At 32.2% G+C, this 72,089-nt stretch overlaps 5 protein-coding genes, 1 long non-coding RNA gene and 1 other non-coding gene across 11 annotated transcripts in view; 2 read left to right on the top strand and 5 right to left on the bottom strand.

Moving 5' to 3' along the window:
* Positions 1-7,384: 7,384 nt before the first annotated feature.
* On the bottom strand, positions 7,385-8,313 carry LOC127259962 (ethylene-response factor C3-like). The gene has a single exon (XM_051287581.1). The coding sequence runs from the start codon at positions 8,243-8,245 to the stop codon at positions 7,439-7,441; it is 807 nt and encodes a 268-aa protein (XP_051143538.1). The 5' UTR covers positions 8,246-8,313; the 3' UTR covers positions 7,385-7,438.
* A 7,393-nt stretch (positions 8,314-15,706) lies between these two features.
* Positions 15,707-18,595, bottom strand: LOC127259903 (uncharacterized). The gene is made up of 2 exons (XR_007840597.1): positions 18,067-18,595; positions 15,707-17,611 (listed from the first exon to the last, which is right to left on the bottom strand). It is a non-coding gene; the product is annotated as an uncharacterized LOC127259903 (long non-coding RNA).
* A 404-nt stretch (positions 18,596-18,999) lies between these two features.
* Positions 19,000-20,367, bottom strand: LOC127259531 (uncharacterized). Its single transcript, XM_051286910.1, has one exon. It carries the CDS (start codon positions 20,365-20,367, stop codon positions 19,000-19,002), a length of 1,368 nt encoding a protein of 455 aa, XP_051142867.1.
* A 604-nt stretch (positions 20,368-20,971) lies between these two features.
* On the top strand, positions 20,972-21,078 carry LOC127260207 (small nucleolar RNA R71). The gene has a single exon (XR_007840648.1). It is a non-coding gene; the product is annotated as a small nucleolar RNA R71 (small nucleolar RNA).
* Positions 21,079-27,488: 6,410 nt separating this feature from the next.
* Positions 27,489-35,160, top strand: LOC127259396 (ATP synthase small subunit 6, mitochondrial). Of its 2 annotated transcripts, XR_007840495.1 has the most exons (4): positions 27,585-27,693; positions 27,773-27,812; positions 29,036-29,437; positions 35,146-35,160. XR_007840495.1 is itself a non-coding variant. In XM_051286712.1 (2 exons), the coding sequence occupies exons 1-2, from the start codon at positions 27,573-27,575 to the stop codon at positions 27,814-27,816; spliced, it is 165 nt and encodes a 54-aa protein (XP_051142669.1). In that variant the 5' UTR covers positions 27,489-27,572. The 2 variants fall into 2 exon arrangements, 1 of the variants encoding a protein (XP_051142669.1); XM_051286712.1 differs by lacking the exons at positions 29,036-29,437; positions 35,146-35,160 and having other exon boundaries at positions 27,489-27,693; positions 27,773-27,816.
* Positions 35,161-35,569: 409 nt separating this feature from the next.
* LOC127259395 (uncharacterized) lies at positions 35,570-53,917 on the bottom strand. 2 transcript variants are annotated; one of them, XM_051286711.1, is made up of 18 exons: positions 53,617-53,917; positions 52,399-52,620; positions 51,341-51,436; positions 50,749-50,801; positions 50,526-50,616; positions 50,237-50,310; positions 49,080-49,197; positions 44,296-44,406; positions 43,755-43,831; positions 42,719-42,785; positions 37,997-38,062; positions 37,348-37,455; positions 37,100-37,230; positions 36,922-36,988; positions 36,752-36,819; positions 36,577-36,670; positions 36,282-36,352; positions 35,570-36,165 (listed from the first exon to the last, which is right to left on the bottom strand). In XM_051286711.1, the coding sequence occupies exons 1-18, from the start codon at positions 53,764-53,766 to the stop codon at positions 35,799-35,801; spliced, it is 2,031 nt and encodes a 676-aa protein (XP_051142668.1). In that variant the 5' UTR covers positions 53,767-53,917; the 3' UTR covers positions 35,570-35,798. The 2 variants fall into 2 exon arrangements, with proteins under 2 accessions (XP_051142668.1, XP_051142667.1); XM_051286710.1 differs by having other exon boundaries at positions 50,520-50,616; positions 53,617-53,916.
* Positions 53,918-62,393: 8,476 nt separating this feature from the next.
* LOC127259652 (actin-related protein 5) overlaps positions 62,394-72,089 on the bottom strand; it is a 16,988-nt gene continuing 7,292 nt past the window's right edge. The window contains exons 5-13 of one of the 3 annotated variants that reach the window (XM_051287133.1): positions 67,930-67,974; positions 66,455-66,557; positions 66,213-66,322; positions 64,789-64,898; positions 64,619-64,709; positions 64,103-64,534; positions 63,811-63,938; positions 63,261-63,609; positions 62,394-63,166 (exon numbers count right to left, since the gene is read on the bottom strand). In XM_051287133.1, coding sequence (XP_051143090.1) covers positions 62,657-63,166; positions 63,261-63,609; positions 63,811-63,938; positions 64,103-64,534; positions 64,619-64,709; positions 64,789-64,898; positions 66,213-66,322; positions 66,455-66,557; positions 67,930-67,974 — 1,878 coding nt within the window. In that variant the 3' untranslated portion in view covers positions 62,394-62,656. The remainder of the gene's footprint in view (positions 63,167-63,260; positions 63,610-63,810; positions 63,939-64,102; positions 64,535-64,618; positions 64,710-64,788; positions 64,899-66,212; positions 66,323-66,454; positions 66,558-67,929; positions 67,975-72,089) is intronic. The other 2 variants (XM_051287132.1, XM_051287134.1) reach the window with 2 other exon arrangements.

The following is a 72,089-nucleotide window of genomic DNA, read 5'->3' as shown; positions in this document are numbered from 1 at the left end:
GGAAAACAGAAAAGAAAAGATTTAGCCGAAGGATTTCAATTCCAAATTTGATATTGTATTTCTTGTTATAAGTAGATTTTAATTATAATTTAAATATAAATTTAGATATTGAAAATATTAAATTAAATTTTTTTTTAAAAAAATTCATAACTGATTGTTTGGCTATTTAATCGACGAATTTTTTTTAATTAATAGCCTATTCGTAGTCCTAGCATTATATTTTGAGAATTTTGTATCAATTCGTACCGAATTGAAAATGATTATTTCACTTGCTTGTTTATTCATATCTTTAAATATTTTTATTTAATAATCGGACGATATAAATATTATGAGGTATAAGGGTTTTATGGCTAGAATATCGTATTATACTAAATATAAAAGTTTGAAGCTCGACGAGCTAATTATAGAAATTAGCTTTTGAATAAGAAGATAACTCCTATGAATAAGCATATAATTCATTTTATTTGAGTAAATTATGAGACAGGTGTATATGTTAGAGGTTTGGGTGAGGTTGCAAAAACTAAGGAGTGTCGATAAGAGATAAGTAGTAGAAAATTAAATCTAATTTTAAGAAATTAGGTATGCATGTTGCATACAAGTTTGATTAATATGTTAATGTGATATTATGCGGATCATTTTTTTAGTGCATGTATATACTTATATATATACACTACTAGAAAATTAGGCTATAGTTGTGGTAAAAAAAGTCACGGTTTTAATACAAATTGGTAACTTTTTACTAAAAAGTCACAGTTTTAATACAAATTGGTAACTTTTTACTAAAAAGTCACGGTTTTTAATACAAATTGGTGACATTTCTGTGACAATAAGTTATAGAATAATACCATGACAATCCACACACGATTATTTTTTTTCGGAATTACTTCGTACCGACCTTATAGTTAATTTTTAATTTAATATGCTAGTCGAAGGGTTTTGAACTAGTGATCTTATAGTTATTAAAGACTTACACGACCTATCATGCCAACTTAGCTATCTACTCTAAAGTATTATTTTTTGTTTGTTATTATATTTTAACTATACAAAAATTATTGATTATAAATTTATCTTTTAAAAATATATACATATTTATTTAATATATCATCATAAATTTTTAACAAAAAAATTGAGTATCTATGAATGATATTGAATAAAAATATTGAAGATGATTTTATTATTTTGTAATTACTTTGAATAGCTACGAACAATAATAAGAAAAATTTATAGTTGTTTTCGTTACTTATGTTGTGACATTTAATTTTAAAAAGTCACGAAAATTATATTACGACAATATCTATAATAATTTAAAATATTGGAAATATTTTGGTTATTTTTACCGCAACTTAAAATAGTCAAGAAAAATTTTCATGACAATTTTTGTGACGAAATAGTCAAAAGACACGGAATAGAAATATCTTGGACATTTTCGTTACATAAGCCGTTACTTTAAATAGTCACGAAAAGTTTTTTGTAGCTTTTTCTGCAAATATTACTCACGGAATAGTCAAAGTAAAAAGTTGTGACATAAATTTGTCACGAAATTACTTTTCGTGACTTTTAATTGTCACGGATTAAAATTTGCGACAAATTTTCGCAATTATCAACATTTTTCTAGTGGTGATATATGTGTGTGCGCGCGTATGCATGTTTGAGACTTCGCATTTTATGATATTTGATATACGTATTTGATCGTCTTGATGAATTTACGAAGATGAGGATAGGTGAGCTGTCTCACCAGTTCTTTTCGATAAATTCACTTATTTGACATGTGCATATATTGCACGATTTATCAGATTTGTTTTATGGATCTATCGTTTAATCACTCTGTGTGGTAGTGCTAGTCGAGGACATCATCTGCGGTTAGGATATTCGACCCCGATGTACCGTAACACTTCGGCGCTAATGGACGATAGTAGTCGGACAACTAGGTGACTTAGTTGCACGGTTATTCAAGGATTAGACCCATTGTAGTTAAGACGTATTTAGTCTAATCATTCGTGTTAGGTGTTGTTCTACTCATTGGATTGATCACTGGTGAGATCTACCGGTAGTTTAAGATTATATGTTAAACTCTAAACGTAATCCCGTTCTGGCGCGCGAAGAGGAGTAGAGTTTTCGGGTTTCCCTTGGGTGATTCCAAGTTGCACGGATTCGACTGTATTACATGGGATAGAGCTAGTCAGTGGCGGTCGTATCTTTGCTATCACAGACTATAAGGTGTCTTGTGGTTAATGGCAACAACGTTCGACTATCCATATATTGATTGTGGGAGTCGTATGGTGGGTATATGGAAGTGACCGGATGACCGTTATATTATTATCGATTTATCAGGTCATTTATTAAGCCGATGATTTTCCGGCTAGTTATTAATGATGGTCTATTGAACTTGTTATAGTCTAATGGTTATTAAGAATTCTGTTTAATGTAAACATTCATGTTTAGACATCCAATTTTTTGCATGTATTTACCGTATTTATCAATTTTCATTTTAAATTATTAAATTAAGCACTTTTTTTATTTATTTAAGTAATACATTAAAAATGTTATTTATAATATTGTATTGAATGTCTATTATATTCTATAGACAATTTATTTCAATTAAAAAAAATAGTAATTATTTTTTACTTGAAATGCATGTCCAAGCACAGCCACATGCCCCAATCACTTTCTTCTAATCAATTTTATTTCATAAGCATTTAGGAAATGATCGAAATCCAAGTGGATATTATTCCACAAGTCAAAGGATAAACTATTTGGTCCATTTGACCAATTGCTTTACTCCCACATAATTATCATTTTAACTATATATATATATATTGACTAAAATGTGGGGAACATTGATATTGACAAGGATAATAAAGTGTATATACATAATAAAAACAATAAAAAAAATATACCGATTATTTGAAATATTTAGAATCATCTAGAAACTCTATATTTATTTACTTTTAATATATAATGTTAATAAATAAAAGTTACAATGAACAACTAAACTAGTTTAAAGGTTTACTTCCTCGCCGTATAAATTTATGCTCAAATATTTGGGTACAAATTTTAAAATAATTAATATTGGAGTAGTTATTTTTTATAATTAAAAAGTATAAAATAAATTAGAATTTTTTTTTTTTTTTTTTTTTTTTTTTTTTTTTTTTTTATGATAAAAGGAAAAATAAGTATATAGTTGGGTGAGGAAAGGAGTATAATTTGTCTGCAAGTGTTTTCTCTTTTAATTCCAACTTCATATTTATAATGTTGTGTTTTTTTTTTTTTTTTTTTTTTGAAATGAAAGATACTCAGAATCTATGATAAATTTGATGGTATTGTAAACAAAAATTTTCTTAGGCAGGATAGGTGAAAAGCAAATAAAATTTGACAACAAATTATAATATTAATTTACAAAAATGAAAATACGAAAGTGTTAGGTATATATGGGCTCAGATTAGGAGCTGAAATATAGGGTTCACCAATACAATGATTCAATCTAAACAATTGGATTATAATTTTTAATCCTTAGACGTATATTAATCTAGGAGTTTATTAGTAATTTTCAAATTATTCTAAATTATATAACTAACTGGACCTTTGTTGTACATTGTCTTTCACCTTTTTCATTCTCTTTTGCCAACTATGTAGAAAAATATTTCGGTATGATCCAACAAAATTAATGGATGAAATCGACGGAGACGAGCAAAATCATTATCCATTATTCCAACTTCAATCAATCCCTCAAGAAACAACAGAGATATTGATCAGATTGTAGTTTTAGCTTCTTAGTTAAATTCAATGAATTGTTTTACTGCATAGTTACATGCCCAAATATGTATGGAGAAACGACGATAAATAAAAATAGCAGTTGTGTTTCTTATATATTTTATATTTATTGGATTGTATTTAATAGTAAATTAATCGATTGTTCATGCTATAGGAGAAGTACATAACACAACCACTGCAAGCAATTTAATACTGAAATCAAGGGACAATCCAAAAGGAATAATCAAAAGAAAGGTTTCAATAAGCAACTTTGAGAGACAAAAGAAGCATAAAATGATGAATAGACGAGATAAACAATGGGATAAAAGCAAGAAAATTGATTTTTTGTCTGTTCATTATGATTTAGTTGCAAAATATTATGAGCATAAGTATAATAAGCATTTGTATACTGAATCAAACATTTTACTAAACACCAATAAGCATATTCCTTTACTGTGTTTAACATGTTACTATACTATCAAATATTGTGATTCAGAAAATGCCACAAAAAAGACAATCAAAACATCCTTTCAAAAACCTATTCAAAACAAATACATATATATGTATATATATATGTTTTCCACCAAAAACCTATTAACACAAACATAAAATGAATGAATAAACATTTGTATATACTGAATCAAATATTTTAATGAACACCAATAAACATCTTTCTTTACTGTGTTTACCATTTTACTGTACTATCAAATATTGTGATCCAAAAAATGCCCCAAAAAAGACAATCAAAACATCATGTCGAAAACCTATTAACACAAAAATAATAATAATAATAATAATAATAATAATAATAATAATACTTTCCACCAAAAACCTATTAACACAAACATAAAAATGATGAATAAACATTTATATATACTGAATCAAGTATTTTATTAAATACCAATAAATATCTTCCTTCATTGTGTTTAGCATGTTACTATAGTATCAAATATTGTGATCCAGAAAATGTCATAAAAAAAAAAAGACAACCAAAACATGTTTTTCACAAAAAATCTATTAACACAAACATAAAAGGGATTAATAAGAATTTGCATATACTGAATCAAACATTTTACTAAATACCAATAAATTTCTTCATTTACTGTGTTTAGCATGTTACTATACTGTCAAATATAATGATCTAGAAAATGCTACAAAAAAACAATCAAAACATCATTTCAAAAACCTATTAACACACAAAAAAATGTTTTCCACCAAAAACCTATTAACACAAATATAAAATGGATGAATAAGCATTTGTATATATTAAATCAAACATTTTGTTGAACATCAATAAGCATATCATGTATTAACCAGCAATATGAGTGTTAAGTACAAATTGTTACAAAAATACACTCTAGATGTGCTATTCACCAAAACTTATCAAAACAAAAAATAACAACACCTAAATTTCATGTTACATTCGATCCAAACAATCGATTAAATACATCAGTTAAATCCAATAACTATTTCAAGCCACTTGTTAAAACCATCAACCAATTCAATCCATCGATCAAAACCAAAATTTCTTCAAAATTTAATTCATCAAAATCGCAGTCAATTTTTTGTTCGCCCCCGACCTCGCCCTTGCACTCGCCCACAAACGTGTTTCCTTGCGCTTATCTTAATACGTGGTTTTCTCGTTGGAGCATCCACGTTTTCATTTTCTTCGCACGCAATCATTGCACCGGAACCAAGCTTGACCTATCTTTCACATACCCAATGTTTTGATTCTCTTCCATTTAAACACAATATTTCTTCCACAATCTATCTAGAAATCCACGCTTGCCAGTTTGCTCACATACTCTCTCAGTCAAGTCAATGAGCCAATTTTCCATGTAAAATATAAAAAAAGTTCAAAAATTGTGGATATTAGGTTGCATAACATGGGGTGGCAACTCGACCGCATATTGGGAATCCCACCGTGGATTTGGAAATAACATCTTTGCAGCGCGTCGAAAATAACCAAAACATTTCTCAAAAACCATTGAGTCTGATTTCCATCCATCAACAACATTTAAGGTATTGAAATAGTAAATCTTCTTACGAAGAATGAACACAAAAAATAAAATCTAGTGATTGGAGCGAGATAATGAGAAAAAGTACTGCAACAAGATGCATAAAACCAATTCAACATTTCTTAATATACCAAACCATTATCTCAAATACGTAAAATCAACATTCCATATATACAAAATAAACAGACTGACATTATCGGCCTTCAAGTACTCAATCCAGTCATTTCCAAGATATTCTATCTTGAATTTTCGATCTTGTTCCTTGACCAATTCTTGCTCACTTTTCTGGGAAAACTTATTCTCAATCTCAACACGCACCATGTATTACATGCATAAGAAAATATATATCATTATTTAATTTATAAAATAAGCATCCAATATTTCATTAGTTGGCATTTAACATATAAGCAATAAACATCTTCAATTCAAATGTTAAACATATGTAATTATATACTTACGGCCATGTTAGACGAAACACAAAATTTCGACATTGAAACACCTTGTTGCTTGCTTTTTTTGAACTCTAATTGGTTCAAGAAGATACCAAATGAATCAATAACATTGATTGACACGTCAGACCCACCCAGGCCGTAAACACTGAATATCAATAACATTTAACATTGGTTCACCATTTGTTTATGGATATTAACAGACTTGCGATTGAATTCAAATTTCCTGCAAATAAAAAACACGAGTATAATTGATATACATCGTTGATTTAAACTAGTATCCAAACAGAAAAAAAAAAGCATAAAAATACCAGATTACGATAATTCAATAAACTTGGGTTTGCGGCAGGTCGATTGGGCGACAGTAGTGGTTTGCGGTGGGTCCTGAGTCTGCGGAAGAACGGCGGTTGTTGGCAGTGGTCTGGGCAGGTGGTGGTTGACTGGGCGGAGGAAAAATAACAGAAGAAGGAAGACATAGATATAGAAGAATAAAATGGTGGCGGCTGCTAGAGTTGGGAAAGGCGCTGTCGCAGCTAAGCAGTGGCAGTTGCCGGCACGGTTTGGTAGATCGCGATAGAGAAAGATGAAGGGACGAGGAAAAGAGTGAGTGGTGAGAGAGAGGGATTTATGTTTAATTAAATTGAGATTAACACAAGCTATTAAAAAAGCGGTGAACTGTTCAAGAAAACAAATAATTGATTGAATTTACCTATACGATTGAAAGAGTAAGGTGAGAAAATTAGAAACCCACCAAGTAAGTTTTTAAACTTAAAATGACAATTCTATCCATCTTCAATCTAAACAATTCAATTTTTATCTATTATGATGGACGGTTTATATTTTATAAGCATGGTACTTATGAGTGCACCAATTAACACCGAATCCGTCATATGTATGTATATATATTATTAGGTAGGCAGAGCTAGCAAATAAAAAATTGAATGTGTTCTTTTTACTATTTTAAATTCAAATAATACTATTTATTTTATTAAATTTTCAATAAAAATATATTATTTTTTTAACAAAAACATCATATTTAAGTATTATTTTATAAAAAAATTAATTAATATTTTATTTAAAATTACTCTTAAATTACAATCAAACAAAAATGAAACAAACTTAGAGAAGTAGTAATGAATTTATTTATTAAATAAAATAAGGAAATGATATTAATTAATTAGATATGGATAGGGTACTGATGCAGGTATTTTATTGTATTGACTAGGAGTAGGAGCAGGAGTGTGAGGAGAGGCGCAGCAATTCGTCCAAATAATCAGCCCCCAAGTCCTCCAGCACCACCACTTGGTCACTACTAGTATTATTAGTACTACTATAGCCTATATTGTGGTCAAACTGATGATGATGGTTTATAATTGATTGTTGGGGTGGGGTTGGGGTGGGGGTCGACTTATTATTAGTGTTGGCGGGTCTAATTGTAATTGATGATCTGGAGCTGGAGCTGGACTCGCTCTTGGTCCTGGTCCTGGTCCTCTTAGTCCTGGTCCTGTGCAGCATCATGGAGTGACGTCTCTTGAGTGCCAGCACAGGGGAGGTGCTGGTAGGATCGGTATCCGTATCCATATCCATATCCGTGTCCGTATCCTGCAGTATAATATCTCTGAGGGAAGCCGAGACAAGGTGGGCGGGGAAGTTAAGGATGGCGTGGGGGCCGCGGATGGCGAGGGCGGCCTGGTCGTAGGCGAGGGCGGCGTCCTCGGCGGTGTCGAAGGTGCCGAGCCACACACGCACGCTGTTCCTGGTGGAGTCCCGGATCTCCGCCGCGTACTTCCCCCATGGCCTCCGCCGCACTCCTCGGTACTGCCTCATCGCTGCCGATTCATTATCTTCTTCAATTTCTTCTTCTTCTTCCTCGTCATTGTTCGACTTTGCCATGGCGGTGCCATTATTATTATTATTAATAAGTCCATATAAAAACATCTCTTGTGGATCGTCCTCGTTGAAAGGCAGCTCCTGGGATGACGGTGGTGATGATGTCATCTTCTCTTCATTCCATGAACAATATTCCATTACTACTACTTAACTGTCTGTAGATTTGAGGGATCGATATATATATATTTATGTGAGATATGAAATGAATGTGTTGGAAATTCAAAAGCCAAAGCTGCGTGCGTTTATATAGTTAGTAGTTGTATATAATAATAATAATAATAATAATAATTATAATATATATTTGGGTAATTTTGATCGCACGTGGGTCAAACCACGAAATATGTGATGGCGGCATGCATTGCATTGAATTCAACCAATTAGATGATTTGCTTTTTCTTTCCAGCCTTCATCTTTGTCCCCTATGATATGTACGGAGATTTGAGCCTATTCCATTATGTTACACACACTTGTATAGTGACGTGTGTATTTATAATACTCTCTCCGTCCCAAATACCGTGTCTGCGATATTGTAAATACGATATTTTATAGGAGGGGTGTAATTAATAGATAATTAAGAATGTATTAGTGAAAATAATTATCTTATAATATAAATAATTATAGATTAAGATTAAGATAACTAATTAATTTAATTAAATTTAAAAAAATAAATAAAAATTTTAAAATGAGATTAAAGTGTGTAATTATTTTCCAAAAAAAGAAAGTGATATGATATGTGGGACGGACAGAAACGACAACGTGGACATGATATCTGGGTCGGAGGGAGTATGTTCTATGGGATACAGTATTTAAAGTGAGAATGTTTAATTAGTTAATAATAATTAGTTATGATATTATTATTTTTTTATAATTAATAATATTTATAATTTTAAAATAAATTTAATATATATGATTAAAAAATTAAAATATATGTTTAAATATTTACAAATTATATAACAATTAAAAAATATATGCAATATGGATATCATTTTGTAGAGAATAAAAATCTATAATAAAGTAAATAAAAAAATATTTTAGTTTATTTATAATTGACATAAATTAATTTTATAAAAGATGTATAGTTTTAAATATAGATAAAAATATTTATTTTTTTGATGAGAGATGTAGAAATAAAAGAGTTTTGAGTGAGACCTACGTCATTTATGATGTTGTATGTTATGTAGTTAATTAAGTCGATTTATATTTGTTAAATATGTTTTGGTTTAATAATTTTTACCAAAAATAGAAATGTGTCAATTGTTACGGAACAAACAAAAATGGAAATAGTGTCAATTGTGGTGGGACGGAGGGAATATATTATACACGCAAGTGTATGTTTCTTTTTTTTTTTTTTTTTTTTTTGTTATTTTATGACCTTGGAAAAATTTTGTTTTCAATTTGATATTAACTATAATGCGATATTTTGTAAGAGAAAAAAAAATTTATTTTTTTCGAAAAATATAAAGTCCAAATGGTAGAAATATGAATTTTGGAATCAAAAGAAACAAATCCTATATATAATTTGTTGTGTGTAAGTTAGCGGGATAAAGCTCGAAATCCCATATGAATCTGCTTAAATTAATAATTATAAAAATTGATGTTATATATTTATATATTTATTTATATTATCTAAATTTATAATCTTATAATTTTATAATCTTTATTATTTTTATTTTTGAATTGTATAATTCACTGTTATTTATTGTTATATCAATATCACTCCAATTTAAAGTATATTACTGATTTTATTATTATAATTTTTAAAATTTAAAAGACTTAGTTTTAAATTATATTTTGGTATATAATTTATAAATAAATAAATAAAATCAATATATAAATATTTTTAAAAAAAGATGATTTTTTTTTTTATTGACCCGAATCGGAGGGTTCAAAATGGGGCAGGTTTTTAGGGCAGGACTAAACCGAGGCAGGGCGAAATCTGGGACTTATAAATTTCTTACCCGATGGGCTATGGGGTCTACAGAACTCGTTCCGAACCCGCCCTGTTGCACCTCTAGTTAGGGATGACAATTGCCAGAACTGGTCTTGCCCTTGTCACGCCCTGACTCCGGTGCTAATGGGATGTATTATGGATTTTAAGAATTTAAATCGGGGCAGGTTACAGATTTGTTTAAAAATTCGCTCCGAACTCGATTAAATAAATAATTTTAAAAATTATTAGTAAATACTTTTATAATTATTTATGGTACCTGACTATATAATTTTATAATTTTCTAGTTTTTATTGTTTTTATTTTTCAATTTTTTATATTTTTCAATATATTTATCTTTCAACTTACAATTTTTTTAATTGCATGGTACACGGTTGAAAAAATATTATCAATATTTTGATTGAAAGTTTTAAATATTTAAATATTTGATATTTGAATTGTTTTATTGCATTATATTAAATACCCCGTAAAAAGAAAATAAATTATAAAATAAAATGAACGCCGGCACAAGTTCTTGGGCGAGGACAAGGTGGAGTGGAACGAGTTTTGGAACCTAAGATTTTTTGACATGACGGGTTTTGAGGTTGACAAAGTCCGTTTTGAATTCTCCCGTTGTTATCCTTAAAATTAATTGAAAATTTTCTACGTCTAAATATTAATTTATCATTATTATGCTTAGATCATTTGTAGGCGAAAATATAATAGCCTCGTCTTGTTTTTTTTTTTTTTTTTTTTTTTTTTTTTGGAAAAATTCCTTAGGAATTGAACAATCTTCATTTTTTCTTAGGATAAGGTTAAACTTTATTCTTTTTTTATTTAAAACGGATGTAGCAAGTTGAATTTTTAGTTTGAAGTTGGATTGAAAGTAATTTAACTAATTATAATTTATTTATGATATAATATATAAAAAATTAAAAAATTATAATAACGTATTTATTTATTTTAATAAATATACACTATATATCACTTAGTAGAGAAAAAAAAATTATAATACAAAAAAAATAAAAATATATAAATATTTATTTATGATTAATATAAATTGATTTATAAATAATGATGGAGTTTTGAATCAATATAAATATATTTGTTTATTAAAGAAATGAATGGATTTTGAATTGGTGTGATATAATATATATATATATATATGTTTTTGAAAAAATAAAAAATAAAAAATTAACAGTATAGTGTCAATTTTTTATTGAAGTTTAATGTGCACTACTTTTATAATGGTAATTTTAGAGGGAATTTTTGTAATTGGTTTAACCCAATAGAGATAATATTTTTATTGGAAATTTGAAATATTATTAGTAAAATTATTTGTAAATTTGTTTTCGCCGGTTAATTTCTTCCTCTAAAAATAAGCTTAAAAGAATTATCGTAAAAATTACATTATCAAGTAAACAATATATATATATATAGGTGCGTGTAATAGATACACTATATATATATTTTTATGTGGAAACCCGCAACTGCTACCCGAAAGTGCACACTGGGTAAACCTTCGGTCGAACCTAATACTCTGCAAACCAGGTCCGACGAAAAAATCACACTAGACGAACCATGTGTTCACAAGTCCAACCTCTGCACCACCAGACCATCTTTTACGGGACTAGATAGACACTCTTTTAGTTAATTTCTATATGGATCTAAAGGAAATTTACAACTAAAATATGATTCACAAATTAACTTTTGAAGAAGGGTTGACTGTGGTCAATAAATCGAAAAAAGTTTGAAGTTCAAACTAGAGTGGTCAAGTATTTGTCCAAATTCCAAATATTAATAATTTGAGTGGCAATCAAATCAATTCAATTCAATTCACACTATGAGATGAGAGTGAAGCGGCCTTAAAGGGGTTCAAGAAAGTGACACATTTGGAATTAAAAATTCAGTGCTCGATCATAATTTCATCCAAATAAGCAAACGAAATAAAACATTTTTGACTAGGCCACTTGTCTTGTCTTGTGTTTTGATCAATTCAAAATTCATCCCTCTGACAATATTCCTTCCGTTTTAAAAGTATAGTCTTATTGTATTCGGTACGGGATTTAAGGAATATTAATATTATATTGATAATTGATAAAAATTAAGGATAAATGATTTTTTTTGCCCTTGTGAGTATATTAGTGTAAAAAGTAGTGACAATTATGTACTAATAATGAAAAAGTAGAGATAGTTTTATAGTTATATAGTTATTTATAAAAACAAGACTATTGTTTTAGGACGAACAAAAATAATAAACAAGACTATTCTATTGAGACGGAGGAAGTATTAAAAGTGACTTAAAATAGAATTTCAACATCCAACTCTCCTTTAAACATAAAATTGACGTAATTCTAGTAAACTAGTTACATAAATATAGATATAAGGATGTATGTACTTTAAGCCAACCAACATTGGTTTAGTTTCATATTATTAAATTTCGAAATTAATTAAAATATGACGTAACAATATTATAATCATTACAAAATAATAATAAAAAAATAATAATTGAACGTTTGTAAAAAATTGATTGCATATGGTAAAAACTCAGGGTACGTTTCTTCACGGCCAATTTGGCTAGGGGTTTCCCTGCACCCTCTTAGCCGATATTTGCTATACAACTGTTGATTTTGACTTTTTTTTTTTAAAAAAAAAAAAAAAGTTTTCTTATATAAATCTAGATTTATGAAACTACTTCCACATGTACTCATGTAAAACAATTATTTGATGATTATTATATAATAAATATGTAAAATATATATGTCATTTTATAGAGAATAAAATTATTTATAATATAAATAAATAAATATATAAAAATATCTATATTGATATAATATAAATTCATATTGAAATAATATTATTATTAATTTTAAAATTTTAAATTTAAGAAATATTTATATTATTATATTTATTACCTATTAAATCATTACACATCAAAACTCTTCAAACCTACACATAAAAGAAACTGAAAGTTTGGCGCGAAATCGCGCCTGCACCCTTCTTATCCGACACTTACTACACAGCTGCAAGTTTTGACTTTTTTTTTTCTTAAAAAAAAAAAAGTTTTTCAAATAAATCGAGATTTATGAAACTACTTCCACGGGTGCAGATACTCATGTAAAACAATTATTTGATAATTATTATGTAATAAAATATGTAAAATATATATGTCTTTTTATAGAAAATAAAATTATTTATAATATAAGTAAATAAAAATATAAAAATATCTATATTGATATAATATAAATTCATATTGAAATAATATTATTATTAATTTTAAAATTTTAAATTTAAGAAATATTTATATTATTATATTTATTACATATTAAATCATTACACATCAAAACTCTTCAAACCTACACATAAAAGAAACAGTAAGTTTGGCGCAAAATCGCCCCTGCACCCTTCTTAGCCGTGCTACACAGCTGCAGGTTTTGACTTCTTTTTTTTTTTTTATAAAAAGTTTTTCATATAAATCGAGATTTATGAAACTACTTCCACGGCCGCAGGTACTCATGTAAAACAATTATTTGATAATTATTATGTAATAAAATATGTACAATATATATGTCATTTTATAGAGTATAAAATTATTTATAATATAAATAAATAAAAATATAAAAATATCTATGTAGATATAATATAAATTCATATTCAAATAATATTATTATTAATTTTAAATTTTTAAATTTAAGATATATTTATATTATTATATTTATTACATATTAAATCATTACACATCAAAACTCTTCAAACCCAAATCAAACCTACACATAAAAGAAACACAAAAACTCAAACTCAGCCTAAAATTCAAATCAAATTCAAATTCAAACCAAAATTCCCCCGAACCATCCTAAAGTAACTACTAAAAAATAATTTAAACTAACTAAAATGTAATAAAATACTCCTTTTACCTTAACTCAAAGTATCATTTTTACTATTTTCGTATGTCTCAATTCAAAGTATCTTTTTCATATTTTTTTTAAGAAAATAATCATACAATAATATCAAAATACCCTTAAAATTTTTATTTAAATTACAAATACATCATTACATTCAATTACTTTATACATAAAGTAAAAAGGCAAAAATGTCAAAAACTCTTACACACTTCCGCTAACTATAATTTATTTGATTTGAACTAGAGGGAGTATATATATAACATGATATAAATATGATAAAACATTGAATAGAAATGATAGCGATTTTAGTGAGTATATAAATAATGGAAATAATGAAACGAAGTGTTCGGGGCTGAGAAATGGTTAGATTAAATGTGTGAGATGACGATAATGTGTTAACAAATAATATATGTATTTGTTGAAAGTGAATTGTATATATATATATTGTTTTGGTTGATGTTATTTGCAGATGATCTGATCAATGGACGAACAATGATGGACAGACGCGGCTCAATTTGTTTTGAGCCCAATCAAACAAGAAAATGGCCTAAAATTGATCAATCCAATGAAAACTCAAATGAATTGATCGAGAAAGCTCGTTGGTCCCTCTAATCCATGTGTGGGAATAACAAAATTTAGTTGTAACAAACTTTATGGAGGTATGAAAAGATAGTTGAGGAAAAAAATTCATTCTTGTTGAATTTGTTAGAGTGAATATTCTCATGTTTGGATATTTAGCTTTATCATAGAATAAAGTGAAGAAAGATAGATTTGGGAAAGATAGAAAAATATGAATGTAATTTCTTTAAGGAAGAACGAGATAGTTTGTAGGCTCTTGAGTAGAAAGTGAGAGACACTAGTTCATTGAGTTGATGGTGATGAGGAGTATAGATTAAGAGTGGAGTATCTTCAAGAAACAGAGAGATAGATTTCTTGAGAGTTCTAACTCTATTTGTATCCATGGAACCTCATGCTTCGACTGCTTTGATAATGAAACTCGTCTGGGTTGAAACCCCCCAGATGTAGGTCATTGATGACCGATCTGGGTTATCAATTATTTTGTATTTTCTGTTCTTGTCATCACCAGTATGTGCATTTGCAGTCTGATTGACCTGTCGCGCAGTCAATCAAATATTTCACCTAATCAGTTATCACAATTTAATGTAATACAGGGGAAGGGATCGTCTCCACAGGAATTGTGTGATTCACTCTTTCGTATTCTAATGCAGTAAATAAATGGGGGATTTTCTTTTATTATCTAATTAAAGTAAAATAACAAAACAATTAAACTAAAGGGAACTTACTATCAAGGGGATGTCTGGCTCAAGGGATGATGCAGTTATGACACTTGTGTTTTATCATTAATTCAATAAAATTAATTCTTATTAAAGTACCAATAAATTGGTTATAGTTATCAACAAGCTCTGACAACCAATTTTTCCTTACAGTGTAGGTAATTAAGGTACGACCGTTAACTACCCCTAATTAAGCAAATAAACCTAGGTGCGCCCATAAGAATATTGCCTAACCGCATTGTAATCTAGAAAAACCCAATTCAAAACAATTACTACCTAGGAGGAGCAATTAGATTTGATTGTCTAACCCCCGGGAAGGAACTATTCAACCCGGTTATCACCTATTCAAGTGCGAATACAATTACGGATATCCTAGCTGAATTGACTTTAGATTATCAAACTAATTTAAATATCGGTATCAAAATATTCAATCAATCTAACAATCACAAACGCTATTCTCAGAATTAGACAAATATTGATAATAAAAAAGAACTTTTATAAAGAAAATCAAGAATCTCCAAAACAAAAGAACCAAAACATTATCACCCCTCAAACCAGAAAAATGTCTACTCCATAATCAAATAACAAAGAACAAAATAGAAGGATAAAGTCATAGTGGGAGGGAGAAATCTTCTCTGTCGATTTGCTCATGCGCGGTCTATGAATCTGTCAGTCTCCTGTTCCTGTGCGTTTCTGCCCTCGTCGTTCTCCCCTTGGCAATAGGCGTGTGTTTTTCTTCTTATTTGATTTTTGCCCTAATTATTTTGTAGATGGGCTTTTGGGCCTTTAATTAATTTCTCATATCAAGAGGGTGTAGTTAGTCATGGTCATGACTAACTAAGTTGTGCAAATCTGAATTTTTCTTCCCTTTTTCTGCCAATTATGCCAAATTTGATATTTACCCTCTGCATACAGCAAATAAACAATTTGCATATAAATTAGGTAGAATCCAATCAAAATCACTCAAATATCGCATATGATATAAATATAAAACGCATGCGATTTCCAACTATCAATTCTCCCCATACCTAGATCATGCTTGTCCTCAAGCATAAATTCGAAATAAGTCAAAGAAATCGCAGGCAACTCGATATGACAAGAGGATCCAACAAAACCAATTCAATCCGAATTTTAACACATCAAGCCAAGTCAACCTCACAAGATAAAGTGTATTCACACATGCTCTCTGAAGAAATTAAGTGTATAATTGGCTCAACACTCAGGTAGTGCAACAAAAGATTATTCTATAGGCTTGAGTAAAAATCAAATCTCCCTTACTTAAAATATTCGAATCTAGCATAAAGAATCAAAAGGACTTTCAATAAGGGTTGTAACGGGGCTTATGGTCAGGGTAGGAAAAATGATATAAATGGCTAAAATATGTCAGAAAAGAATACAATAAGAACACGATGCTAGCATATGAAAAACAAATCGGCACAAACAATGAAATCCTTACTCTACTCACTACCCAAACTTTAATAATGAAATTAAATGAAAATACTTTATTAAGATAATTATTTATTTATTTTTATTTATTTTTTTTGTTTCTTTTTTTTTTGTTTTTATATATTTTTTTTCTTTTCTTTTTTTTCTTGTTTTTTTTTTATTTTTTTGATTTTTTTGATTTTTGATTTTTATCTTTATATATATATATATACTTTACTACCCATAATTATTCCTTCATACTATGACTTATTCGTACCCAAATTTCATTTCTCACTAGTGCTGAGGAAATAAAGTGCATCACAACATGAACTTAAAGTAATTCTTTCTAACATAGGGTTCAAATCGGAGAGGGCTTAATCAAAAGAAGAGTATGAGGCTAAAAGACAGGTTATTATATAAAAAAAATAGGCTAAAAAGGCTCAAATGGGCTAACTAGGGGAATATATTGTGCTGGGTAATAAAGAAAGGCTTAATGGGTTACCTAATGCCCTTATCATTTTCAAAACGCAAGACCCGATAGTTGCAAGTTCAACATGCATAATTACTCAAGTTCTAGGTCATCTAATAGAGAAAGAAATTTCCAAAAGCTTGAATATATGCAATTTATTTTCTAATGTAACTTTTGGAACATATCACCAATCAAATGTCATTAGTCATGCCAAACTAACCTATCACACAAATCACCTTTGACTCACTTCAGACAAATCTAAAAAACATGCAAAATGACAGCAAATCAGGCATGAAAAGTAGCACAAAAAATGAAAACTTTGCCCAAATTTTGCATAACTCTCCCCACACCTAAAGTATGCATTGTCCTCAATATAAATAAAGCAATAAAAGAAGAGAGGGACTTCCCTGTAGTCCATAGGGGGTGTAGTAGTTGGGAGCTCTGCCAACGCCTCTTCATTTGGTCGTGCGCCAGCTTTAGATGAGGCTTGGAATTTATCCGTGCAAACGATTAGCCAAACGCAACAATGTATCCAAACAAAGTAATTCACTCAAGTGACTAAACTCAATTGCACCAAAAAATGAGCCATAACAACGAGAACAAGATTATGCAAAGAGAGTGCGATATTCAATTCAAACATGTCAAACCAAATCATTGTATTCAAAACAGTCCTATATAACAACCAACAACCAATAGTCAGTCACAATGTTAGGCAATGCAATTCAGAACACCACTGTAACTAATCCAAGACAGAATATCCAAGAATAGAACTACGTCAAAACAAATCAAGCGTAACATTACGAACATTACTATGCGACACCAAGTTCACAGCAATTTCCTAGTAACAGGAGTCCATAAAGTGGCAATTCTAAAACATCAATCCCATATCTCAACATATTATTGAAACATTGAAAGTATTGGTAGGGATGAATAGATAATACCCAATCCAAGAATGAAGATCGGCCTTGGCTGAAGGCGGCCCAGGGCTGTTCGGCGGTGGCTGGAAGTGTGGAATATGCGGCGGCGTGGAGTCGCAGGGGGCGCTGGGCGTCGGAAGGACTGGTTCGACACAGGCGGCGTTACTGGAGGTCGTCTTCTGGCCGAAGCGGTGTCTCAGCGGCGGAAGGAAATCAGCAAAGAAGAAGAAGAAGAAAAAGGAGAAGACGCGAAGGAAGAAGATGATCGACAACGTCTAAATCAACGGAGGAAGGCGATGGCGCCTGGTCTGGACTGGTGGGCTGCTGGAGGAGAAAGAGAAGGTCTGGGCAGAAGAGAACGACGCGGAGGGAGGGTGAACCAGCGGCGACTTCTGGCGGAGGAATGTCGCGGCGGAGGGTGGGGGGGGAATCGGCGGAGGAGGCGACGCGGTGAGGAGGACGAAGAAGAACGGAGGCGGAGGCAAGCGACGGCGCGAGGGGGAGGAGAGAGAGAGAGTGAGGGAGTGAAAAGGTTTTTATTTATTTATTTATTTTATTTGGGGATTTAGGGTTAAAAGTGGGTAGAGGGAAGGAAGAGGCAGTGTTATATAGAGCAGTATTAGTCATGGTCATAACTAAATACTACTTATCATTCTGGAAATTTGAGAGGTATAGAAATATTGGAAAAAAAAGCAGAATGTGAGGTACCAATTAGTCATGACCATGACTAAAAGTCACTTGTTGATCTGAATTTTTTTTTTTTTTACGCCGCGCCTTCGCAAAAAGCCAGTAATTATTTTTCAAAAGACCTGCACAAAATCAAACAAAATTATCAAAAGTATTATTAGCAATTAAATAATAAAAAATAATTAGAATTAAAGAAAGCATTTATACGGTTTGGGTTGTCTCCCAAAAAGCTCTTTTCTTTATAGTCTTTGAGCTAGACTTCGCCTCGCATCAATTATGAACATCGAAATCGGCAACGGGTGCCAACTTTATAGGATCAAGTGAGGGTCCCTCGTGGTATAATTTGAAGCGATGTCTATTGGCCACACACTTTTTCTTCGGCTTAGAATTTTGATTCTCCTTATGACATTTTTTTGCTGCCAGCAATGGTGATCCCTTGGGAATCCATCTCCACTTTTCGACAATCTTTTTTTCTTTTTTACTCTCTCCAGTTGGTCTTTTTTCTAACTGTTTTGTCAATACAGTTCTTCGTTTATTCTCATTACCAACTTCACAAGTTTTCTGCACCACAGAATTAATAACATTAATTGCATATAATGATTCAGATTCAACATGACATTTGACGGGATTAAAAATATTGAAATGAAATTCTTCTCCATCAAACTCCAAGTTGAGTGTGCCCTTTTTAACATCTATCTTTGTTCCTGCAGTGCACATAAAATGTCTTCCTAACAAAAGAGGCGGCGGATTAAAACAATGTGCATCGTGCATATCCAGAATATAAAAATCAACAGGAAAAATCAATTCATTCACTTGAACTAGTACATCTTCTATCATACCATCAGGATAAGCATTGGTGCGATCAGCAAGTTGAATAATAATTCTTGTTTCTTTTAGAGGCCCTAGATTTAAAGAGTCGTATATTGATCGAGGCATGACATTAATAGCAGCTCCTAGATCTAGCATAGCCTTAGTGATCTCAATTTTTCCAATCTTACAAGGGATAGAAAACATACCTTGATCACCTGTTTTAGGTGGTACATTTCTTTTGATAACAGCAGAAACGTTCTCACCCGCTATAATATGCTCGTCCCCTCGCAATTTTCTTTTGTTGGTGTACAGTTCTTTCAAAAACTTTGCGTACTTGGGGATTTGGTTGATAGCTTCCAGGAGCAAGATATTAAGTTCCACCTTCTTGAATATTTCCATCATCTCTTTTCGTTTGTTTGCCTTTTGTGGTTTATTCAACCTGTCAGGAAAAGGAGCTGATATAGTTTCAGTAGGAGGAACAAAGTTAGGAAGTACCTTTTCGTGAAGTTCAACTTCTTTTTCGATCTCCATCTCAATCTGATCCTCATTCTGTTCCTTCGAGATAGGAGGTGGACCTTCCAATTCATTTCCGCTACGAAGGGTTATAGCACTCGTATTCTTTGGATTAGGCCAGGAGGAACATTCAATCATCGTATCACTGCAAATAGTGATGGCGCTGACATTTGCTGGATTTGGCTCAGGCTGAGCAGGCCACTTTCCTCTTTCACATAGCTGTTTCACCTCCTCTGACACTTGATTGATTTGACCTTGTAATTTGTCGACAGTTGACTTCATCTCTTGCTGGAATTGCAGGGTACTGGTAGCCATAGACTTCACCAAGTCTTCTAAAGATGGACTGGAGTTGCTTGTGGGTGCTTGGGGCGGCTATTTCTCATAGAAACGAGGTTCTCGCATATGCTGCATAGCTCTAAATGGTTGATGAGCATTACCCTACTGTGCGTTTCCATAACGCAAATTCGGATGATCTCTCCAGCCTGGATTGTAGGTGTTGGAGTATGGATTGTACGCTGGAGGTCTATTCATACAGTAGTTTGCAGTATTCACATCCACTGCACATTCTTCTTGGAGGGTTGGACATGCATCTGTAGGGTGTCCTGCACTCGTGCATATTCCACACGCCTTGACCTGGACACTCGGGTTGGATTTTTCAACGACCATCTTGCGAACAAAGCTCGTCAACTCAGAAAGTTGTTGCTGCATCGATTGGATGGCATGGTCGTTGTTGTTTCCGCTCATATGTCCAACATCTCTTGAACCAAATTGCTGCGTGTTTTCAGCCATCCTCGCAATAAGATCCCAAGCTTGTGCCGGCGTCTTATTTACTAAAGCTCCACCACTTGCAGCATCAATAATGTTCCTATCCATCAACGACAAACCATCATAAAAGTATTGAATCAATAATTGATGGGGAATTTAATGTTATGGACATTTAATGATAAGTTTATTGAATCGCTCCCAATATTCATGGAGCGTTTCACCTGATTGTTGCTTGATGCCACATATCTCATTCCTCAGGATCGCAGCTCTGGAAGCTGGAAAGTACTTCTCCAAAAATTTCTTTTTCATGTCGTTCCACGTGTCGATGCTTCCAGGTGGGAGATAGTAGAGTCAATCATTTGCAGCATCTTTGAGCGAGAATGGAAAGGCTCTGAGTTTGATCTGTTCATCAGTAACACTTGGTGGTTTCATGCTGGAGCACACCACGTCGAACTCTTGCAAGTGTTTGTGAGGTTCTTCACCTGCAAGTCCATGAAAAGAAGGCAATAAATGAATTAAGCCAGATTTCAGTTCAAAAGCAACAGTGTTATTGAGTGTTGGAAAGTTAATGCATAAGGGCTGCTGTGCCAAGTTGGGAGCAGCCAACTCCCTTAAAGTGCGGGTATCCTCAGTCATGACAGTCTCTTGATCACTTTCAGAGTCGCTAGAGCTAGAGATTTTGAGGTGGTTTAAAGATTCTGCCAGCTTTGCAACCTGAACAGCTTTTCGTTGCTTGGCTTCCTTTCGTAGCTTTCGCTCAACCTTCTCGATCTCAAGATTAAATATCAGTTCACCTGTACGAGAAGAACGGGGCATAAACAAGAGGATAAATTAAAATAACACAAAGAGTAAAACAAAGCGCCAATCCCCGGCAACGGCGCCAAAAATTGACCTGTCGCGCAGTCAATCAAATATTTCACCTAATCCATGATCACAATTTAATGTAATACAGGGGAATGGATCGTCTCCAAAGGAATTGTGTGATTCACTCTTTCGTATTCTAATGCAGTAAATAAAGGTGGGATTTTCTTTTTTATCTAATTAAAATAAAATAACAAAGCAATTAAATTAAAGGGACTTACTATCAAGGGGATGTCTGGCTCAAAGGATGATGCAGTTATGGCACTTGTGTTTTATCATTAATTCAATAAAATTAATTCTTATTAAAGTATCAATAAATTGGTTACATTTATCAACAAGCTCTGACAACCAATTTTTCCTTACAGTGTAGGTAATTAAGGTACGACCGTTAACTACCCCTAATTAAGCAAATAAACCTAGGTGCGCCCATAAGAATATTGCCTAACCGTATTGTAATCTATAAAAACCCAATTCAAAACAATTACTACCTAGGATGAGCAATTAGATTTGATTGTCTAACCCCCGGAAGGAACTATTCAACCCGGTTATCACCTATTCAAGTGCGAATACAATTATGGATATCCTAGCTGAATTGACTTTAGATTATCAGACTAATTTAAATATCGGTATCAAAATATTCAACCAATCTAACAATCACAAACGCTATTATCAGAATTAGACAAATATTGATAATCAAAAAGAGCTTTTATAAAGAAAATCAAGAATCTCCAAAACAAAAGAACCAAAACATTATCACCCCTTAAACCAGAAAAATGTCTACTCCATAATCAAATAACAAAGAACAAAAGAGAAGGATAAAGTCATAGTGGGAGGGAGAAATCTTCTCTGTCGATTTGCTCTTGCGCGGTCTATGAATCTGTCAGTCTCCTGTTCCTGTGCGTTTCTGCCCTCGCCGTTCTCCCCTTGGCAATAGGCGTGTGTTTTTCTTCTTATTTGATTTTTGCCCTAATTATTTTGTAGATGGACTTTTGGGCCTTTAATTAATTTCTCATATCAAGAGGGCATAGTTAGTCATGGTCATGACTAAACTAGGTTGTGCAAATATGAATTTTTCTTACCTTTTTCTGCCAATTATGCCAAATTTGATATTTGCCCTCTACACACAGCAAATAAATAATTTGCATATAAATTAGGTAGAATCCAATCAAAATCACTCAAATATCGCATATGATATGAATATAACGTATGCGATTTCCAACTATCACTGATCATCCAGCAAACAACCAATACGAATTTACAGTCTAGCCGTGGAAGCTGTCTCTGTTGCTGTTGTGCGTGTTCTTGGTGTTGATGGTGTTGAGGTATTATTGTTGTTTGCTTTGGAGCGAATTTGGGACCAACATGTATTATTGTGAGGTGATTTAGAGGAATAAGTGTGATCACACTTGTTCTCTTAAGTTTGACTCTTTATTCAATTGATACTTGACCTTAGGGATTACAACAGAATTTCAGATCCACCACCACCAAAAACATTATTTCAAAGAGAAGCCGTTGTCACCGGACATCTCTATAACCCGATAGGTAAGCACCTACATCTAATTAATTATTCTTAATTGTTTCACTAATAATTCTATCCCTCTGATTTTTATATTTTATTTTTTTATTAGAGTTAAATTCAACTTACAACTAAGTAGCTTAACAATGCAAAACGATCATAAGCTTAAATAGTTAACTCTTCTATATTCTTCCACAACTTTATCAAGAATCTAAATTAAATAAATCGAGTGTGAACATAAAAATAGTATTTGAAATGTGAGGTGGAGAAGTATGATATTGTTCTAATTACTACTAAGCGAAGGAAATTCTATCCTAAAACAAATTTTTTTTAAAAAAAAGAAAAAGAAAAGGAGGATCAACTTGCTCGTGAAACAAAATTGAAAAATTTAATTATTAAACTAGATAAAAAAAAAAAAGAAAGAAAAACAAGATGTGGAAAAACAAGATGTGATCCCAACACATAATTCACTATTTCTCATGTTAGGCCAAAGTTATCCCTTTTGGCTTTGATATTCTTAGGCTATTTCCCTTTTGTATTTGAGTCATGTAATATTTATTTTGGATCAAATTTACCACTTTAATTGTTGTTTAAGCAGTTTTAACTACCATTTTCACCACCTTACTTCCTTTAAAATCTTGCGAATTTATTTGGTATAACAAAACTATTTCTTACTTAATTAATCATTTTTATTTATCAATCATCTTGTAATATATATTTTTTTATCTACTAAAATAGGTTCATCTCATTTTTTTTTGTTATATTTCTTAATTGAATTCTTTATTCTATCAAACAAAATGATTAATTCACATCCTGTGTTAGAATTTATTTCCTGTGTAATTCTATTTTCTATCATTATTATTATTTTTATTATATTATCTTTTGTTCCAAACATAACATAAAAGCTGTCCCAAATCCCATCTTCATCTTTCTTATTCTTCCATTTTCATTTCCCTATATTCTTTTTCTTTTTCCTTTATGTTGCTTTTCTTCAATTTTTCAAATTCAATCTTTCACTTATGCCAAAGAGTTTTTCCTTTCATAAAATGAAAAGGAATTGAAAAAGATGATTTTCAAACCGAAGAAGAAACAACACTCAGATTCATATGTTTTTCACAAAAAAATTAAATATAATAAATGCTACATCCATATTATAAAATTAACTCAAAACTCTTGGATATGAATTAAAAACTATAGTATCTTAATATTATTTGTATACTTTTTATAAAGGTAGAATTAAAATTTTAGATTTAAAGGGGTGTATTCAATCACAACTCTGTATGGTTTTGTTGGATTTTTAAAATTTGAGTGTATTTAATCTAGACTCCTTTAAAATTTGAAGGTATTCAATCAACATTTTTAAAAGTCCTTTAAAATCTTCTGGTATTCAAAGCATACTTTTAAAAGTATTTTAAAATTTTGAGGTATTCAACAATCCACACAGACTTTTAAAGTATATGAATTTCATTGGATTTTAATGTACAATTATAAAAAATTTGTACATTAAAAAATCTCTCATGATAAAGAGAGATTTTGATGGATTCTTAAAATTATTATTATTATTTTTATTATTATTCTTTTGGTTGTGGTTGATAATATATAAGTGATAAAAAAATATGATAATATTTATTAATATTATTTTAAATATTTAATAAAAAGTAATAATTTAAAAATAAATTATATTAATAAGTTATTATCAACTTTTTTGAAAATATATAATATTATATTATAAATATAATTGTTGAGCGGAAAAAACCAATGTATACGGATTCTTGAGAGTAGGCTTATAAATTGGACTGATGTATAGTCCAATGGGCCTGATAATGATAGTAGGGTCTTAAATGAGTTTGGATCAGGATAAATTGTAAATTAAGTGAGCGGTGGATTCAAAGGTCGGACAAGATGAAGTCGGACAAAGAAGGATGAGATGGCCGATACAGAGGTCGGACAAGATGAAGTCGGGCGAAGAAGGATGAGACGGCCGATACGGAGGTCGGAAAAGATAAGGTCGGGCGAAGAAAGATGAGACGATTGATACGGAGGTCAGACAAGTGGAAGGCGGGCAAGAGGAGACGTGGCAGCAGGTGTGCAAGTCGGATGAAAAGCAGTTCTAAGACGGTTGAGAGAAGTTACAACCGGCGAGCGGATATGAAGGCACGACCTGGTTGTGGCGGTTGACGTAGGTTTTTAAATAGGTCTTTTTACGACCTAAAGAAACCATCTTCAAATTCAGTGAAATTTCTTTTGGGAATCACCATCTTACTTTTACAGTCTGTAGTATTTATTTGTCCTATTTTATTTATGTATCGTACGGTGTCTAAAGATTTTTAAATCTCAAGCATTTTATTTTATCAAATTCGAAGATAATCTCTATTTTCGGGTTTTACTTTTTATTGTTGAAAATCGGCATCAACAATAATATTTGAAAATTACTATTATCATAATAAATATGTATTATTGTTTTTTTTTAATTATCGAATACATTGTATTGTCTGTAAAGTTAACTAAATATATATATTTTCTTCGTTGAACCTTTAGTTATATTTATTTACATTTTACTTTTTAATTTTATTTTTTATGCAAAATTGTAAATGCAGTTTTTTATTTTTAGTGTTATTGTTTTGTGAAATATTTTGAAGAAATATTTTTTAAGATATAAGAAATTGTGAATGCGTTTGATATATTAATTTTTTAATCTATATTTTTATTTTTTACAAAATTTATATACATAATAATAATAATAACTAATAAAAAAATATAAAAATAAATTTATATATTGAATCATAATATAATAAAAATTATAAAATTAAAAATATAATATACAAAATAGTAGTATTATATATGTTACAATATTTCTATATCATTAATAATTATACATTATTTATTAATATTACCTATATTTTATAAAATATAATAATATATAATAAATATATTATATTTGTAAAATTTGTATTTACATAAGTTTATATAATTATATAAATCAATAAAAAAAATATTTTACAATTCTACAAAATCGATATGAATTCATAAATAAATCCGATCAAATCTATAAGAATCTATCTAAATCAATTAATAAAATCAATCAACTCTGTATTGACTATGTAAACTTTCTAAATCTACGTAAATTCATAAATCTTTTAAAATCCAAAAAAATCCAATGAAATCTTAAATGAATATACCCGTTAGTAACATAAATTTTAGAATAAAGTAGAATAAATAATAAAAAAGTATGTAGAGTCTAATATTTGTGTAAATAAATAAAAATTAATAAGCATATATCTAAAGAAGAATTGTATTTTTAATAGAATGATAAAATGACATACTTTTATAAAATATAGAATAATAATAATAATAATAAAAGTGACAAAAATTGACACGATATAATAATTCGACAAGAAATATTTGAGTTTAAGTCAAGAATTTCGATTCGATTATAAATACGAGTCTATACGAATTCGACCCGATAATAAATTAATCAGATTAGAGTTGAGGTCTTCAATCCAATATGATAACCCGTTTATAATATATTGATATTAATTAATATGTTTATTATATATGTAAAATAATTTTATTTTAATAATTATTTTAAAATTTTATTAATTTAGATTGAACACAATCTATATATCTTATTTTTAATAAGTAGTTCTTACTATTTATTGTGTATGTATCTACTACTATTTTTTTTTATTAATTTAGTGGCTTTTAATTTTTTTTTAAATTGATTATTTGATTATAATTTGACTTATGAAATTTTAGTCGTAAAAGATTTTAAATTGATTATTTTATTATAATTTAACTTATGAAATTTTAGTCGTAAAAGATTTTAAATTGGTAAATGGGTCGAATTCGTATTAATCGAGTTAGGTTTGAATCATCTAACTTGTTTAAAAAAAATTAGCAAATGGGTTAACGGGTCATTTTTGGTTAAATGGATTTGAGCGGGTTGTGTTCGAATCGAATCTTTTGACCAATTTAAGAAAAACGGATTGGATTTGAACAGTTTGACTCCTCTAAAACTTGATGAAACCCGACCCGACCCGACCCTAGATATTGCCGGCTCTAATTCGAACTAATTTTCAGTGGTTCCCGGTCCCAATAAGATTGGAAATTCGACCAAAATCGAACCGGGTAAAAAGCCGATTTGGCTTCGGTTGAACCACCGGTTTCGTTAGTGGTGAACGGCCGGTCTAGTTCGAAACCGGTTGCATTGGGCAAGTCTACCCATTCTAAATTAGGTGGGCTTTCATGGTTAAGCCCATTTTTGCTTCATGTTATGTAATGGTATTAGCATTTCATCATCCTTTCATTTCCATTTTCTACGTCAGCGAGCAGACGAGAGAAGAGGGGCAGGCGAAAATACCGATTGCAATTTCGAGATATGAGGAAATTCGATCCATGGCCGGTGTTCTTCAAGCGCGAGTGGAATCGCAACTGGCCGTTCCTTGTCGGATTCGCTATTACTGGAACTATTATCACCAAGTTCTCCCTCGGACTCACTGGTTAGTATTTGTTATATTTGGTCGCGAATCCCATGTTTTCTTTTTATTTCTCTTGGTTTATTTGTTTCTATCTTCGCAGAGGAGGATGTGAAGAATTCCAAATTTGCGCAGCGGCACAAGTGAGTGTTTTTCTTTTCGTTTTTTTTCTGAAACGTTGGTTGATCCGTGTTTTCCGTGCGGCATCGATTTTGATTTGAATATTTTTGGTTGTTTATATCTATGCTTGGTTTCATCAGGTTATTTTATCGATATGAAATCATTACTAGGAACCAACAGCATTTTATAAAATGATTGACTAAGTGTGTTGAAATCTTCTTTCAATATATACAAATGCATATATATAAGAACCCTAGAAGGGGGCCTTTGCTGAAAGTGGAACTGTGTGTTTAGATTTACATGTTTCTGGTGTTTTCCCTTTGGCTACTGTGATTTGAAATGGTTGGTTGATTATATATATATATGCTTGGTTTCATCTGTTGTTTTACTGATGTGAGATAATTACGAGGATAATTGGCCTTTGGTTCTCATTACATTGTGTTTGGAAGTAATTGGTTTTGTGTAGATTGTTATGATATGAAGAATATTTTGAGTAAACCATTATATTGAACATGATATATTGTCTAGCAGTTATTTGGATGGAAGTTGTGAGAAGAAATTTTGTAGACGACCTAATATAATGCATATGACCAAATAATAACGAGATAATCTAGATAATAGAAATCTAATCTAAATTATAAACTAAATTACTAAAATATCTCAACAGAAGTAATCTATGAAATACTTTTGTGTGTGTATTCATCATTGTTTTATCGATTATTAATTCTGCATTTTACCACGATTCTGTAACATCACTTGTCATTGTGTAGTAAGACGCTTTTATATTTATGAATTTATTTCTTACCTACTTCATTTATAACCACATATTAAGATTTCCAATTATTTGTTTCGATGGTTGAGATATCAGATTTATTCAATTATGCTGTTCATTTTTAAGATTTTTATGTGCTTTATGAGATTAATCAAGAATGATTCAAATCCTAGTTAAATAAGAAGCAGAAAGTTTCAAGAGCATCAAAATAATCTGAGTTATTAACCTCCTCTACATTTAATTGTACTTTGCACTGTATAAAGCCCTTGTATTTTCATGACTGAAGATTATTCATATCCACGAGAGCAATTGAAAGAGAATTTTACACTTTCTATTTTTTCATGAACTGTTACTCAACTATTTTCATTTAGGCATGCAGTTGTTTTTGTTTCTTGATAATGTCTTCACCTATTTCAATTGGGAATCAATATTTCTGTTCAATCTGACCATTCTACGGCACTCTGAATTCTGCAGGTGAAAATGTCGGAACTTAATTTGCTTGCTGATTACGATTTTACTTGCAGGGTTTGGTTTGGTTTTGTTTCAGTTTTTCTTATTTAACGTAAGTTTATCACCTGGATGATATCTCTGAATTATGAGGCAATAAATCTTGCGAACACTTTCAGTTGAATCTGTATTTGTGGATTGTGTTTTTTCTCAATGAGGCATCCGAGATGAATGAAATGTTCCTCATTGCTCTTTGAACATGGGTGGATGATTGATTGTCCCATCACTTCATAATTCTGCTTTTCTTAAAAAATAATATGTAATGACTCATGATTGTCCCATCATTTGATGTATGCATTGCTTCCAAATCAAGAAATTGTGTGGCAATCAAGAATTCTATTCCCTAACTAAATCACCAGGAGTGCCGAGGTATGTATTTATGGTGTGTTTTAGTGTTTGGTTAATGTGAATCATGTCAAGAGGTTTGTTGGTAGCCTTGGCTGGCTTGTGCTTGTGCTTGACTAGTTTTTGTTCTTCTCTTTTAGTATCTTTATTATTCTGCTCTCAACCTCAAAGTGTGGTTGATGAAAATGTGCATTCTCATGTATGCCTTGAATCTTTTCTTTGTTGATCATTTGAATTTAAATTATTCAATTTGTACCATAATCCCGGGTAAATTATGTTTTGTGTTAGCAAGAGTGGCAGGTAACTTTATAGGAAACTCAAGATACACATTAAGTTGTCAACCTTCATGTGGTAGCTCTAGCACCTTGAAAGTATTATGTATGCTAAAGATTCATATGACCATTTGATAAAATTGATGAATTTGGAGTTAATAGGAATGCCAATAAATATATATATATATATATATATGTGTGTTGTACCTCTAATGTATAATTCACATTATTAATCTAAATATCAAAATATTTGCTTTTTTAATCTTTTGCGAAAAAATCACGCCACCTTTTTTTTATGTGAAGAATGAGAAATTTTTGCAGGAAATATAAATATAATGAATATACGAGATATATTAATATTTTTAAGAAATGTGTGTATTTTTTTTTTTTAAAGAACACACCAATGACAAAAATAATTAAATACCAACAAATAAAAGATGGAAACGTAAAATGTGTTTAGTACTCTCTGATCTAAATTTGAGAAGTCTTTTATCTTTTTCTTCACTCTTTTTAGACTGGAGTGATTATTAGAAAAGAAGAAGAAACGGTGCACATAGGTTGGGAAGAAGAATAGGAAGACAATTGAAGAATTATTCGTTAAGATTATGCTACTTCTGTTGCCAACGATAGAAAAATACTAAGGTGCAAGTATATAATAGAATTATTAAGACTAAACAACACACCAAAAACATAATATAAAAAGTGTTATATAAAACAATGACATTAATGTTCTTGAAATAAAACAATTAAAACCAACGTTAACAAAAAGTATATATATGAAACTTATGAAGTAACAATGAAGACATTCTGTACCTAGAGATATATTAAGCTTAAATTTTAAAGTCAGTATGTTTATTGAAATTTTAGATCTATTTAATTATTATCATATTTGTTTAATTGAGATAATAATTACGCATTTCGTCATTCAATTGTGTGTTCATTTGATCGGAAATGAGTTTTAAGAAAAATAGGTGAAAATAAAAAAATTTTATTGTCTAGAGTAAAGAAAAAGTAGAAAAAATAATTTTTTTTTTTTACTAAAAAATGAAATAAAAATAAATTTATATGACAAATGAATATGTAACATCACATTACTTATTTTTGTAGAAAGTAACAGTTCAAATATACGAAGGTAAAAGAAATTTTTTGAAAGTTATATTAAAAAACACAAAAGTTTGCATAAAAAAGCTTTGTCTATATACATTTTTGTTGAAAATAAGTACCTTTAAAATTATAAGGTTTGTTCACTCTATATTTTTTAGTGAGTGTATTTTTTTTAGTTAGGTATGATGAATTGCATTTATAATATAAAAAATAATATTGAGTTAAATTGTAAATTTTTGTGAGTAGATAATATATATATATAATATTGTGTTAATGTGTGTGTGTCAATTACATTTTTTTTTTAAAATAATATTCATGAAAAATCGTTTTAGCAAAAAATGTTAAGCGAATAAATTCATAGTTTCAAAAGATAATGCAAAAAAGTGGGTAAAACAATTTTAATTGGTTTCATTTTAATGATATAATATCTCATGCTATAGATAGTGATCTTTACTATAAAATAATAATTGACGCGATTGCATCATTTGGAGTTGGAGTTAAAGAACCCACTAGTAAGCAAATTAGGGCAAATATTTGAATGAGAAGAGGAAAGATGTTGTATGGTTGGTTGATTCTTTAAAGTTGAAGTGAAAAGTATTTGGTTTTACAATTATATGTAATAGTTAGAGTACATGTACAAAGCATCTCATCATAAATTTGATGATGTATTGTGATACAAATATAATATATTATAATTTAATTAATTGTACAAATAAGATAAGACTGCAGACTTTGTTTACATCATAATGGATAATTTTGTGGACTTACTACGAGTTGATAATATTTTATAAATTGTAATTGATAACGAATCTAGTATGAATGTTGCTAAAAAAAATAATGAAAATAAGGAAGCACATCTTTTGGCCTCCATACATTACAATGTTAATTTAATGTTATAAGACATTAGAATTATATGTCTGTAAATGATACAACCAAAGTAGCTAGAAGAATTATACAACAATAATAAAGTAGTCAATTTAATGAGAACGTATACGAATGACATGGATTTGTTGTAATAAGAGATAACACAATTCACAATCGAGTTTGTTAAAATGGAGACTCGTCTTAGATATGCAATTGAGTTAAAAATAACATGTACTTTCAAAGAATGAATTGAATATAATAATACATCAAGAAAAGAAATACGAAAGTGGAGATATATCAAACATGATTCTATCAAAAAAAAAAACAAAATGGAAAACAAATAGGCCAACTTTCTGGGATTATAATTAAAGTTGTAGTAAAAGATTCTCAATAATATTATGATGTCATCGATAAAATATGATATAACCAATTATATCAACATTTACATGCAACAAGTAATTATTTTTGTAAGTATTTGTACATAAGTATTAATGATTTATTTCATTTTCTAAATTTCGATATATTTGATGTAGCTTAGTTCTTAATCTCTAGTATTCAATACTCTTACATTTGTAAATTTAATGCATCGGAGGTTCAAATGGAGTAAAAGAAATTATTAAAATATTCGGACTAGATTTAGATACACAAGTAAATGTTATGAATGAGATAAACATATCAAATTTATAAATCATATTGTACATTCGTTGAACTTCCAATATAAATATGTATGTGCATAGCTATATTACTTTCTAATAATTTAACAAATAGTCTATAGATAAATACGTTTGTTGACAAACTTAAACAAATTTGAAAGTTAACTTGCTATTAGAGTTGCTATTATATTTTTATCGGGTATATATTATAAAATATCATTTTTATTTTATTTTTTTATTATATTTGTGTAGCATACTTGTTATACACGTTGCATCATTAATAATTCTTCATTTATTTGTATAATTAATTGGTGGAATATGTATGGTGATAAAAACCCTAATTTAATAAGAATTTTATTAAACGTTTTGGGTTAAATTGCAAAAAAACCAATATGTGGTTCACAAAATTGCACCAAATTTTTTATAATTTCAAAACTGCGTCAAACCCTCGCATTGTTTCACAAATTTTGCGTCAAACTCCCTCAGCCGCTCTTATTTAACAATATATGACCTACACATTCTTAAACTGTGAAAAAATTACATAAATCTCCATTTCTAAACCCCTAAAATTACAAATATATTCGTTCATTTTAGATTTAGCCAAAAAAACAAAAAAAAAAAAAACACTTAAAACAAAAAAAATAAAAAATTAACTATTTATGACTATATTTACTCTTCTTTGAGGTTAAATCTAATATTAATGAGTATATATGTAATTTTAAGAATTTTTATAAATGAAAATTTTGAAACTTATTCGCAGTTTGGACGCGTGTAGGGCAAATATTGTTAAATAAGGACGACCGAGGGGGTTAGACGTAAAGTTTATGAAACCATGAAAATTTTTTATGCAATTTTAAAAGTACGAGAATTTGACACAATTTCGTGAAACCACAAACGAATTTTGTGCAATTTTTCCAAAGTTTTGAGTCAAACTTACACATATCTCGCTTAAAGCACAATTGGAGTACATAGTCTTTGATCCATATAAAATTTTGAAATAGATTAATTATTGAGAAATTGCACAAAATGATCTATGTTCACTACAATATGCATTTTCAAGTAAATCTTTTTACACAAAAATAGCCATTGATGATTTTTATGATCCAAGTGATTTGGATCATATAAATATATACACACACATTTAGAAATACTATTCATGCATGATGAATGAAACATATACTATATAAATCTTCGTATAGAAATATAGGGTGTGTTTCTTCAACCCCAAAATTTCGGTTGTCCACTGTCCGGCAGGCATATATGACCTGCAGCTTTTACTTTTTTTTTAAAAAAAAATTAAAATATAATTTAATATTTAATATAATTATAGAGTAAAAAAATATATACAATATATATGTTATTTTGTAGATAATAAAATTTTCTATAATATAAATAAATAAAAATTTAAATATATATGTTGGGTATTATATAAATTCATAATCAAATCATACAATATAAAATTTATCAATTAAATTTAATACACATTTATATTATTTTATTCACTATCTATCAAATCAATACAGATCAAAACTCCTCAAACCCCAACCAACCTAAACCCAAAAGAAACATAAAAATTCAAACAGATCCCAAAATTTAAATAAAAACCAAACTCAAACTTAAATTTCTCCAAATCCAATAAAGAAACACACCTATAATAATTCATAACACCCAACCATGTCTTCTCATCTAAAAGACATCACAAAATCTTCTACGAATGATCAAATACGTAAAGCATTATTGAGTATAAGAGAGATCATCCCACATGCACTAAAAACGATTTACAAATAGTGGGTTGATGAAAAATATTCGACTATGTGATGCAGAAATAATTAGAGTTTTCAAGGTACACTATCATAGGAGGTTTTACAAATATCTACCGAAAGGTCACAGGTTTCGGTTACCTAATCCTGAAAATGTTAATGTTTTAAATGCCACCAATTTTGCAGTCTTCGCTTGGACAACCAATGTTTCTCAATTATCAATAGCAAATTGATTTCGATATTACAAAATCCGTTTAATGAAAAAATCTCAAACGATTCAAGTTAAACAAACTTTGAAGAAAATCTACGTGAACTTGAGAATATGGTCAAGAATGTTGGTTATCGTAATGAAATGGACATCAAGAAATTGGTGGACTATCCGGGTGAAAATGATGAATATTCAACGATTCAAAGTTTAGAGGAAATTGTTGTTGATATTATTGAAGATCCTAGTAATACTGAAGCTGAATATGATTTAATACATTTGGCACCAGTCACAAGAAAGGAGACTTTAAGCGCCATAACAAATTTTCACAATTTTTTGTTGAAGTTAGAGAACTCAACATCGGAATTCTCGGCGGCAATTAAAAAAGTTATGGATGAAATCCGATTTAAATTTTCAGAAATATCAAGTAACCATAAATTTATATTTTAGAAAATTACCTTAATATTTATAATTGTAATATTTATGAATTATTAATTTAGAGTTTTAATAAGACCTTATATAAAGGGATTTTATGAAAAATTAATATTTTATTATCTTATCGAATTTGATGATTTTTTTACAAAAGCCCAAGTCGGGACAGATTTTATTATTTTAAAGAATTTATTAATTTATAGAGGATTAATTTATAAAGATTTTACTATGTTATTATTATTAGCGATGGCTTTGCCCTTTTTTTATTTTGATTTATAGTTCGTTTCAGAATTCATATATTATATTACTTATCTATAGGTATCAATTGAATTGAATTGAATTAGAGCATATACAGTAATGCAATTTTAGTGGGCTTTCATTCTCATTTGGAGGCTTTTCCGACTAAAGCCAAATAAAAACACGCACAATGAATAATATATAGAGATCAAGAAATAGATGCAATCGAGGCGCTACCCAAGCTCATTCCTCTACATATCTTCTTGCAAACATCGGCGGAAGGGAAAGTGTGGGGAGGGAGAAAGAGAACTGCGGTTGCCGGTGAATTTCTGGGGGACGAAAAAGAGATGCACAACTGTGTGTTTTAGTTACTTGTACAGAATTATGTCTATGAGAACTGTTGTGCTATTAAAAGGACTTGGACATGTCCTCTAATAGAGGCTTTTTGTCACAAGGCTATTGCGTTTGCTCTTTACACATTCTATTTTTGTATCCAGCTAGCTCAAAATAAACAAACACATACAATCAGCCAATTGCATATCAACTGAAGTAAGTTTGGACCACAATGGTAATGTATGTATGTATTCCAAGACTCGGCTAATTTCCGTCCGTACACAAACACAACACAATTGGGAATGGTCTTCTAACATTGCAATTACAAACAAACAAACAAACAAACTCAAGCAGCTATCCATCCACTGTCGTCATTTATAATCAAGCAGTCGAACTAAAATAAAAGAGATCGAGTTAGCATTCATTCATCTGGATTACAACATTCACACTAATAATAAATAAATATTACAACACACAGCCAGCCAGCCAGCCCATTCTCCTCCTTCTCAGTTCACCTCGGCACAGCTACTTTACTACGTCTCCACCAGATGATCTCAACTCCCTCTCAAGCTCATCAAATTCCCATTCCCCAATCTCTTCTTCCGTTGCATACTCCTGATTTACCTTTCCGAATTCAGACTCCAGTTTTGCCAGCTCTGATTCATGGTCCAGAATCTGAGGCTCACCATCTTCTCTAGATTTTTTGGGCTCTTCTTTCCCTTGTTGTGCTGACAAAGAATCTGTAGCACTTCCCTGTGATGTTTCTTCAGAAGCCATGTCTCTCTCTTTACTGGGATTTTCCATTTCTAGAGTTGGCCTTTCGATGCGTTCAAATTCAGCCCTTAGTTTTTCAATGCTGTCAAACAGCTCTTTCACCTCCGCATTCTCTTTACTGAATGAAAGTATGCAGCAACATGAGCAATCAATATTTCTTCCACATTAGAAATGAGAGCCTGCCTGCCACAAAAAACTAAATGGGAAACACCGAATAATTTTGAACAGTCCAACCTGGAGAGTTTCCCATCTTGTGCATAGAACTGCTCTCTCATGTTGTCCACCACACTGAAGGTTGTTATTATCTAAGACAATAATATGTCAGAAAACAAGTAGGGAAAAACACGATAGTTTCTAGTAAGCATATAGTATGCCGCCATTGATGTTTAACTTCAATGCAAAGTGATCATATTATGTTTGTCATTCTGTAAATTATTGTATTATGAAACATATAGTATACTGCCCTTGGTGAAAAACTTAAAATTTGCATCCTGAATGATACTACTATTATATAAAAAAGTTAGTTTACCTTAGCTTCGTAATCCAGGTATTCCTCCTCAAGATTACTCCTTGGATTCAACAATTGAGAATCATCACTCTCCACTGTGGAAGTAAGTGATGACCTGTAGAGAATTTTGAATTAATCATGCAATACCAAAGGAAGGATAACTACAATTTTCTATAAATACAACACATGGCAATACCCTTCACTTAAACCTTTCAAGTTCTCCACATACTTTTCTATGCGATCAATATTTGGTTTTAACTCTTTCTGCGAGAAACAACAGCACAGAGAACGAGAATATTATTAGCAAATTTAATTAAGAACCAAAAGTAGATGTAGAGGGTTGCGCATTGAGGAAACTAAACGTACCTCGTATGTAGAAAGCAGTTGAGTAACCAAGTTTGTGAAGTAATCTTCATGTCTCTCCAGTTCAGCACTTTTAAATGAAGATGGAAAAATAGTTTAACGAGTAGTAAGTTCAAATGAAAATATCTAGAATAGTTATCTCTCCACCAAAGTAGGTACACATTTAAGGTAATTAACATACTTGGCTTCCTTCTCCTTAGACTCCACATGCTGACACTGTAGAGTCCAAGTATCTTCCAAAAAATTGATCCAAGTACTAAGAACATCTGCTTCTGCTCGACATGAAGAAATGGATCTTGCTAGCTCATCCTCCTGTAGAGTGGTAAAGCATGTGAAATTTGATATCAATAAGAATGATAAAGCAATATAAAAATTGCAGATAATCTAGCTGGAAATCCATATTTTCAGGTGCATAAATGGCTCACACACCTTAGCTTTCAGATGGGTAACAACTTCATCATTAGCCTCAAAGAATTGATCCCTCTCTTCAGTTATGTTATGAAGACGAGCTTTGGCACCGGATAAAGCAGTATTCACCTTCATGAAAACAATCTCCACAATTAATCACAAACAGCATACCTTCGAAATAAAATTGACTATCCAAACTCAGAAATAAAACAGAATAGCATGTCATAGGTAGCAGATTCATTGGTTTCTAGAAAATAGTCACGTGAAACATACACAAACACACATTAAAAACACAGTGTGTAGATCAATATTGAATTTGGATTATAGGTAATCATCATAACTTCTTGGAAGCTTAAATGAAAACAGCTGAAAAATGACGGTTGCTCGGAGGAGAAAAAAGATTCCATATCAAAGATAACATAGAAATGCAGGTCTTAAGGAATGGATCTATTGGTTTCTATAAAAGTCGTGGGAAATCTGGAAATTTAGGATGAAAACCTTCAACTTAAGAAGAAGAACAGCATATTACTTGCAATCATCATTAATAACAGAAAAAAGTACAAAGGAAAAGAAAGGTATTTAAATACAGCATTAAGTAAACCAAATTATTAGGACAAAAGAAATCTTGTTTATCATTGTCCCATGAATTTTTAATTTTAGATGCAATCACCTTTTTCAGTTGAACTTCAAGCTCATCCCTCTGTCTTTCAAGATCAGCAATCTCAGCTGCTAGCTCCTGAAAAAGATATTATACTGTTTAAACACTTCCTAAATATCAAGTAGTTAGCCAAAATATACTGACAACTATCAGCACAATGAAATGGCCCACTTTCTAGCACCAAAAACTTGTTCCCTTCAAGATAGAACCTTGAACATGAAAACACAAGACTAAACTTCTATTCATATTATGGCCAGTCAAGAAGGGACATTCTGTTTGTTCCACTATGTTAATCAGAGAACAGTAAAAACTAGAGTAGTAAGATAGCCCAAATCCTAAATTGATCATTTAGTAGAATTCAACACACCCAAATCTTCTTATTTTCAAGCCAGTTCTATGTATCTCTCCCAAGGACTAGCCATTTCAATAATTAAAGAAGTACTCAGCTTTCTCCAAATACACATTTTATATTTACATCTATAATATAGTCATCAAAAAGTAAAATACAAGGTTGTCACGGCGAGGTTTCTCCGGACCGCCATATCGCCTATGCGACACAGCGCCCGCTATAAATTTCTAATATTTATTATATAATAAAAAAATTATAACATTAAATTACTAGTTTCAAATAGAATATCAAATAAAGTTCTAATACAATACAAAATTATAACCTTAAATTACTAATAAAATACCAAATACCAATATATCACTATTAAAATTATAATAAAATATTTTATTTTAATAAAATAATTTAATAAATTACTGCGTAATCTTTTTATAAATATTTTTAAATAAATCTACAGTAATAATAAAATATTTTACTTTATTAATTCTCTAGCGCAGGAGCGAGGAAGAAAAAAACAGCGGTTTCTAAACCGCTTTTGCAAGTAAAAAACAAAAATCGGTTCAGTTCATAGACCGAATCGGGTCTATGACCGAAACTCGTCGTTTAGCGTCGCCATGGCTCCCCGGCATCGCTGAAGCGACGCCTAGACGTTGGCCTCGCCAAACAGCGAGGCGAACTGCCCTGGCAGTACACTATCACCGCCAGGACGCCAAGGTGTCGCCTAGGCAAAGCCATGACAAGATAGAATAACACTATTCTTTGATTGAGCCAATCTCAAATCCTAAGAAGTCCAATAGTGGTCCTAAGTCTTTGATTTGAATATGGTTGCGTAGATGCTCCTTAACTTTATACCACCATCTATATCATATCAAATGATGACAATATCATCAACATAGACAATTAAGTAAACACATTGTCCCTCTAAAGTATGTTTAAAGAATACGGTATGATCAGAAAAAACTGTCATACCAAATTCTTGAATAACAAGACTGAAACGTCCAAACCATGCATGTGGAGACTATTTCAAGCCATGGAGTGAGCAACAAAAACGATATACAAGACTAGACCCCCTCTGAACAACAAAACCAAGCGGTTGCTCCATACACACCTCTTCTTGAAGCTCACCATGGAAAGAAGGTATTCTTAATGTCAAACTAATGAAGGAGCTATAGAAAAAAAGATCAATAGAAAACATTTTGGCAATGAAAGGGAAGATTTTTGTATATTTCTCTCTATACACTTGAGTAAAGACGTTTGCAACAAGTCGAGCTTTGAGTCAATCAATACGACCATCAGGGCCAACCTTTACTGCATAAACTCATCGGAAAGCTACGGATGTCTTTCTTGGTGGCAACGGAACCAACTCCCAAGTATTGTTACATGCACAGTAGACATTACCTCCACCCAAGCCTAACACCACCCTGAATGACCTAAAGCCCCACGCCAAAGCGAGAAAAAGATACAAAGTCTATAGCAATTACAACACTACACATGGAATGAGGTAAATGTTGATAATTAAAAAAATATATATATATATATAAGGTTAGGATTACGAGTGGACCAAATACATCAACGTGGGATGACAGGTGACAGTGGAGTTGCAATCGAGGAAGGCGACCGAACCAGAGATGAGTCATCAATAGGTGCAGGTGATGGTGAAGTAGGTATGTATTGAAGTTGCTATGTATGCCGACTATAGACTTAAATGGAGGCTTGGGGATAGAGGCCACTGGAATAAGAGTCACTGGTATTAAGGATGGAGATGATGACACTTTGTAATATTGTGACAGAATATGACATCTGCTCAAAAGTAATATCGACGAGTGAAAGGAGAATAACATTTATATCTTTTTTTTAACTTGAGAATACCAACGAAAAACACATTTGATTGATTGAGGACATAATTTCTCCCAACCAGGAGAATGGTCATGATCAAAGCACGTACAACCAAATACACGGAGATGTAAAAGATATAAGGACACATTAGGCGAGAGGTGTGTAATAGGGATCTTATGACCTAGAGCAGTACTGGAAGATGATTAATAAGAAAGCATGTTGTAAGGTTAACATCAGTCCAAAATTGAAATAGGACATTATAATGTAAAAGAAGGGTACAAGCTGTTTCTATTGAATGACGATTCTTGCACTCAACTACCCTATTTTTTTTTTAGGGTGGAAGCGCAAAACAACATGAATAATCCCATAAGAAATATAGCAAGTCAAACTTTTTTAATATAGCATTATCACTCTCAAGACCTTAATAAGGGTGTGATATTGGGTACGAATTCCAGTACAGAACCTTTTTAATATAGCAAGTAAAACTTATTTTTCATTAAATAAACCCAAGTACACCGATTGAAATCATTAATAAAAGCAACAAATATTGAAAACCTGGACTTGCATAGAACGACAAGGACCACAAATATCTAAGTCTATTAATGCAAAACGTTCAAATGCTCTATTATTGATGTGTTTTGGGAAAGTATTACGAGACGGTTTTCGAAGCTCGCATGACTTAGATGGTAACAAAGACAGTAATGAAAAGTTAAGAAAAATACATTTTAATTTTGACAAATTGGGATGACCTAGTCGTTGATGAAATAGTTCAGGAGACTCAACAAAAGCAGTTGCAAAAGTAGAAAATAGACAAAGAGACTTATTTAGGTAATATAGCCATGAGTCTGTCCGGTACCAATCATCTATCCTATGTTGTGGTCCTGAATAACAAAGGAACTAATAATCAGTAAAATAAACAACCTAAATCTTTAGTAAATCGACTAAAAGATATGAGGTTAAATGGCTTTGTGGTACATAAAGGACATAATCAAGAGGTAAATTAGGTCACAAACAAACCCTACCAGTATCTTAAAGATATGCTTCATCACCATTAGCCAGAGTAACATGTGTTAGTGAATTTGACGGATGAAAAGTAGAAAACAAATAAGAATTACTTGGACATATGATCGGTTGCACCGGAATCTATAAACCATGAGCCTAATGTAGATTAAAAAGTACCGACACAGGAGGTCTAGGTATTAGGAGAGGTCAAAACTAGTGGAGAGGATGATTGCTTAAATGCTTGAAACTAAAGGAACGTATCAAAATCAGTTGACTTATAGTAATGGAGTCAGAGGATGAACATTTCATTCAAATTAGAAGCAACATTTGTCATACAAGAAGAGCGTCCATGAAGGCTATAGCAAACATCCTTTAGTATGACCATTTTTATGACTATAAGTACACCTCAAACGGAGACATCTAGTACCAATTCACTTAAAATAGTAGGCCATAAGCAGCAAAAGGGGAAAAAAAAGACCCCCAACAAAAAATTTGGTGGCGGTGGCGGCAGCGGCAGTGTGTGTGATACATGTTGGCGGCAGCGATGGACAGCTATGCCATCCAACACGTAGTGAAGAGAGGACACGCTGGTATGGGGTGTGTCAGTAACGGGCGCCATAAAAAGGTTGAAAATCGACCGAAACGGAACAGGCGTCGTCTTCCGGCGGTGGCGCGTGGAGGCATGTGTGGCGGCGGACAGCAATTCTGTCACCATATTGGAGGTGTCGGAGTGTTAGGGGTTGGATTATGATGTTGGTTGAGTGAAAAGATAATTTAAATTGGTACATGAGAAAAAAGAATAGGGTTTCGGTTGGAATAGAGCTTAGGCAGTAGCGGCTATTGGGACTCGCAGCGGCAGCGGCGGTGGCTGGAAAATATGAAGATTTATCTAAATCCCAATTTGCTCTGAATAGGGTTTTGGTTGGAATAGAACTTAGGCAGTAGCGGCTATTGGGACTCGCAGCGGTAGCGGCGGTGGCTGGAAAATATGAAGATTTATCTAAATCCCAATTTGCTCTGATACCATGTAAAGAAATAGGGGGGAAATATTTTATTTCATTCCAAAGAAAAAAATAAAGAGAAGTATACATAGATGTAGAAAAACTATCCTAATAAATTAAATCTAGTATTTTGCTATACAAAAATCCCAACTAAATCATATCTACATCTAAGTTATAGATATGGATACAGATAATATCTAACACATTTGATTCATAGTTCACGGTGGATCCCTAAAGTTTTACTTTTTTTTATTTTCTATTGATACTTGGAAAAACTGCATCAGGGGCATATGTCCCCAAAGCACAAGCAAAGCATTTTAGAAAATCATTTTCTACATCTCTCCAATATACCAAAAATAAAAAATAAATAAAATAATTACTAAATGATAATTGCCATGTTTACCCAAATATTTGCAATGGCACCAAAAAAATAATATTTTTCACATGCATCTACATCCATAAGTATGGATTGACAAAGATACCTTTTGTACTCACATATCAGGACTTAATATGCTTAGAAAGGAAAAAATCAGTTTGCAGAGATCAAACCTTTTCAATTTCACCGACTTCACTGGCTTTATTTACTCGAAACTTTAATGCATCATCTTTCTGAATCCTGACAAATGATGAATCAAAATAGAAGCACCAACATAGCAACAAGATGGTAGACACAAAATACTAACTTTAACGTGCAAACTATAATATCAAAGGTTCTATTTCTGTAAAACGACATATATGATACAAGACATGGTATCAATAGAGTTTATATTCCTCCTAGAAGTGATGCGACACTCTATATAATATTTTTCCTCAATATTAGTAGACTGTATTTACAGATGAAAGTGTCATAGAATACTTCCAGAATACTATAAAATAACAGGATAGTCAAAGGGATCATTGTACGATATAATTGTCATGACTGATATTAACACATTTTGAAGCTTTCCAATCTAGTAGTCTTCATTGTATGGTATCATCAAGAAAAGGATAGATATCATTCACTGGAAAGTGATTTGTGTATTAAATACTAGAATGGACATCAAATTCACAATCAATGAAGCAGATACAAGTGCTGTCCAAAAGAAATCAATCTAAAATAGCTGCAAAAAAAAGTATTTAAGGTAAAACTAAATATTTCATAAAGGATCAAATATAACTAGAGGAAAAAAAGTACAATTAGAGCACATAGTGGATAATTACTATGCAGAGCATATCTAAGTAGTATGAAATCAAACCTATAAAAAAGTAAAGGGTGTGTTTGTTTGTGGGTTTTAGTTTTTGGGTTTGGATTTTTAAATAATAAAAAGTTTTTTGATGTAATATAAATAGAGATTGATGTGATGTTTTGAATGTAAAATAAATTTTTAGTATAATATAAAAAAAGAAAAATAATTGTTTAATGTGATATTTTTGGAGGAAAAAAAGAATTTGAATAATAAAAACCTGCGGTAAAACTCACAAAAGAACACAACCTAAAGAGTAAATCAGCTTGAGAAAATTTAGTATAATAGTGAAACAGTAAAGGAGAAGAAGAAGAAGAAGAAACTGAATAAACAAAGTTCCCTTTTCATACACAATTTTATACCTGTTATCCGAGATACGCTTCTCAGCTTTTGCAGAGGAACTTGCCAAAGATTCCAACAGGATTTTTAACTTATCAATCTGACATGTTCAGAATAAAAGTGAGATATCTTGCCTACCAAGTGATTGTAAATTTATCAGCAACTTGATGCATATTATGTTTTGAGAATTTCTAGAAACCAAGAGATAAGTTGTCGGCACATGAAATTTTTTGTTCATATATTTGAACATGAAGCTGATCATACTAAAATCATTAAGTTTACAAGAAGTCAAAAACTTAAAAATAGCAGAGAATGACAATGTAAGCATCTCCAAAATTCAGAAAGCATGATGAATAACTATGGTCAAACGATTTGCACAATTAAAACACATGTAATGTACTAGTAACAAGACATGAACATTAAAAGGTTCACTGCTGGAAAAACAACTGAAGCCTCAAAAGATAGCTACTTCTACAATAATGATACAGGGATATGCTTTTTGAATTTGAACTATCTTGCAGAATTTAGAATATAGTAAAAGGAGCACAAGTTCCCAGGGTTCACCTTTTGGGTATGAATTTCAGCTGTATCTCCGTATTTAAGAGCTTTCTTTTTCTGTAAAAGAGCTTCTAACCTGGAACATATTCTGATGTGTGCAAGTGCTTCTTTAAGATCCTAAACACGGAAAATAAGTAGAATACATTATGAGTTAACAGCCAGCACTGCACAGAACTCTGCGATAGGCATTTTGTCAGATCAACAAAGAAAATACAAATGATGTTCTAGAGTATATCACTCCCAACTCTTACCCTTGTACAGACCCTAGAACTAAACTGGGAAGAAATTTCTTTTAACTAGAGTATATCTATCTTATAATGAACTCAATATTTCTACTTTTAGCTTCAGCTACTCAAAAGTTCTAAATCCATCATGAGAAAAGTTCTATATTTATAATTCTCATTGATGCATTGGGTATAAATAGAGCACAAGGGTAGGAATTAATTACAATAGGAGCTAATGAGAGATCTAATCTAAGAGACAATAAAGGATAAATTTCCAACAGCCCCCCGCTGTGTCAACCGGGGAAAGACCGGACATTAGACTGGAACGAAAATCATTGAGACATCATCTGGCAATCCTTTGGTGAAGATACCTGCATATTGAAGGAAAGTTGAAATGAGAAGCACACACGACTCCAAGCGCTACCCGCTCGCAAACAAAGTGTAGAGCAATCTTGACATGATTGGTATGTTAATGTTGCATCGGTTAGCAAGAGAGGTAGACTATGCTGATGCTGTCAGTGGACAACTATGGCTTCATTGAAAGGTTGGCAGAGTTTGGGTAGAAGTTGAAGAAGCCAACAAATTTCTGCAATGGCATTGGCCACTTTGCTGTATTCAACCTCAACACTCTAGAGTGAGATACCATGTGAAGCTGTTTGGAAGAGTGTGAGATGAGATTGTTGTTGAGGAAAACACAGAGGCTGGAGATGGAGCAACTTCCAATCAGCATTGGAGTAGACAATGAGTGCACATATAGATCCACAAGACAGCTAAAGGCGGTTAAGAAAGGAATCCGGAGCTCCATCTTAAACCAATTGGTGATAGGAGAAGTTGTCCTTTAGTTCCCTTTAATACAAGGTTAAAGGGCAACTCCTCCTATCACCAATTGGTTTTAGGATGGAGCCCTAGATTCCTTTTTTAACAACGGTTATTAGAGTCATAGTGCCCGTATAGAGTATTGATCCTGGTTAGGATTTCGAGATTGTCATCTCGAGGGAGAGTTTTGAATATTGTCCTACGTAAGAAAAATGTGAGAACTCCCTATTGTTTACAATGGTGAATGGCTACTCTACTTAATACCAATTGGTTTTAAGTTGGAATCCATATCCTTTCTTAACAAAGACCATGCTTTTTACATAAATCAAAATCTTCTTGACAAGAGAGATGTTCACTAGGTCATGCATGTGTAAGCACACTTGTTTTACCGCATGAATGATGTCAAGCCAAGTGAGGGTGAGGTATTGCGTTGCACCAAGTACCAACCAGACTCCGATAAAGTGTTGGATCAGCTACTAGATCATCAGTTGTGGATAAAAAATTTGAGCAGATGTGGATAAAAAGTTTGAGCAGATGCGGATAAGTGTGGTGCAAGAGTTGCTCTAGGTTACTTTGGCATACCTCTAGTATTTCAACAATGTACTTCTCTAGTAAGATAAAAATGCCACGAGGTAATGCAGAGTGCCGAATCAAACATCCAAAACTCCTGCTAGAGAGCTGTAATAACTCGGTGAAAAATGAGCCGATGATGAAGTTGTGAGGGTAATGTCATCGACATACAAAAACAAGTAGACAGCCTCAGAGTCTTTGTTGTAGATGAAGGGGAACATGTCACACTTGGAGCCATGGAAACTAATGGAGAGCATGAAGGCTTAGAATCGGTTCTACCAAGCACACAACACCCGTTCAAGTGCATAAAACAGCTTCTTGGGATTGCATGGAGTCAACGAAGCCAAATGGGTGCTGACAGAACACAGGCTTGGTAAGCATCATCATGTAAGAATGCATTTTTTACATCCGGTTGATGGATAGACCAATTTTTATAGACAACAAGGGAAAGAATGTTTGGATGGCTAAGACTTGACAACGGAGCTAAAGTCTCATCATAGTCAAGGTAGACTAAAATGTCGGTGAAAATCCAATTCAACTTAAAATAAGTAGTAAGCAAACAAAAAACATGCTAGTACTTAGGTTATCAATCGCGAGTGTCAAGAAGAACAACTCACCGAACACTTAACTATATTCACATAAATGGAAAATTACCTTAAAAATTGGGTTCTTAGTATACCAACCCTTGAAATCTATAGGTTAACTATCATCGCGATTCGCGATCATGAGGCATCTAGCAAGATGGAACTCTTATGTGACCCCTCCCACGTAGCACTCTCGCGTATAACTCTACATATATACTGCCAAATACTCCTCCCCCTTTATATTCTTTCTTATTTCCAAGTCTAACAAATATATCCCCATCATCTATCTACCACCTCACTCAATCTGTGAACCACGAAGAATAATGCCATTTATTGCCACTTTGCCTAAACACAATTTCCATAGGCAAAACACCAGCGATTCATACAATTCAAACACCATTATTTCACTTTTATCATGTTCCATTCGTAGTGTAATTTTAGGTGTAAGATATATTCAATTTCATTATCGTGATTTCATAAACTCGTGTGCACTCTTGGTTGAATCTTCCCATCAACAATAAATTTCCCGAGTTCAACCACTCAATCACCAATTAACATGAAAAAATTATTATTTTGATTGTTTTTAGGTTACGATATACATTATTTTAATTAGCAATTCTAACCTCACATTATTCTTTTATCCATACCAAAATCATGCTATCATTGTGCGTATGCTGATTGTGGATAGTACGGAAGCTAGATGATTTGATTATTGCTAAAACCATAAAAGTGGCAGCCTCCCGTTCAACTACAACTATTTTTCTGTTGATGTCACCGATAGGACCAGAGAGAAAGAGGCAACTAAGTATATGGGGTATCGTCGGTTCGGAGAGAGGGAGCTTGTCCCCGAAAATGCCTCCTTCCTTTTCTTTCTTTCAAGTTGGGGTTTATTGTTCCTTAGTCGGGATAAAACAAGGAAGAAACCTATGTGGTGGGTTCAACTCCAAGAATGAGAGAATACCATATATGATATTTCTCATTGATGCACTAAGTATATATAGAGTACAAGGGAGAAGTTAATTACAGCAGCTAATTTAGGAGCTAATGGGGGAACCAATTTAGGTGATAATCATGGCTAAAACTCAAGCATTCTATTCAAGAATAAACATTGAATGCTCTCTCTTGCTCAAAAGTGCCCAAATCCTCTCAACTCTTCCACAAATCCCCAGGTATTTTATTGATTAATGATTTGATCATCTATTCCTGTCAATGATAACTATCTTTAAACACATATGGTTTGTTCACTTTGTTTTTTTGAGTTGATGTATTTTTTAAGTTAGGTAAAGGGAATTTTGTTGCTAATATAAAAAATAATATTTTGTATTGAATGTTGACTTTTTGTGAGTGAATAAAGTATATATATATCTCATATTGTGTTAATGTGTGTATATTATATTTTTTTAATAATATTTATGGAGAATCGTACAACCTAAAAATACTAAGTGAACAAACCAATAGTTGATGTTCCAAATTTGAGCATTATTTTATCCATCCGTTCCTTTTCATTCTCTCTTTGTAGTCACCAACACTAGAGCCACAACCACCACCAATCATTGTTTTCCTCTGTTCTCAAAACCTCCACCATGACAAATTCTATGTAGAGCCATTTTTCGAAACTAACATTGTCCTTCCACAAACCTTGAATATACACAAGCTACACATCGTGATGTAGAAAAGAAAAGCTAACAAGGAGAACTTGATATTATCCATGTAAAGCAACCAAAAGCTTACAACCTAGTGGAGTTTTTTTTTTTTGAGTTTCACATGGAGATGACAAAGATGACCAGTGAAGAACTTGATATTATCCATGCTTAAGATGATCAAAGTAGTTGATAGTTATCTAGTAATATTAAGATGCTATATACCTGATGTAGGTTTCATACATATTTAGCAATTACCCAGAATATTGAGGGGCAAAAAATCTGCACAAGGATTTTTATTTTCATCTTTACCTTATGATAATACCCTATAAGTAGAGTGATTCTATACAATTGAACGGAATTCATTCTTATTTCCAACAGTCAGAGTGTGTTTGGGTATGATTTCAAACTTATTTCAACACTATTGAGCCCGCACGGTTCTCAACAAAAATACATTATTTTGTCTCACAAAACATCGCATCAAAATACTATTTAAACCAAAACTCAAATCAAAACTCCACTCATATCAAAACCAAACAAACCCTACCTTTTAAACTTCATTTGGAATTTCATACAGCAACTTAAAATAGAGAATTTTAGGAATAAGGAGCAGCAGCAGCAGCTTGAACAAATCATGTTAGCTAACTATAACCCACAGGATATCCCTTTTCCCAATTGTAAAATAAACAAAATTTTATTTTCAAAACTAAGCACTAAGCACATGATATGATGACAACATAACTAAGTCCGCTAAATTGCGAAAACCTAAGGACTATGATAAAAGCCCTCATTAGCATTGGAATGGAGATTATTAGTATTGGAAGCAAAACACTTGAGTATAACTAGATCCGTTGAGACATACCCTCACCAGTTTCATATTTTTCCTGAAAGACAAATTAAAACATCACCCAAAATGGCTTTCAGTGATTAAAAAGGAAGGAACAGCTGGTACTCACCTCTATTTTTGGGCCGGAGCTTTTCTTAACATTCATTTCATGATCATCACCATGCCGAGCGTGTGCAGATCCTAATTCATCAAGCTGTTTCTTTAGTGTGAAAATATCAGCATCAATTCTGTTTGGAGACATAAAATTGCAAAAAACCAATAAGAAAGAACTCATCCTGCCAAGTGGAAACCCCACCTCACCATGTCTTTTAAAGAATCTATAATCTCTAATTAAGGTCAGCTAGGTGCATATTATCATTTTCAGAAACTTCTTCATACAGAAAAAAGTGTGTGAATATATACACACATATATATATAATCCGAACTCAAGATTAAATGACTTAATTATACCATTATTAACTCAAGCTCAACTGGATTGGTGCAGTTATAGCAGAGAAACAGTTCCTACCATACAAATAGTTTTTTCTATCGTTTCTCATTTCATAAGATCATATAAAAACATAGAGTAATATTTATCTATAACAATTATAACGTATTGCATAAGAAAATGAACTAAAGGGTGTGTTCCTTTAAGGCTTGGGTGTTTCCCAGCGTCGTTTTTGGCGACGCCTGGACGCCGACCTCGCCAAATGGCGAGGCGACATTTCCTGGCGGTAATGGTGCATTGCCAGGACGCCAAGGCGTCACCTATACGACGCCGTGACAACAAAAACTTCCACTTCTAGTAAACTTGCTTGCATCTAGCAATTGTCTTCTTTCATTACTATGAATAATGCAAATATCTATACAAGACTACTACTAGCTAATAATTTTCCCTAAATTCTCTAAGCCGTCTCAATCTTCTTAAAATAATGGTCATTCTATCAAACTATTGTATTCGGATTTTCAAACACTCCAATAATAATATTTCTAAATCTGTATTCCATGGTGCACCCCACGACCCTCTATCAACTACTATAATATTTAAATGACAAAATAACTCTTCACAGCCTTCCAATAAAAAAGTAACATAATATTAAAGAAAAGGAAATAACCCAGATCTTCACACCAAATCATCTTAAAATATAGAATTAAACAGAACTAACACATACCAAAGACTTCCATTCTACAACCCACAAATTTATATCCACTTATCTTTTACTTATCAACAACTAGATAGAGGAAAATGCACAAGAAAAAATACATTGAAACTTTAATCAATCATACCTTTGAATATCAGCATTGACTTTCAACCCTGTGATGGCTCCTTCAGCAAACTGAAGCAATTCCTCCCTCTTCACCTGCTCAAACAACAATCTGATCACTGATAAGCTTTATAAATTACATCACATGATGCATGGAAAGATATGCCACTAGTGTCTTTAGTTTGTTTCGCAGAAGCTCAAACTATAGCTCCTTCTACTCAACGCAGCCTAAATGCAATCTACAAGATATTTCCTAAACTAAGAAATATTACTGCAAATTGATCAAATTGAGCTCCATCTTGTACCAGTACTTCATCTTGGTAGCGTGAAAAAGCTTTAGCAAGATCCTGAATGCTGCTCACGATTGCATAGTGCACTTCCTTCCCTCCAGTCAAACAGAGACTGCACAAGCCCAAATAACAAGGGTGATAATATGTCATCTCATATGCTCCAATAACAGAGATTAATGAAATTTTCTGGGATGAAACATATATTAACAACAGCTGAAAAAGGGAATAAAAAAAGTGAACTTACCCAAACAATTCAAGGAGCATGGAAACTTCTTTATCATTTGGGGCTTCAAGAATCTAAATCAAAACAGATTTTATGAACAAATCCATAAATGTAGCTCAGGGCAACCAGTAATACACTAATTAGCATTGATGGCCTGCTAGTGTACAAATAAAACAACACTGTACTTCATGACAGAGCCAAACCAAAATGAAATTAAAAGATCTTTCCAATTGAAACTTATTTCAAATATATGAGGAAATTTAACAGTCAGCATCCCCATAGACACAGAAGCAAATGGATTGAAAGTTTGAAACCCAAGATCTCCTCTAAAGAGATATTGGATGAAAACTACTGGAGTGTCCCCTTGAGATAATACATATATACGATGTTAAGCCAAACATGGCATAAAAATTAAACCAAACGTATATAAGAAACAGCAATATTCCCTTAGCTAGTCAACTGTATTATTTGGTCAAGAAAGGTTTGCTGTTGTTACCAGTACAAAGAAGTACTTTTATGACATTGGATGAATGAATTTAAAGTTCATCAATTACATATAACCTAGCTTCAGAAAAATGCATTTACTGAAATGAGGCAAGACGGGATTACATACCATACATATTGATATTCCCTCCAAAGCCTGGCTGTACAGGAATACATCACGAAAAGTCAAAGGATCACCACCCATATCTGAGTCATAGTACAATACCTGTGAATATGGATATGATTAAATGACAACATCTGAATTCATGATAAAATGATACAACAAAAAAAAAAACACAGGGAAAATAGATAAATAAAAGAATAAACAAGGTTATAATGTATCATGAATAGAAGAAAGACAGATTTACATGATTCATATGACAACATTAAGGCATATTCCTATTTTAAAATAGAAGACAAGTTAAACAAATCACAGCAGAGAACACCGTATATACCTGAAGACCATCTAGGTGACTATATTGTTTGTGGGAATAACTGAGCATCTATCCATAAAAGAGAAGGTTACATCTAGATAGCACGCTAAGGAAATCTACACAATACAATATGAGATACAGAAAAACCAAGGGCATACATTGTTCTAAGTAAATAACTCATGCATGTAAAACAGCTTCCGGCTATAAAGTCAAGCAGCATACCTGCTAATAGTGTGACAAGGAGTTAAACATTACCAGGACATGCAATTGCCATGGTTCTAATAACCACATGAAAAGAGAAACACAAGATTTGGGCTTGATAAATATACCTCAGGAAGATCCTAGGTGTGGCTCTTTCTAATCCAAATCATGGTTAGATTTCTCTGTAAAGTGTATGGGGCAAATGCCAAACATTTCAAATATATTTGGCATATACAAATTTTAATTAGGTGTATTCAGACATTGAGATTAATTTGGCTGAGTTTAAATTAAAAGTTCAATTTAATGAAAGCACATTCTTGTAATCTTCTCTACACTTTGTATGCCATGTATGAAGATGTTTCCAAATGAAATGTCATCAATGAAGATTACATTTCCAAATTATATGCACTCCCCTATTAAAAAGAATACCCACCCTGATCTAAAGAGTAAAGAATCTCCTAAACCCCAAAAGACTTTGTTGACTTTCCTATGAAGCATAGCAAGAAGAACATCAAGAAGAGTAGCAACCAGCCTATCATCAGTTGGAGCTCACCATAGGTTGCTTTCTGGGGCTGTCCTTTCGTTCATCAATTTGTGGCTGTTGCTCAGTGCTCTTACTTTTATCCTCAAATGTACTAATAGAAGATTTTTCACTTTCTTTCAGAGCAACTAACCATCGCTTCATCAGCTCAATTCTCTCACGACCCCTGCATGAAACAGACGCCTCTTCCAACCTCTTCACGGTCTGCTTAAAACTTCTATAGTTCGGACCACCCTGAAGGATTAAGTGGGGAATATAAGTAAATGCTGAACAGTATGCCCCCAACCCACCCCCCGAAAAAAAATTAATAATAATAATGGAAGAGAGAATGACAGTCTATGTTTAAGATTAAATTATCGCAGCAACTATGCAGACACTAAACTAAAATATAACGCCCATACTTGCAGCAATTCAAGAATATCTTTCCTCTCTTCAAAAATAATAATCATCATGATAATAATAATAATATAAAAAAAAAAAGTTTCACCATCGCCCCAATTCATAAACAAAAGATTACTTAACCCTCTATATACTTTTGCATATCCAAAAATAGTGTGTATAACAATGCATCAGAAATTGTAAACGCTATCAGTCACCCATTAAAAAAAAGTATGTAATGAAAGACTAGAACTTATGGCATAAATTTAGTTTAAAAGTCAACAGCTAAAACTGTATCAAATGTTTAGAGTACTCCATATCTTAATATATACAATATAAGCATCAATTTCATACTTTAAATCTTTTTTTTTTTTTTTTTTCCCTCTCACAAAAAATAAAAATGATGAAAATAAACATCTTTATGGCATCTTATACCTTCAAACTAGTCATTCATATGCACAACATTGAAACCTAAACGAACCTTTAACATAACCTTGCTGTGTATATGATGAATTCATGATTGATAAGGCCCTAACAAACACCTAAATTTTCTAAACCACTCATATATGTCACCTGAAAGGGGAAAGCTCATGTTCACATAACTATTCTCTCTCCCAGTACAAGTTCTTGCCACACATTTCAACTAAACTATAGATACATATACTATCGCTTCCAAAGTTGCAACACTCAATTATTGGAAATATAAAATGAAACTATTGATTGTTACATTCAATTTCGAATTGCACTGTTCCATTTCACCCCAACTCACCGCTGACCTAAATCAACCAATCCGCAAAATTGATAGAAAAAAAAAAAAGAATTGACGGGAGGCTAGAATATAAGCAAACTTACAATGCGATCTTGGAGAATTTTAGCGCCCTCGGCGACGGCCTGGCCAGCGTGATGGACGACGGAGTCAGCATAGTTCTTGAAGGTGAGGGTAAGGTTGTTCTTGTTGCCCACCTCCACAGCCTTGTTTACAGCCGATCGCAACCACGACATTGGCGATATCCCAATTCAGTCCTGACCTAACCTAATCTCGTTGTGGAATTTTATCGAGTAGAATCGCAGACGGTTGCGGTATCAGATCATATGACTGAAGCGAATTGCTGTTTTGGTCATCGTTTTCAAAATTGGGAACTGCGGCCATCGCTTTTATTATTATTATTATTTTTATTATTATTAACATATCATCAATACAATACACCGTTTAGAGTGACGATGAAATAAATGGTCAGATAAGGTATAATATTCTTCAATATATCCTCTAGCTTTAAAAAGATAAAATGGGAAAAACAGTACAGTATAATTAAAAAAATTCTTCCTCCTCCTCAGTACCACCACAGTCTTGTTTACTATTTTTATCAGTCCTAAAATAATAGTCTTATTTTCATAAATAACCATATCACTGTATAATTTCTCTTACTCTTTCATTATTATTACACAATTGTCACTATTTTTTACACTAATACACTCACAAGGGCAAAAATATCTTTTGTCTATACTTTTTACTCACTATCAATATAATGCTCCCTCCGTCCCATTGAAATGTTGTCATTTTTCATTTTCGTCTGTCTCAAACAAGATTATCATTTTCTAATTTAGTAATTGTACTACATACCTAACATAATAAATACCCTTCCAATTTACACTATATTACACAAATGTCATTACTTTTATATTATACAATACTAATAGGGGTATTTTCGTCTTTTTCACTACAACTCCTTATAATACTAATATTCAAAAATTTACGTGCAAAAAGTAAACGACAATCTTGCACCGGGACGGAGGGAGTATCAATATTCTTTAAATTTTGTGTCCAATACAATCAAGACTATAGTTTCAGGCCGAAAAAAATATATTAATAAAATAATTATAGTATAATAATACAAATAATTATAACTGTGCATGGAAAATAAATACTTAAATCATTATAAATATTTTTTTATAGTGACGAAAATAACAAGAATCTATAAAATACATGCGTTATAAAAGAGAACTTCTGTAAAATTTCTCAATCTTATTTTCCTTCCCTAAAATTCTCTCATCATATAATTATATTTTTGTAACTTTCAAATTTCATTTTTACACTCCAACAACATACAAATTCACAAAATTATCAAATCTATTCAAAATTTCGAACTTGTGCTGCCCTAATGAGATTTGTTCGACAGAAATCACCACCATTGCCGTCGCCGTCGTCGCCATGTCGTCCGCCCACAATGACTCCCATCAAAATTAAGTGTGTGTTTTGACTTAATGTTATTTTATAATTTTGATTTTATTTTGTAATATTGTTTGCATTTTGTTATGTGTTCTATATGTTTTTTTTGTATTTATGTAATTATTTAGTTTGGTTATTTATGTTAAAAGTATTCAAAATGTTATCAAAATGTGTTTGTTTGTTTTTTTTACCTTGATTGTATTTTATTGCATTGGTACTAATTTTATGTGTTTGTTAAATAGTAGAATACATTAAATTTTTTTATGTTAAAAGTTTTTAATTTGTTGAATAGATATTATCTTTTGTTTCTAGGAAATATATGAAAAAAATATATAGTAATTGTAATATCCCAATTTTTTAATATATATAATTATTATCAAATAGATATTTTGATAATTTTAATAGGAGTAATAAATTAATATTAAAGAATCAATTATAAATATATAATAATAATAATAATAATAATAATAATAATGATAACGATAATGATAATTATCTATATATAATATAATATAATGATAATAATAAATAATAATAATAATATTAGAAGTATATATATATAATCTAAAGAAAAGTCAAACAAAACCAACCCTTGCCTTATCTCGAAGTAAAAGAAAACACCGAGGAAAGAAAAGAAAAGGAGAAGAAAGGATGAAGAAAAATAAAAATAAAATAAAAAGAAAAAAAAAATTAATCGTCTAAAAATTATTAAATTAGAAAATTATTCGGAAATTCATTATTGACTATTTACTTATTTAATCGTTAAATTTCTTTAGCTAATAGTCTATTTGTAATCCTAATAATATATTTGAGAATTTTGTATCAATCCAAACAGAATTGAAAACGGCAGTGTTATTGTACCTAGCTATTTGTTCATATCCTTAAGAATTTCTATTTAATAATCGAGCGATATAAATATCATGAAACATAAGAGTTTTATATCAAGAATATTGTATTCCTCCAAATAAAAAATTTTGAAACCTAACGAGCTAGTTAGAGAAATTTGTTTTTGAACAAGCAAGTGGTTCATGTTATTATAGTGTTCTTATTTTGATTTGAGATTGATTGTTATTTTAGATCGTTATGATCGGGTTTGTCCAGGCGGCTGCTTGGTGTCTGCTATCTGTAGTTAAGGTATGGACGTAAATATTGTAAGCCGAATAGCCATCAGATCGTGCCTAAAATGAATAGGCAATTGATTATATGTTCGATTGTGTGCTTAGACGTGAATTATGATTGTGTGTCTTATGGTGTGAATGTTTGATCAAGTGAGATACGTTACATGATGTGCTCTCGTGTTTATATGTTTGTGTGATTATTGTTCCGAGAGTGGGCCCGGCTAAATGATAATAAATACAACATCGATCAATGTGGTATTTATTATCGTTTATCCGGGAGTGAGCTATTGATGTGACATTTATTATCGTTTAGCTGGGAGTGGGCTATCGATGTGGCATTTATTATCGTTTATCTGAGAGTGGGGTATTGATGTGGCATTTATCATCGTTTAACCGGGAGTGAACTATCGGTACGACATTTATCATCGTTTAGCCGGAGTGAGCTATCGATGTGATATTATTATCGTTTAGCCGGAAGTGAGCTATCAATTTTGTATTTATCACCGTTTAGCCGAGAGTGAACTATCGATATGACATTTATCATCGTTTAGCCGGAGTGAGCTATCAATGTGATATTATTATCCTTTAACCAGGAGTGGGTTATCGATTTGGCATTTATCACCGTTTAGCCGGGAGGGGGTTATCGATGTGATATTTATTATCGTTTAGTCGGAAGTGGGTTATCGATATGACATTGACTATCATTTAGCCGAGAGTGGGCTATCGATGTGACATTTATTATCGTTTAGCTGGGAGTGGGCTATCGATATGACATTTACCATCGTTTAGCTAAGAGTGGGCTATCGATGTGACATTTATTATCGTTTAGCCAGAAGTGGGCTATCGATACAACATTTATCATCATTTAGTCGGGAGTGGGCTATCGATGTGGCATTTATTATCGTTTAGTCGTAAGTGGACTATCGATGTGGCATTTATCATCGTTTAGTTGGAAGTGGGCTATCGATATGGCATTTATCATCGTTTAGCCTGGAGTGGACTATCGATGTGATATTATTATTGTTTAACCGGAAGTGGGTTAGCGATGTGATATTATTATCGTTTAGTCAGAAGTGGGCTATTGATTTGGTATTTATCACCGTTTAGCCGGGAGTGGGCTATCAATGTGATATTTATTAGCATTTAGCCGAGAGTGGGCTATTGATATGATATTTATTATCGTTTAGCTAAGAGTGGGCTATCTATATGACATTGATTATTGTTTAGCCGAGAAAGGGCTATCGATATAGGATTGGTCTATTGTTTTGAGTTTGATTATGTTATAGCCGAGATTGGTCTATCATTTTGAGTTTGATTATGTTATATTTGTGAATTGCTATGTGTTAAGATGGGACCCCGAATGGTCAGGAATATTGCCATGACTTTTTGGGTTACGGTTGGTTGCGCTTTCTGTTTACGTATTGATATTCATACTCACTTATTCAAATGCGAATACAATTACAGATATCCTACCTGAATTGACTTTAGATTATCAGACCAATTTAAATATCAGTACCAAAATATTCAATCAATCTAACAATCACAAACGTTATTTGCAGGATTAAACAAATATTGATAATAAAAAAGAACTTTTATAGAGAAAATTAAGAATTTTCAAAACACAAGAACCAAAATATTATCATCTCTCAAACCAGAAAAGTAACTACTCCACAATCAAATAGCAAAGAACAAAAGTGAAAGATAAAGTCATAGTGGAAGGGGAAATCTTCTCTGTCGATTTGCTCCTGCGCGATCTATGAGTCTGTCAGTCTGCTGCTTCTGTGCGTATTTTCTCTCTAGTTGTCCTCTCCTCTTCTCTATGTGCCTATTCTTTTAATTTTGCCCTTCTTTTATTTTAGCAGTTGGGCTTTTGGCCTTTTAATTAAATTTTCATGTCAATAGGGTGGAGTTAGTTATGGCATGACTAACTTGGGGGTGCAAATCTGAAATTTTCTTCATTTTTTTTCTCAAATCACGCCAAATTTGTTTTTTCTCTCCCGCAGAAATAAATAATATACCGAAATTAGACAAAATCCAATCAAAATCAATCGAATATCGCATATAACATGAATATTTAACACATGCGATTTCTAACAATCATAAGGGCCAAGCCAAACTAATTCCTATAAATATACAATTTTGAGCTTGTGTAGGTACAATTATCTTATATTGTAGGCACAATTTTTCACATATCATTTATTTGAGACGGTTACAATATATATACATTAATATATATAATTGTATATAAAATACTTATAAACAAATTTTACAAGTAGATATTTATTTACATATACATTTATATTTATACTTGACTAATATTTATAAACAAGATTTATATATTCATTTACATTTTGAATGAAAAATGACATTTTATTGTCAATTTTTTTTTAAATTTGTAGGATAAGTGCTCATTGTTGAAATCTACGTATGGTTGCATCCGAATATGGTGGAAAAATTCAAAAATATCGAATTTAATCTCGAAGTACAAGTTTCTTTTAGTACAGGTACATACCTAGGAAGGGCTAAGTGCAACTTGATAAATATGTAGCAACAATTTTGAACTTATGTAAGTACAACTTCTTCTATTGTAGGCAAAATCTTCCGCATACTATTTTTTCGAAGCGGTTACAATGTATATATATACATATACATTAATATATATATAATTATATATACAATACTTATCTATACATTTATATATACAATTAAAACTTTTATATCTACATATAGATTTACACGTTGCATGAGAAATGACGTTGTTTTGTTGGATTTTATATATATATATATAATTTGTGAGATATGTACTCATTGCTGAAGTATATATACGGTTGCATCTGAATACGGTGGCAAAACACAAAAATATAAATTTTGGTCTCAAAGTACAAATTTCTTCAAGTATAGGTACAAGCATAGGAAGGGCAAAAAACAATCTAATTCCTATGGAGTTACAACTTTGAGTTTATGCATGAAAAATGGAAAAATATACATTTATAGGATATATGTTTTTTTGAGTTACAATATTTACATATACATTTACACTTAGCATGAAAAATGACGTCGTATTATTGAGAATTTGTCATATAATTTATAGGATATATGTTTTTTCTTGAAGTAAACGTACGGTTGGTTTTGAATCCGATAAAAAAACTCAAAAATCTCAACTTTGATCTCGAAATACAAGTTTCTTCTAGTACAAGTACAAGTCTAGCAAGGGCTAAGTGCAACATGATTCTTATGTTGGTACAACTTGTGTATGTACAATTGTCTTCTATTGTAAATACAACTATCTTCAAAATTCAATGTCCTCGCGGAAACATAATGTGTTTACGTTGGTTCATCTCAAGTAAAAAAGTACCTATTTTAAGCAAAAATCAGAGATCTTTCCGCGAGCTCGTGAAAACATCCTTATTTCCGTTGAAAATATGATTTTTTTGTGTGAAAGATAATAACTTTGAACTACACATTTTCTTCATTTTTTTATTGGAATTAAGATTATTGTTTTTGTTGTCATTCTTTGTATAGATGGTTATATTACAGTAAAAAAATCAACAATGAATTAAAACACATTAATTTTGAAAATCTTATATATTTCTAACATAAATTTGATGCAACCAGCCTATGCAATTATAATCGGTGACATTGGTGAAACAATTTCTTTTTTTTTTTTTATGTTTGTTTAAAGTTTGAATTCTAAGGCTATATTAAGTAATTTAACATGATGAAAGATATTTAAGTCTTTTTAATAATCATAAAAGTTAAAAGAAAAAAGTAATTGAAAATGGAAGGTTAATGGAAAAAAAAAATTAGTAACGAAAAGTTATAAAGAAATTGATTTGATAAAAAAATTTAGACAAAATAGCATAAAATTCCCCTGTGGTTTTCTAAATTTGCTGAAAACCCCCTGTGGTCCAAAAAATCCATAAAACCTACTTGTGGTTTTTAAAACGTTGCACACTCGCCTAATCTTTCTAAATTGCATTAACGGTGTTAAATTTTTACACAGAATGACCGTTATACCCCTGTCTAAGTTCTCTTTCTCCCTACTCTATCACTTTTCTCTCTCCTTCCCCTTCCCCTTCTCCTTCAACGCCTCATCTTTTCTTCCCGTCCCAACCCATACCATCCACCATCGTTTTCTTCCTCCACCACTCTCTTCTCCTTGCCCAACTACTTTTCTTCTCTATTTCCCCTCCTTATACATCTTCTTCTTCTCCTTCTTCTTCTTTTTTTTTTTAAAAAAAACCCTAAATTCCCAAATTAATTTCTCCCTTTTTTAAAAAACCCGATCTGTAATCACCTTGACCAGTCAGGCTGCCGCACACGACCAGACGCCACACCGTAGTAGCGCCGCCGTCGACAACCGCTAGCCACCCACGCTCCCAGTCCAGCGCAGCCACAGTTTTTTTTTTTTTTTTTTTGGTTTAATTATTGATGGTGAAGAAAAATCATCCCTTTCTTGATTCTTCCCAACACAAAAACACAATTGCAAACCCACTTTGATGAGTGTATTGATTTTTTTAATTTTTTTAATTTTTTAGTTTGGTATTTTTTTGTTTGGGATCTTGTTTAATTTTTTTTTATTTTTATCAAAAGAGAAAGAATTTGTTCCAGTTTGACAGCCACCGCCGACCACCGCTCATCGCCATCCAGTCGCCGCTGTCTGTATTCACCTCGGTCTTCCACAGCCTATCGCCCAGAGCATCAATCATCGGTCCTCTGCTGTTTAGGAGAAGAAAAAGGTGAAGGAGATGAATATAGGTATATTAATATCTAAGGGTATTTTTGTAATTTCACACAGTAATATATCAATTTTCGTACAAAAAATTGCAATAGGAGTGCGTGAGATGCAATCGCCGTTAAATCCTAACGGATGGGGGATTTTTTGCAACGTTTTAGAAACCACAAGTAGATTTTATGGAATTTTAGGACCACATGGGGTTTTCAGCGAATTCGGAAAACCACAGAGGGAGTTTTATGCTATTTTGCCAAAAATTTATATATATACACAATCCTTCTTTTTTAAGACCTTAGGCTCAACAAGTTATATATAAATAGGCATGTGCATATAGCAATAGCATATGTTTACATAATATGTTCTTTTGACCTGTATTTGTTATTTTTTTTTCTCGTAAATTTTAAAACACTAATATTATATATATATATATGCATACAATAAATGGGATAACTGAACAATTATACTCTTAAAATTTTAATTAATATATTATATGTAAATTTGATGATAGTTGTCATCCAAAAAAATAAATTATTTTTACTTATTTTTTTAAAAATTTATGCTCGATCAAATAAACACACAATTGGATATCGAAGGCTTATAAAATAAAAAAGATAATATAATAGTAATAAGTACCATTACTATAAAATAAAAAAACTGAAACAAATATATTAATATCGTCTTATCAAAATAACAAAATGAATAGGTTTATTCACAAGGGAAGAAGTATTAATCCGCATTTGATTAACAATCTTCAAAGATGCCCAGCAAATGACACATTTCAACAGCACAAACGTCGGAAATGAATGAGAATTAAGAAAAAAACTAACCATGGGACGGGTAGATACTCTTCGGGTGTGTTTGTTTGAGGGATTGGATTGGATTTACACTATTCATCCAAATTTTTTTTCCCAAAAATAACAAATCAAATACCTATTTTTCATTTTTTATATTATACTAAAAATCAATTTTACATTCAAAACATCACATTATCACCTATTTATATCACATCATACAACTATTTAAATTCAAAATTTTTTATATTCAAATTTTTTAACTCAAAATCCAAACCCCCAAACAAACACAGCCTTCTTGTAAACTCAAATGACCAAAAAAAAAAACATATTGGATTAATTCAAAAGAATTAAGCAAATTAAATGCAGCTATGCTTGAGCAAATATGAGAAAGTCGGTGATGGACAAGCCATTATTAATTAATTTAATTTGGGATTGAATATATATAGCATAGCACAAACACCAACGAGAAGCTATGAGTTAAAATACTAAGGCTAAATCGCACAAAATCCAAATCCCGCGTATTTCTAAAACTGCGTCAAACTCCTTGTGATTTCATAAATTTTGACTTAAACGCACCCAAACTGCAAATAAATTTTAAAATCTGAATTTCTAAACTCTTAAAATTACAAATATATTTATTTTTCTCCATTAAATAAGAACCGCCGAGGAGATTAGACGCAAAATTTATGAAACGGAGTTTGACTCAGTTCTAGAAGTATAAAAGATTTGACACAGTTTCACGAAATTTTGTACAATTTAGCCAAACATTAAATTAAGCAAACGATGAAAAATATATAATAGTCTGCTACATTATCTTAACGAAAAAACATAACTAAATACTAGCAATAGATGGATCGTAGTAAATTGTGATCAACCTAACTTACTGGTTTGACATAAATAAAGATTTTACAAGTAACCTCCTAGTATGTCTATATATATTAGGAATAATAGCAATAAATATAACAATAGCAGGTACATACCAGCAACATAAGGATCAATCTAAATGTGGTGAATCAAATCAAATAATTGTGTAGGCGAGTTGGTAATTCCTGAGGAGATCTTCGCCCTTCTCATAATAATCCATCCTACTGAACGTCTGCCGCTCAAACTGTGCCGCAGCTGCATATACAGACGCCCCTCGCCAAGCATCCAATATCGGATCCGAGGCTTGGAATATCTTTATAGGCGCCCCGCACGGTCGAATGGCGCGAATTCCAGCTTCCAGCCGTCTTTGCATGCCTGGGAAAACACTGCTCCCGCCCGTCACCAGGATTGAACTCGTAATTCTCTCTTCTACTCCTTGCCCTTGATATTTAGCCGGTAGCCTCCGGATAGAGATGCCAGCCATCTCGTCCACCCCCGCCTGCTCAATGCCAATCAAGTTTGGGTTAAACAGCACTTCCGTGCACCGGAATCTTTCAACTCCAAGTATTATTTGAAAGTCTTCCTTTGTCAGGGGACGGAAACGAGGTGCTTCTGCTGAAGATGACCCTGCTTCAGCTTTGAAAATAAATGTAGGGTCAATTTCCTGTTCAAGTTGTAGTTATTGGTTAGTAATTGAATGAATAAGCTCCATATGCGCCTGATTAAATGTTTGTGTCTCTATGGATATTTTATCCCACCTGCAGCCTAGAGGAGATGCGCGCTAACTCAGCCTCATCTGGATCTGGCTTATCATCTTCATCATCGTCATTGTCGCGACTCATCAGCTTGTAGAGCTGCCAATCTTCATCTTTAGCGCCGAAAGTGTCCTCTCCCTTCCCTCGGTCAAAGGCTGCTGTCGTCAAGAGCCGCATCCTCTCTCTCTGGGAAGAGTTCAATCTTTCCCCACGACCAACACCTCCTCCGGATGCATTATGATATCCATTGTTATGCCCACCATTTGTCTTTAATCTCTTTCGCTGCTCTATTTTATCGGAAAGATCTCTGTGCTTTGCACGCATCTCCTCCAAATAACGCTCGGGATTCTCTCTACGTGAAAAACAACAAACACACACTAAATAAGATCAAGTAGTCATAACCAGAATCATCTGATGATCATGGGACTAGATTCAACGTAAGAATCGAAAGTATTGAGGTCTTGACACAAATATTATTTAATCAAATAGGTGCCACACACCCTAAAATGGACTAAAGTGAATTGATATTAAAATGCGGGTTAAGTAATCATACAAGCGCCTTTCTTCCTCGAGCTTTCTCTTTCTTTCCCGTTCTATTTCCTCCTCAGCCTGTTTCTGTTTTTTCTGTAGCCGAGCCTCAGACGTGGATTTGATAAATATCTGTTTCTTCTTTTGTTTAAGCTGTCAAGAGAGGTTGAATATCATAAATAACACTTTGAAGAGGTAGAGCATCCACAATATGCACACAGATGCTGGGGAAGACCATATAACGCTAAACCCGGGATATAAATTTTTGACACTGTTCGGAAGAATGAATTAATAGCAAAACCACTTAAAGGAAGAACCTGCTCTGGCGTAAGCATGTCATCAGGTACATTAATCAGATTGTACTTCTCACTCAATGAAACATCCATCTTCTCAACAACTTCAATGGGTTCTCCCTTAGCTTTCCGCAGAGATAATGCTGCTTTCGCTAGGGCGGATTCTAAATCCTTTTTTGAGGCATACACAGTCCTTGCAAGGATTGAGGGAACATCATCTTCAGTTGCATGACTAAGCCTCTGCAACAGCATCTCTAACTCTCCTATTTCATTTTCAAGATCATTAATTCTGTTAAATCTTTTAGCTTCAGCCATCTCCCTTAATCTTTGACCTTGCTTCTCTCTTAAAGCAGCCTTTCTAGCAATTTCTTCCTCGGAGGGAGCCTCCTCTACTGGAGCTGGTGTCCAAGGAAGCTGCCAACATCGCGTCTTCTCTTCAGCTTTCTCGCCCCCTTTCTAGAACAATTGAGTAAACAATTACTCTATCATGTCCTATACACAACCAGAAAAATCAATGGAGCACCACAGCAAAACAGTTACCTGAAACAGGCGAACTTCAGACAAATAATCCGGTGCAATATAACAGTGCTCCATCTTTAGTTCTTCAACTTTCTCCCAGGTAAGTTTAGACCTGGTTTAGAATAATTCATGAATACAAGCCTCGTTCAATTAAATATTAAATCCATGCAAACAGACTTTACAATGCTTACATATGATGAGGGTATTTAAGTGAAAGAAGCTGCTTTAGATAATCAGTGATGTGATATCCTCCAACATTGGTCCTGCAGCAAGCTTCATACACAGGTTCCCCATTCAAAAACTGCAATTAGATCAAAAGCCAATTCATAGATGCTGCATCCTCAGGAAATGCAGGGTGAGAAATAATTATTGCACAAATTATCATACCACAATATTGGAGTCATAACCAACCACTGTGCAGTGATTGTTTAGTTAACAAGCAACTTGATATGCATCATATAAGCATGCTAAGGCAAAGCAAGAGATCTATTCACCTTATCTCAAAGGTCCACACTGCAATTTTTTTATGTTTGGAGCTATCACTATATGATTCCTGGGTTTAAGTTAACAGAATATTATAGCAAAGTCATTGAATTCTGGGCAATGGCTTAAGAAGTATGTGAACTTCTTTAATTAGAAGTCATTGTCTAGAAGATTTAACAGTGGGGTGAAAAAGGACCTACGAGATTTTATTGTGAGGATTTAGCTGCATACAACCCAAGAATAACTGAATTGTTCAAGCATGTTGGAGTAACAAACACATCATCAAAGAGAAGTTACAGGCCAAAACAAATTGTCCAAAACATAAGCAATAGCTGAAACTTAATGAACATATTTGAGTTTTTTCTGTTTACCCCACACACACCCTCCCGGGATAAAAACTCGAATTTGAGTGTTCAGCAGCTTGAGAGGTGTGTGTTTGCTATTTGGGATGCTTTGTATTTGAGTTTTTTTAATGGAAAGTAGGTGTTGGGAACGGTATTTTAAATAAATAAACAAAAAAACAAATAAATAAATAGGTAAAACCTCAAACAAATCATAATCACTTAACATACACTTGTTATACATACATCACAACATATTGACATTCCGCATATCTAATTCAAGAAAGCAATGGATTGGTTGTTTACTTTGGCTTTGCTCTTTCGTGTTTATGTTAAGTGATATATTTTTTAGGTGAAATAGTAGTAAGATATAATGTTCTGAATGGGAAATGAGTATTGAATTTGAATGTGATATTTTTGGAGGAAGATTAGGAAATTAAATAGTAAAAATCTCGAAAAAACCCTCAAGACAAACCCTAGTTTTTGACATTTTTTTTAAACTTATGAAGCAACAACGTAACCCTGTCAAACAACCTATCTTCAGCATATTGAAGTAAAGGAACAACATATAAACATCAGCGCGGTACTGATAAAATATTTAACACTAGATTGACTTCTATGCACATTGAACTAAGATTATGAGTTATTAATTTTCAATGTAAACAAGAAAAGTATTCCATGCTTTTCAGAATTACCAAATGTTCCAATCTCTATGTTATGAGCTTGTTTGCAACAATAAAAGTTTTAATTCTTCCAACATAATTTAATCAAAATCCTTTAGCATAGCATACCGGGATAGCATGGCTGGTATTGAATCCTGAGCAGATAGCAAGGCCATCATTACTGCAAATCCCAAGATGTTGATTGTATTTGTAGCTAAATGCCGCATCAACACCAAATGCTGCAATGGCATGCAAAAGATTTCAACCAATATCTCCAGCCACTGATCATGAAAGAACTCAAATAACAGAATGAGAGAAAGAGGAACAGAATTGAGATAATGCTTCCTACAAAAGACCAAAATAGTTTTTACCTACTGATGGAACTCCATACGACTCAAAAAGAAGTTCTGCCATTTTACTGCGAGACTGGATTGGGTTGCAAGGACATTCAGTAACCAAGACGGGATGGTTAATCTGTTTCACAAAGGTAGATTTAGCAAAAGAAAGGGTTAAAAAATAAGCATGCTTATAGCCATCCTTAAATGGCCCAAGTGTTAAGTTGTTAAACTAATATCAAACTCTAAATGCAAACTGAAAATTGTGAAAATAAGATAAAACCATAAACATGTGAATGAAACATGTGATTTACAAAAACGGGCCAGAAGAGAAGAAAAGCTTCACGGCTTCATCTTACAGTCAAAAGCATGGCCTCAGTACTAAATGTTGTAATATTCACTATATTTGTCCAGAACTGTAGAAGCACAGACTGCAGAGAAACTACAGTAATGTAACCTAATTAAAAATGGTGAGAGGTTGTAAACTAAAATTTATCTCTTATGGTTGTTCAATGATATGGATAGGTGGATAGATCATAAAAGTAAATAAGAAATGTTGAGAGGTTAAAATTAGCCAGTTCCAATTGACATTATCGGCACTGCAGATGTAATAAGTCTTTGCTGATCCTTATTATTTCAGAAAATGTATAACTGAAGTACAAATCAACCATCAGCAAAAGGTTATAAAAAATATTAGGTGTAGCATGCAAATAGCTCCAATCACTATATTCACAAATTTAAAAGCAAAAAAATAACAGCAGATGATTGCAGAGTCAATGGGAAGTTGGCATTATTGCTTAAAGAAATTCAGACATGAAAAACATGCAACGATTTCATACAGAGGGAAATTGTGAGAAGCTAACCAAGGAGTAAAGAAAGCATTAAGGAGAATAGTAAGGTCTACATTATACTAAGGTCTGTCTTCATTGTACTGTATCTGTAAGTATGACTGGGACCACAATTTCAAAGTAATATGTGGAGGTTGATAATTAAAACACTGGAAACACCCTCTTCACATACTAAAATACATTATTTACTATAGGAAAATTTACAATACTATAAAGCATTTACTACTTGATTTAATCATAAACAGACCATTTATAAGAGTGCAAAACCCAAATTCTTATAAAGATATTGAGTACTCCTCATACTTAAGGTTTTGATTACACAATATCTTGGTACCTTTCAATAAGATCAGATTTGGGGCATGGAAAATATTGCCTAGAACACACAACTAAGAAAAACTGTGGATATAGTTCTTCACATATCAATTGGCTGAGGAAACATGGTCTTAAGTTCAATTGATGGCCACAACCTGTGTTCAACCTGAAAAAACATACTTACATCTAGATTGCCACAATCAAAATGCTATTCCTTAATAATACTAATGCTAATAATATAAATAAAATAAAATAAAAATTCTAAGTTGACAATGAACTACCATATTTTTCCACCTCATTCCTAAAACCACGAGTAGAATATTCAAAATTGAATCTCAAACTGAAAAGTACCTGTGGTTGATCTGCACCTAATCGATCAAAGCCAAAGTCGAGAATCTGATATGCATCAAAAAGGTAAAGGGTTATTAAATTAAATCACATGATAGCATCTAAAAGTCAAGAAGCTCATTCCCCACAAAGCGAAGGAGCAAAATCAATGTTCTGGAGAAAGAGCATAAGAGCGCACTCTCTTAATGATCTATTAGAATAGGAAAGATAAAGCAACAAATGGAATGATGTCAAGTCCAATGAATAACACATAAATATAAACATGCCAATTACTTATTCTAAGAAGTTTTAAGTTAAACTAAGAATGGCTAACATACATCATCTTCTTAGAGAAAAGATAGTTTATTATCACTAGACAGAAACTTTACATGAGAAAACCTACAAAAGACAACTTATTACAGCCAATCATAAAGTTCTTTATTTCCCCTTGCTTTATTTTTAGCAAAAAATTCTATATTCTCATTTGCACTTCAAGAAATACATGAGAATATGATGATACAAAGGCAGATGAAGATGACGTGGTGCAAGTTGTAGATATCGAAGTTAAAGTTCCCTAGGGTCACTTAAGTCATGAATCTATAGTCAAAGGTATTCTATAGTTGCACTACAAAACAATCTTAAACAATGAGCTTAATTGAGCTACAAGCGAAGAGTTTTTCTTCATTTGAGGTATATACCGTCTGTACTATATCGAAAAATATAAAAAATGTCATATTTTCGGTGCAGTACAATAACTGAAAAATTTTGCTTACTCCACTATACGTTACTGTACCATACTTCACAATATACTGTGATACCGATATGGACTAAAAGTTTGCAATTGTGTATAGAAGCTTAATGTGCACAAAAAGCCCTAGATTTTAAATTTGCTTGATTTATAAGTGGATCCTGCTCTAATAGCTCCAAATGCGAAGGCTTCTTATTCCACAACAACAAAAGCACTTTTTTCACTCTTTAAAGATACAAGGGGATCTCACTTCAAAAGAAAATGTTCCATACTAATAGATCCAGGTCCATAACGATGAGTTCCAATGCAAGAGATCTTGTATCATTTACCCATGAGGCTCTATCAATTACTATTACATTGAAATCAATTATACACACTAATACAAACTCTAATGGACTCAATTTCATGGATGCACCATACTTATTTACATCCTGACCGTAAGGTTCTCTTAAGTGTTGGCAATGATCTTAAAGGTATATTGTTTGACACCAACGGAAGAGTAAATGACATTTCATCAAATCATTCAGACATACAAGAAATATTTCTCTAAACAATACTAAGTCATTTATTGAATATACAGAGCATGAATGGTTTATATTGTTAGACCTTGAATGTATTGGTGTTTTCCTTTTCTTGGTACTATTAGTAGGTGGTCTTTAATGTAGTTTTCCGACCTTCTATTAATGTATTTATATTATTATTTTTAATTTTGACAATTTTTGGTATTGTAGTTTGTTAAAATATTAAACTGAAATTCTTTATTTCAATCATAAGAATACGTACATATTTATAGTGATATACAAATCGTCTAAATAAGCCAAGAATCGTACAAATCTCTTAAATAAGACAACTACCATAGATATAGTATATTGTTTCTAAATATATTTTAACACCCCTCCTCAAACTCAAGATATGATCGAACAAACTTGAATTTGTCAAAAGTGATCGAAAAAGATATAACTGAGATTTTCCACGTACGAATTTGAATTCGCCAAGATTGACTGAAAGTAGTATAGCCGTCCACTGGATCAGAGTCAGAGGCAGAACTCTCAATACCGTTAGAGTTGGAAACATGACTCACTCGTTAACAACAGAACTAGAGTCGGAAACAGGACTCGCTCGCTCACAACAGAGCTAGACTCGGAAACATGACTCACTCACTCTCAATAGAGTTAAGAGTCGAAAACAAGACTCTCAACGGCGTCAGAGTTGAAAGTAGAACTCTGTCAGTGGAGATCAAAATAGAAGAGACAGAGACAGCATGAAAATGATAGCATGATCGTAAATAGAAGCAAATACATCTATAGAATATAAAAATATATACGAGATATAACAGGTCATGGATGTACCCGGAGAAAATTTGGCTCTGATACCATGTTCAAATATAATAAACTGAAATTCTCTATTTCAATCATAAGAATACGTACATATTTATAATAATATACAAATCGTTTAAATAAGATAAGAATCCTACGAATCTCTTAAATAAGACAACTAACATAAATATAATATATTGCTTCTAAATATATTTTAACATAGATATTTTCAGCATATCATTAATTTTGCAACATACTATTAATCACGGTATATTAACTTTTGGTACGGTATACTGATTTTTTGATATACCAATATACTGAACCTACCAAAAAATCAGTTTAATATCGATACAAAATTTTTTTATACCATAATTTTCAATACACTGAATGGTTCTGTACGTATTGATATGATAGTTTCCCATACCCGTACTTTCTGTACAGTATACATTAAGGTGTGAAATCTCCGGTATTACCATTCCACCTCTTTTGTTGATAGCTTCAACAGGATGAATATGTCCATGGAATCCCTAATGACGGTAGCAATTCCAATTGACCTGGGTATTTAAAAAATCCAGCAATGGATTTATCTTTCACGGTTTCACCAACCAAAAATCAAAGATAACACATCTACTGCGGATTCTGCACTATGAAAAAATAATGCCATTGCAGACTTCCTCTATTTCCCAGAGAATGTCCATGTAGAGTTTGTCCTAAGTTATAGGATTTGATACATGTCACTTTCAAGGTGGCAAATAGGGCACTATCTGTCTGCCACCGAACAACCTTGAGAACAGAAACCTTCCTTTATGGGTAGATCTTGGAAAAGGTTCCGAATGAAAGTAAACAGCCCTTGTGGAACAGTTTTGCTCTAGATAAACAACGAGAAGACCAAAGTTGATATCTGCTGTCTGCTTGCCAGTGAAAAGACCAACAACCAAAAATTCCATTGGAATTGGGTTTCCAGAATAGCCTATTTGACTGTTTCAGCTAATATTTGTACTTGCAACACATATTGAGAATCCTTCACAAAAATCAGTTCCCTAGGCAAAGAGTTGCTAATGATGCTTAATCTCCCAACCCAAAAATTCATTTTTTCAGAAGCTGAAATCCTGAATGAAGCCATTTTCTTTTTTGGCCAGAAACTGTAAATAACCACACACATTTTCAGAAGGAGATAAACAAATTCCCAGGGTTTGCACCAAAATCTTTTCCTACTATCATTCCAAATCCAACAACCAAGTAGCTCAATCAAGTTTCTGGAAGGTCAGATAGAGCTCGGATCTATGTTGAATTTACCACAAATGACAGCCTTCCATAGAGCTTTGTGATCTTCAAAATGCCAGTACCATTTAGCGACATGAGCTTCGTTCGAATCTCAAATTGATATAAGATTGTTCCTGCCAAACTTTTTCCTTGAAAATAGGTATCTCAATTAGTAATATCTTTCTTCCTATCCAAATAATAAGAATTTAATTTTTCCTTCCGCTTTTTTTGGTAGAGATTTTATTAGAGAGATTTTAATTATAGCTACATAGGTAAGGAAGCAAAGAACCAAAACAAAACTTTAAATGATAAATGGGTTACTGGTGTGATTTTTTATTGGGGGCGGGGGGGGGGGGGGGGGGGGAACAAAATTTTCACTGTACAACCCTCAGCGTCAAAAGGGAATTGAAACACAAATAGCTTTTCAAAGGCAAGGTCATAAAATAAAAAGTAGTTAGGAAAACAGTTTTGAATTATGAATTTGAAATAATTAGCCAAGGTAGCACCCCATTTGTCTTAAGATGATAGCATTATATAGTATTGTAGATGTCTTGACTTGGTAAGGGAGATGATAAAGATCTCCACAAAGGAAACTGCAATTACATAATATGTAGATGATCTAAAAACCTCATGAATTATTAGTAATTTCATGTTTCAAGAGATTGAAAAATCACAAGCTCATGCTTCTAAATATGCCTTACTCAATTGAATGATCACAGCACATTACCATCTATCAAGGTTAGAATAAAGGCATCCATACATTCTTAGAATGCTACTGTATTAATAACCTTTACTTAATACAAGAAAAGAAACTACATGTTATGCACATTTCAGGGTGCTGAGGATAAGAACTGCAG

Source organism: Andrographis paniculata, unplaced genomic scaffold, assembly GCF_009805555.1.
Source record: "Andrographis paniculata isolate CXL003 unplaced genomic scaffold, ASM980555v1 Contig60END, whole genome shotgun sequence".
NCBI classification, from domain to species: Eukaryota; Viridiplantae; Streptophyta; class Magnoliopsida; order Lamiales; family Acanthaceae; genus Andrographis; species Andrographis paniculata.
This window is presented reverse-complemented; position numbering and strand designations above follow the sequence as displayed.

Coding starts and splice junctions, on each gene's coding strand:
- LOC127259395 (XM_051286710.1), bottom strand. CDS start 53,766: ATGTCGTGGTTGCGATCGGCTGTAAACAAGGCTGTGGAGGTGGGCAAC. Junction 50,617..50,748: donor ATGCTCCTTGAATTGTTTGG/GTAAGTTCACTT, acceptor GGGCTTGTGCAG/TCTCTGTTTGACTGGAGGGA. Junction 36,671..36,751: donor TTGAAAGGTTTAAGTGAAGG/GTATTGCCATGT, acceptor AATTCTCTACAG/GTCATCACTTACTTCCACAG.
- LOC127259531 (XM_051286910.1), bottom strand. CDS start 20,367: ATGGCTACCAGTACCCTGCAATTCCAGCAAGAGATGAAGTCAACTGTC.
- LOC127259962 (XM_051287581.1), bottom strand. CDS start 8,245: ATGGAATATTGTTCATGGAATGAAGAGAAGATGACATCATCACCACCG.
- LOC127259396 (XM_051286712.1), top strand. CDS start 27,573: ATGAGGAAATTCGATCCATGGCCGGTGTTCTTCAAGCGCGAGTGGAAT. Junction 27,694..27,772: donor GTTCTCCCTCGGACTCACTG/GTTAGTATTTGT, acceptor CTATCTTCGCAG/AGGAGGATGTGAAGAATTCC.